The sequence below is a fragment of the Homarus americanus genome, unplaced genomic scaffold, assembly GCF_018991925.1.
Source record: "Homarus americanus isolate GMGI-L3 unplaced genomic scaffold, GMGI_Hamer_2.0 scaffold23518, whole genome shotgun sequence".
NCBI classification, from domain to species: Eukaryota; Metazoa; Arthropoda; class Malacostraca; order Decapoda; family Nephropidae; genus Homarus; species Homarus americanus.
This window is the reverse complement of record NW_024745451.1, coordinates 795,728-867,816: the sequence shown is the minus strand read 5'-3', so window position 1 is coordinate 867,816 and position 72,089 is coordinate 795,728. Positions and strand designations below refer to the sequence as shown.

The following is a 72,089-nucleotide window of genomic DNA, read 5'->3' as shown; positions in this document are numbered from 1 at the left end:
CACACCAAGTTACAGAAAACCCAAGTCATCAGTAACAGTTAAGGAATCTCTTCTCCCCAAATATTAACGTAGAGTTCTATCTCATAATTTGTTATCGTTGTGGGACATCAGTTAGCATCTGGCCGTCATGATGTGAAGGTCTGTGACAATGCCTGATGAATAAAGAATGAAAAACAGAGGAAAAGGGTGGATTTTATTGTGTATGCACTAAATATATAAATATATAGGCCTATAGGGTGCATCAGGAGGAAGGGTAATATTTCTGAGCCGTAGGCAGGTTTAAATTTAAATTCCCTAAAGTCTAGCCTTCAGCCAGGGCACCGGATGTTGAGATAAATACCTATTTGTTGCTTAGAACTGTTGTATAGCCTTGTCATCTGTAATGTATCTAGTGGCCATATTAATCAATTGAAAAGCTCAACACATGTATGTTTATATTCACTGATTTACTGTAATAGTTTGGGGAAACAGAAAATTATAATAATTACAGTCATTACAATTTGTATTTTCTTTAACTATTTTATTTAATTCTTGTATTCATTCTGCCCCCCCCCCCCCAGTAAATGTCTAACCCATATGTCTATGATTACTATTGGCTTTTACACTGAAACTGGCAGCAAAATCATAAAAGTATAAATAATAATAAAGAAAGGAAGAAGGGGATTAATAATTATAATAAATTTTTAATAAGAATATGAATATCATAAAAATAATGATTATGTGAGAAGTTCAAGTGACTAACTGAGAGAGAGTGAGCTGGCAGATGAGACCAGGAAATATGGCGAGAATATCATCTAACACAGTGGGGTGGCCCTCCCTTACTGCCGTTTAATTCCACTATAACCTTTTGACGTCACATTATTAGCACTGCCTCCTGCACGTGGGCTGACTTGGTTTAATTAGACTTTAGTTGGACTAACTAACCATGAATGCGCTTAAAGACCTTCGCTGTTGAAGCCCAATAATACATTATAACACCATAAAGATAACCATGTCAAGTTGTTTCAGAAGTTATCATCAGACAAAAATAAAGATTTACAATATAAAGGAGAGTTTAATATTCCATAATTGTCAATATCCTCTCCATTGAGTAATAAAAAGAATTTCTGAAAAAATCTGAATTTGTATTTCTTTTTGTTTTCACGTTATAACGTAAAAACAAAAAGAAATACAAATTCAGTGACAATAATAACAACAATAATAATAATAATAATAATAATAATAATAATAATAATAATAATAATAATAATAATAATAATAATAATAATAATAATAATAATAATAATAATAATACACATGCAACGGTAACAAGTATGAAGATCGGACACTGACCAAGGATAAGTATAGAAGAGACGTAAGTGGCGAGGAGAGAGAAGCAAACTGGGAACCAGGACAGTGAGCGGCCACCCAAGAGAAACTCGTCATTAGACCTCTTGCGGCTCTTGATGGCGTAGTAGATCCCGATGGCTAAAGAGGCAGCCAACATCCCGCCAAACACCAGGTAGTCAGCTGGGCTAAGGATCCCGCGTTCTCCTTCCAACCAAGCGAAGTTGAAGTCCACCATCTTACACTCAAAAGTTTCTGAAATGATTATGGTGTAATTGAAAGTGTTTATTACTTTATATATTGGAGTGATGTTTCTTTGTTGTGTTACGACCCTCCTTTCGCTGCTTACCCAGCTTTCACCACTCGTTACCAGCGGCCAGGCCTAATGTACAGAAGCAGTACATATATCACAAGTGTGTCAAATTATCACTAGCTGTCCCGCCAGTCTTCAGTAATTCCCCGACGATCAGTATCAGTGTACAGACAACAACAGGCAGGTAGATTTCCACCAGGTCACAGAAACACACTTGGGCACTGTAGCCTGTTCACAGGGTATTGTCTTCACAGCTGGACTTCTCACTTCGAATATATAGTCAGCATACTACCAGTGTACAATTCCTTAGTCTTTTCACTTTATATTGCTCACAACAATTCCACAATACTTGCACAACAATTATCTCCAGTTGTCCTATTAGGCTTGTACTTCACACTCTCAGCAGAAACAGTCCACTGACTCCTCGCGGGTGTCTTGTCAATCGCCCAGAGCATTTTAGCGATATCCAGGTAGGAACGAGATTCGACTAGAGAATTTTCTGGAATGATCTAGGCCTAGGGGATTCTAGGCTTACAATACCCAAGTAAATCATAACTAAAATAATACAATATATTCTAGAACATTCTTACATAATTAATGCATCAATATATACACGAAAATCTCCCTAAACTTGCCAAAATAACTGCTGCTTGAGACAGAAAATAATCAAAACACCTAGTTAACACACATTATAATACCAAATTATACCTCGGCATAACAGTTGGTTAGTTTTATATTGTACATATGTCAATGTTCTCTGCAACATAAAAAAAAGAAAGAATATAATAATCATTTTAGTCAAACATGGATTAAAAAAATACGTTATAAATAATTCGTGTGGAGGATATATGTAAAACTGTTTTGATCCTCTATTATAAAATTTTAGTTAATTGGTGAATATTGCCAACCATATTATACACCCAACACCCTTATATATCTTGGTGAAATATTCGGGAGACTATAAAAGGTGACTGTGAAGACTTACAGAAGACGTGTCAGCTTCAATCATCTTTAAATCACAATAATGGAAATGCAGATTTAACTTTGAAACACAATATGATATCACTCGGCTGTGAAGTTAAAAAATAATTCATAGTGCGTCCCAAGACAATTGAGAAAGAGCCGTAATAAATGGGCGGCCTGGGGGTGATGCATTTCAGTGACTTGCAATACAATAAACTCTCACATGGAGGTCCTGCTACAACCTGCTGCGAGAAAATGTCCAGAACAAAGACGAGATCCCTAACCTACCTCACCACGGCCGCAAGGGCAAAGTAAGACGTCAACAGGAATAGTAAAATTATAACATGACATCAACCAAGGTCTCTGCTATGGTGACTGATGGGAAAGTGACACTTCTCTGCAATCACAATAGATGGATCACCTGAAGATTAGCTACCCAAGTTTATTTTACGTGATTATTATTAAACATCTTAATGCTATCTGGGGAGGGTTAAGTTATGTAAGCTTAGGTTAGGTCAATTTTAAGGTGAGATAAGCTGGGAAGGTTAATCTTGCCATGAACCTTAAATAGATGTGCGATTCCTACCCAAAAGTGGCAGAAAGAGCTATCCGTGCATTGCTTCCGTTTGTGTCGACATATCTTTGTGAGTCAGGCTTTTCAACTCAGTTGCAAATTAAAACGAAGCAACGTAGTAGATTAGAGGTAGAAAATGACCTGCGTTGTGCCCTTTCAAGCACTCCTCCGCGTATCCCAGAATTGGCGAAGAAAAAACAATCACAGGTTTCTCATTGACTGTAATCTTCATCTGAATAAAATTAATTACAAATTTACAATATCCTGGTATTCTATTGAACTTTTTGTTTATTGCATTATGCTTCAGTTTGGTCTGTTAAGTAATTCATTATAAATATAAAAAACTATTTTACTTTTATTCAAGTTTTATAAATCCATCAACATTTTCAATTGGCATTTAATTTGTAAAACTCCACTATAAAAATAATCCATGTAAAATTGTAAATGTATATGTACTAATATGGAAAATATAAAGGATTTTCAGTATTATATGCATATTATTTGGAATGCACTTTTTGAGGCAGACAATCTTGGAAAGGAGGGGGGGAATGACATTCTGACATATGGTGAAAGGGGTGCATGGGGCAAACAAGGTTGAGAACCACTGGTCTAAACCTTAAATAAGTTTGTAATGAAATGCAATTATTATCTACTCCATACTCCATCAAAATATTATACACTAGCCTTGCATACTTGGACACATTGCCAAGATCTTTTCTTTCATTGAAGCACATTATTGTACGGGACAACCTATTATCTCCTCTCTATATGGTCCTAAGAGTAGCGGCTACAGCAAGTTCCTTTACTCTATGTTCTATACTTGGAAGATCTAACTCAATTCTCATTAGTTCAATTCTTGTGTTCCGATGACAACCTAAAACGATTCTCATGGCCTCGTTTTGTATCACTTCAAGCTTTTGAATAAGTTTCTTGCCGTACATTATAAGGATGGGAGCTGCATAGTCAATAACTGAACGTATAGTACTGATAAAAACCTTCATTAAAATAAGATTACCTGCGCCATTTCCCTTCCATGCCAAAGCTCTTAAAGGTCTTAGACGTCCTTTACATGCATTCTCCAGGTATTGCACCTCACGTACTTTACTGTTGGACTTATACCCAATGTGCATCCAAAGGTATTCGTAAACATCAACTTTTTCTAGCCTTTATCCATTCAAAAATATATCCCCTTATTCATAATTTCTGACCTGATATTTAGTTTTTTCATTGTTAATTATAAGGCACATTCTACAACAAAGTGTACGCAATGCATCCAAAGCCTCTTGCATGTTTCTCATACCTTTTCACTGTAAAAGTATATCATCAGCATATATTATATCCTGCGTGTCTCCAGGAAATTCGTAGCGAGCCATTATGTTTATCAATACGTTAAAAAGAGTGGGGCTAAGTACACCTCCCTGTGGAGTCCCCAACTCCATCTCTCTTTCTTCTGGGTACCAACCCTGAAACCATACTCTAGCCATTCTGTTACTCAAGTAATCCACAATCCATTTCAGCAACTTCCCCCCAAAACCCTAAATTAATTAGTTCCTCAAGTATGACTTCGTTATTTGCCCTATCAAAGGCCCCTTTTAAATCTACAAAAATCCTACATGTAACCTCGGAGTTATTCAAACACTTTACATCACATTCTGCAGTACTTCTCCCTTTCATAAATCCCTGTAAATTGGGCGCCAAGAGATTTTCCACTTTAGACAAAACCCTGTTTAATACTATTCTTTCCATCATCTTACTAAAACAAGAGGTCAAAGATATTGGACGAAAATCTAATGATAGACTCTGCTGCCATATGGCATCACGAAAATTGTGACCAAGTCCTAGGTTGCTGATCTGACTTTCTGCTTCATTTACACACAATTGTAGGGTCTCAATTGTTTCTCTTACCGTGACAATACAACATACATAATGTTTTTCATTTCTCATTCTTGATTTATTTTTTTCGATTTTGTATTTATTTATGATTATGATTATGTTTAATATTTTCTTTTTTTTTAGTATTTTGTTATTAATATTTATTAATTATTATTATAATAATGATAGTTATTATTATTATTATTATTATTATTATTATTATTATTATTATTATTATTATTATTATTATTATTATTATTATTATTATTATTATTATTATTATTATATTTTCGCCCCCAGGCCCTGATGTGGGTCAGTAACCTGTGCCCGGGTGGGCTTATCCCCAAAAAAAAAAAAATATATATATATATATATATATATATATATATATATATATATATATATATATATATATATATATATATATATATATATATATATATATATATATAAAACAAAGAAGTATGTCTGTTTGTGTGTGTGTTTGTGTGTCGTATGAGAATCTCGGAAACTACTTTACCGATCTGTAGTGATGATGGGTGGTGTTATATGTAGTGATGATGGGTGGTGTTATATGTAGTGATGATGGATGGTGTTATATGTAGTGATGATGGGTGGTGTTATATGTAGTGATGATGGGTGGTGTTATATGTAGTGATGATGGGTGGTGTTATATGTAGTGATGATGGATGGTGTTATATGTAGTGATGATTAGACAATAAATAATAACAGCTTAATGCTAAAAATATATACTTTGCTGTACCGTTGTAGTGAAAAACATGGTGGAACTTACATACACCGTTAATGAACTATTGATGGAAGAAGAAGTTTTGGGGACTGAACAGTGAGACAATGTGGAGCCTCCCGGAGGGTGGCGTCCTACTGTGGCCTAGCGGATGAGCCGCCCGGAGGGTGGCGTTTCTGTTAGTAAGACATAAAACAAGTCTAACAGGGGCCCTTCTCTAATACCAGCCAGACAGTTAAGGATATCATATGTTATTCCATCATCACCTGGTGCCGTAAACTTTCTCTTTTTAATCGCATATAATAACTCTCCTCTCGTTATAGGAACACATGTATCATCCTCCAGTGTACACTGACTCTGTACTAACTCACACCTAAGTCTACTCTTATTTTGTAATGAGGCCTGCACACACTGAGGTAATTCGGCAAAACTAGCAGTCCCAGCCCATTTCTTAACAAGTTGACTGGCCCTGCCCTGTGGGTCGGTGTAGCTGTTGCCCCTTGCTTCGAACACCTCGCACTATATTCACTTCCTTCCATGTGTCACCCAAGCTCTTGCCTTTAGCGATTCCTCCTAAAAGGCCTGTCCAGTATTTATTCCTTGCCTCTTGCTTGATTTCATGATCATTTGGATTTGCACTCCATTCTCTTTGCACCTTTCTAAGGAGTTTACACCAGCCCTGAACCAATTTGTCATTAACATACATATTACGTTTCTCATGATTTATTTCTCCTTTATAACTACGCGTACTTGTCGTCAAAACAGAATCAATAATATGTAATAAATCATCATAAAAACTATCAACATCCTTTGGTTCATGATCTGTATACCAATCCTGTATAGTAGTGATCAGGTCCTGTTTTTTGTCTCCCGGCAACCAATATCTTTTCCGCTTAATTAACTTCTGTATTTTGTTAACATGTGTAGTAATTCGTAATGCAAAATGATCACTAAGTAAATCCCTAACTATGTCAGCATTCGCTCTTATTCCACATGTATTAAAACATACTGCATAGTCTAACCTTCCTCCGTGTATGTGGGTAGGCTCATGATTCCCCAGAATTTCAATATCATCAAATTCCTCCAAGAAGTGTAACCATCTCCTTCCATTGATGTTGCTCGGCCTAGCATTAATATCACCAACCATAACACTAGCATCATTAAATTGGCACTCAGACATGTCATCAATATCCAAGCTTTGAGGATGTACAGTCCGGTTCAAGATTCTTCGAACACTCCTGGAGACAGCTGGCAACTCAAGGCCGTTTGTTTGCTATAGTACGTAGTATAATATAATACGAAACAACAAAGCCCAGCCATTAAATTACGCAACGGGGAACTAAGTAACCAATCACCGATCACTTTTACATTTATTCATAATTTTTACTGCGTACTATAGTAAACAAACGGCCTTGAGTTGCCAGCTGTCTCCAGCAGTGTTCGAAGAATCTTGAACCGGACTGTACATAGATGTTAACAATACATAAAGATCTCCCTTGGACGTAGATTTTAACACACAAACCTTCAACACCATTCTGCTTGTCAGCTATTACCAATTCAACTGGTACATTTTTCCGAACATAAGTTAACAGACCTCTTGTATTATTTCTACTATTAGCTGGTAAACAGAAACATTGATAATCACGTAAATTCATCAAATTACCATCCTCCGTGCCTGTCTCTTGTACAACAGTGCTTGAGCATGTACATCTGTGGTCCTAGGACGTAAGCTATTTACATTCCATAAAAGTATACTTAAACTAGTGTCCTCCATTTTCCCTATTAACAGCAGAAACTAACCTTATGCTCTCATTCACAAACTGTTCCATTTCTTCTTTAACTCGAGCTAATACCTTATCATTTTTTATTAGGCACCCCCCCCCCCTCCTACATCCTTGTGTAAGGTGAAGCGCAGAAGCGTTTACAGCGCCCAACAGGGAAGCATGCTCAGTTCATGATTGCCTTTATGTCTCATGAGTTAAGGGCGTAGAAGCCTGAAGAGTCAAGGGCGTAGAAGCTTGAAGAGTCAATGGTTTATGTCATCAAGTTATTGGAAGCTCCAACAACTTGTCCCTGAATACGAATTCGCAACTTTCGATTTACAACAGGTACCTACTTTACAGTACTGCTAGGTGAACAGGGACTAATGGGGGCGAGGAAGTATGTCCAAACAACTTCCACCGGCCCGGGAATACTTCAGGTATGTCACCCCACTTGCGGGTTATCTCTTCCCTTATGTCCACATTTCCGGTCCCCCAAAGCAAAGATGGTTTGTCACATTTTATTACTGTATTATTTTCAACCTTCTTTCCTCGTAGTTCAACATCCACATTTCTATGTTCACAAAAATGAGCAATTACCTTCTGGTTGTCCTCTACCTTTTTTCTAAGCATCTGAATTTCTTGCCTGAGTTGAACTACTACACCATACACATCACCAAACTTGTCAATTACCTTATCTTCTGGAACAACTTTTGGTGCAGCTCCTGCACCATTTCCTGTTACCTTCAACGTGTCACTCTGTTCCGCCCTCTTCTTCCACACGTTCTCAACTGAAGGTAGAGTTGCCTGACCTGCAACTCCTTACTCCTTTTCTCGCTGTTGCACCTCCCCAAACTACGCCACCGCACACAGCGCATCTGTGACTTCTTAATGCAAGTTGCAGGACCTGCTTTAAGTATGCCGCCACAATTTCAACAGCACGGCACATGTTGCCCAGACTTAATTTTATTCACATTCTATTGAATTATGATTTTTTCCACAGCAATGACACCGGAATTCATTTTGACATTTCCAGGCCATATGGCCCCACCTGCTGCACGTGTTGCACCGAACAGGTTGTTCAATAAACTTTGCAATTCTCTTATATCCCATTCAAGAAATGAATATCTTCTCCGGAACGTCTCCCTTCATCAAGGCTGCCACTTGGTTCTTCTCACCTAGGATTTCGTGTCGCTTTGCCCCTATGAATCGTGTATCGTGAAGTAGAAAATCCGGCTCCAGTATAACCGGGTCACTAGCGTAGCTAGGAGGGGGCGGGGGGAGGCGGTCCGCCCCGGGCGGCACTTTTGGGGGGCGGCACTTTTGGGTCTGCTCATCACCCATATCTGCAGCTACTGGAGACGTTAATCCATCCCTTTGTATCGGCGGCAAGTTAATCCTCTTTACTGCTTTTGTTGCAAACTGTTTTCAGACAGAAGTAACTCAAAATTTAATTCTGAGGATGGATTCAACATATGGTGGAAACTGAATCCTTGAATATCCGAGCACGAATCCAGTGCAGCTCACTTTCGGAATTTCACACAATGGAAGGAGTTGGAAATTAGGATTGCTCGTGGGGCAACAATTGATAAAATAGAACAAGAAGTTGTTGAAAGCCAAGTGAAAAAGTGGAAGGAAATCCTTTCAAGATTGCTTGATATTATTAGATTCCTAGCTAAACAGAATTTGGCTTTACGAGGCCACCGAGAAGGAATGAATTATGAGAGAAACGAGACTGAAGCAACGGAAAATAGAGGAAATTTTTTTAGAGCTAGTTGATTTGTTGGCGAAATATGATCCAGTGCTACGTGAACATCATCTAAGAATCCAGCTGGGAAACAAGTTTGCTACTTCCTATCTGTCTCCTACTATTCAGAACGAGTTTATAGAAATTTTGGGAGAAAACGTAAGAAGCAAAGTCATCAAGCAAGTAAAAGAAGCAAAGTACTTTTCCATGATATTCGACAGCACTCCTGATATTTCACATAAGGATCAAACGAGCCAAGTTTTACGCTATGTTATGATCGATGGAGATAAAGTGAAGGTTGTGGAATCATTTGTCGATTTCATTGAAACAAAAGGTAAAACCGCCGAGAATATTTCAATGATGATTTTGGAAAAATTAGAGAAAGACGGAATTGATATTCAAAATTGTAGAGGGCAAGCATATGATAATGCTGCGGTGATGGCTGGTGTTCATACTGGTGTTCAGAAACGTATCAAGGAAATTAATAAAAAAGCAGAATTTGTCGCTTGTACAAATCACTCGCTGAATTTGGCGGGTGTTCATGCAGCTTCTGTTGCTGTGAATTCTGTTACCTTTTTTGGATGTGTGGAACGTTTGTTTGTATTTTTTTCTTCATCAACCCATCGCTGGGATGTTCTAACTTCAGTCACTGGTCAAAGTGTCAAGCGCATAATAGAAACTCGGTGGAGTGCGAGGGGAGAAGCTGTAAGTGTTGTAAAGAAACATTTCTCAAAAATCTTAAGTGCCCTAGAAAAGTTAACTGGTGAAGAAGAAAATACAGCTACCAGGGCAGATGCTGGTGTTCTACTTGGTGCGTTGCAATCATTTTCCTTTTTGTGCTTTCTTGGCCTGTGGGGACCCGTCCTTCTAGAAATTAACGACACACAGACTTACCTGCTTGAACATACAACAATGTGCAGGGGCTTCCATTACAAGCTAGTGAGCAATGTGAGTTAGAAACATTTCTAGTTGAAAACAGGGACAAGCTAGTGAGTAATGGAGTTAACTATGCCAAAGAAATTTGCAATGATCTGGGGATAGTCATGGAGCGTCAGCGTCGACCCAAAAAGAAGAAACAAATGTTTGGTGAAGGATCACGAGATGCTGAATTGCCATACGACATTGAATTGAGGAGAGAAATGTTTTCTTCGCTGGACAGAGTAATCCAAGAAATAACTTTGAGATTTCAACAGCTTCATGAACTTGCTGAGAAATATGCCTTCCTTACCCCATTGAATCTTTTGGATGATAAATATGAGTGTCAAATAGATCACGATCACGACGACATTGATAAAGAGGAGTTCCTCGTTGAGAGAAAAAGACTTCAGCATTTTGTTGCTGTTGCTGCTATAACTATTAAAGACAGAATACAGACGTGGAAAGAAGGCCCCCTTGAACTTTTGCAGTTTATTCAGAAGTATAACCTTGGGAACTCGGTTCCAAATATAGTAATAATGCTGAGGATTTTCCTCACAATTGCTGTTAGTGTTGCTACCTGTGAGAGGAGTTTTTCGAAACTAAAACTGATCAAGAATTACTTAAGATCTACTATGAGCACCTTGCGGTTGAGAAATCTTGCCATACTGTCTATAGAGCGACAGTTGACAGATAAAATAGTTTTTGACAATGTCATTGAAGAATTTGCCAACAAAAAAACAAGAAAAGTTACTTTGTAGAAAGTTGTAGTTTTCATTTCAGAAATAAAGATGGTCCTAATTTTTTACACTTTTTACTTTTTTCCCTATCCTATATGTCGTTTTTGCTTTTTGTTTAACTGTTACTTATAAAGTTTAAGTATGTTTGGTGTGTATTTAAAGCATACTATAATTGAGTATGTGAAAGTACAGTAATATTATAATGGTACACAAACTATTTAATATATATATATATACATAAGAGTGAGTCACTGTGCAATATGTATTTTTTGTAGGGGCACGGGAGGGGGGGGCGGCAAACTCAAGGGCCGCCCCGGGCGGCACACACTCTAGCTACGCCACTGAACCGGGTACATGAAGACGATCACCTTGATGTGTTGCTCTGTGTCCTGAGGCATTGTAGGGTTTCGTGGTATAATGTTGTCTAGCACTCAGGATGGATGGAAACTCTAAGGTGGTTTTCTTGTATAATATAAGTTATATGATAGACAGTCTGGTGCTGGAGGTGCCGTGTGGTGAGGAGCTGCTCAGTAGAGACCTTCGGTGAGTAGCGTGTTGAAGGAGGTAGATGTGCAGGAGCTTCGTTAGAGAAGATGTTGCCTGTTGCTGGCCTCCTGGTTGAATGAAAGCTGGACAGCGAGGAGCTTGCTGGAGGAGGTGTTGCGTGTTCAGGAAGATGGGCCAGAATGAGAGAGCTGGTTGGTGAGGACGCTCAGAGAAGGACAGCTGGTGGGTCGCCATGCTCGCGGGCGGGAGCGAGGACCGCCAGGCAGCGGCGGAGGAGGAGGTGTTACTTGTTCAGGAAGAATGGCCAGAATGAATCTCAATGGAGAGACAGAGCTTATATACCCAGCAGCCGTGAGTCATGTTGGGAAAACCCGAGAAAGTCGCCGGTCTTTGGTTCCGTTGCTAAGATACTGCGGCATCTGGTGACGCCGCCGCCTGGGCCGCTAGTTTGGTTGCTAGGGAAGACGTCGCAGGTGGCCTGCAGCTACGCAGTTGTAGGCAGTTGTAGGGGAGACGTTCACTAAAGCATCGTCATAAACACCTCCTTAAACCCTGTCGTCGTCAAAAACTTTACCGCCTCGTCCCCAGCTACAGTCAGATAGGAATTATTACGACCTTCCTTAAGCAGGGGTTCAAACCTTTTATGCTCTCTTCCCAGTGTAGCAGTCCACAAAACCGCTCATAGAATGACATGTGTGAATCACTTGGAAAGTTCACCCTCCTCCTACCCGAGCGATTTCCACCACCAGGGTTGCTCGGCACATTGGTACTTTCATGATGATCCATTCGACTCACCTGTTGCATTTATTGATTTTGCTTGTTATGTATGTGTTCACTTGCAGAGAAAAGTGATAAGCCTCATCTATCCACTTGCCTACCAACCAACATAACTGTCATCACTGTGGTAGAGAGGGACTACTCAGTACATGTGTATTGGATGAAGGAAGCTGTTTAGTTCCTCCTATTTTTGGATAGTACTTCTTTATTTGAATTGTTCTTTTGAGTTTTGATACTATCAAAGGTGTCACTTGGGGATGGGGTTAAAGTTATTTTTTGGCTACTGTTGGTGTGATTCACAGCTTTCCCTGAGTGTTAATATTCTGAAATGGTGCACAGATATATCTAATACATTTCTTTTGATTTGTGTTTGTTTGTCCACATAACCTATATAGAAGTGTGAAAAATAGGCCTAATATAAAATTATTTTTTGGGGGGGGACATATGTGAGGGGGTCCTCGGTTTATTTTCTCTCATATAAGGGGTCCTTGGTTGAAAAACCAAGAGAGAACCCCTGCCTTAGGGTTTGACTTCGCCTCCCTTGCTACCTTCAGTTCATTATTCCTCTTTGTTTTTCTTATCTCGGTCTTAATCCTACCGGCCAATACTTTATAAAAATCTCGGAGGTAAACTTCACCACGATTTATTCTCCTACCTATAGCCTTCCTTTGTCCAATAATATTCTTTAAATAATTATTTATCCATTTAAGGTCATTATTATATGATCTGGGTTGTCTGTACGTTATATTCTACCTTTGCGTATCAATACAATATTTAAATTGTAACTGAACTCGTCAACCTCAGATCTCGTGGTCAGGTCATCCTCAACCGTCATATTTGTGAGGTTATCATTGTCAGGTCACCAGGTAAAGTGAGGTCGCCCTAGGTGGGTGCATTGTGTGAGGTCATGTAATTCACCCCCAAAAGTAATACTCCTTCTCTCAGCTGCCTTTTCAACCTATCAAAGTTTGCCCTTCTGAAATCTGGGAATTAAATGAAATTTTCCTCGCAACTGACATTAATTTCTATTTTGAATCTCACTTCTTTGTGATTGCTGTTAGCTTGTTCGTTCCCTACCTCGACATTACTAATGAGGTTTTCTCTGTTTGACAGAACTAAATCGAGTATATTTGTTACCGCAAGCAGTAGTGAGTATATCCATGTTTCGGTGAATGCTATTACATTGATTTTTTCGGTACATATTAACGCCCAACATTGGGGTTGAAGTTCCTCGCCGAGTTACTGTTGTCTGCCTCTACCCTACCACTCAACTTCACCCTTGATTCATCCAGCTTACGGTTGCCACCCTATAATTCACAAGATGATAATCCTAGCAAGTGTATTTTATGGATCAAATGAGAAATATAATTCTAACCAGAGAAATTAACACATTTAAATTTTTTATAACAAGTGTAATTAGTAAGTTATTATATAAACTTAAAAAACTTTGAATTGGTGAAGATTCGATAATATTCGCTCGTACAGATACCAAAGTTGATGTCCTGTATAAGTTTAAAATCCAACACTATCTTAGGTGATTTGTTTTGCTTCATAGTGTTGAGGAATTTTAATACAAACATTCTTAATTAGATATTTTTATGGCGAACTGGCTGAGTTTACCTCCCCTCATAACGCTAGTTAATTAATTACTTACGGAAATGTTAATCATTTGCAAGACAATACATAAATTATGGAATTATTCTCACCAGATATAATGCGTGACAAATGACATTGAATACTTACATAATCAGCTATGACACTGATATTAAGCGTCATTTTTATGTCACTCAACCAGAGTATTACCGCGGAGGGACATGACGCCGGTGGACGGAAATAAAATCCATAGGAAAAAAAGTCACATGACTTGTACACATTGACAACACAATATATATATGATGGCATTGCACGTAGGTTAGGTTAAGTTTGGTTAGGTTAGGTTAGGTTAGGTTAGGTTAGCTTAGGTTAGGTTTTTTCCGTGCCTTTTTATCTGTGCCTTTTTTCTTGTGACTTTTTTCCTGGATTCCATGACGCCATGTACGAAGTACAGTAAACACACAGACCAAGAACTTCATTGTCATACCTCGGAATTTATATGACAAAGTAGAATAGTGAACGTGGCACTAAGCACTTGCCGACCTTATTTCATGGCAGCCAGAAGCAAATTGAATACCAAACCTGGTTACTGTCTACCGTCGCTTGGCTTGGACCTGATCTGAATAGAATAACCTGATCCAGTTGTCCTCTACACGTCAGACCAATTAATGAAGTGTCACAAGAAAGCACTCGGCACCCCGCTCAAAGTTGTCACAATTTAAATTGCTATTCCATTCTTTAAATTGTATAGTTGCTGCAAACATCTGTGACAAAATGTAAGTTGATTTTAATGTCACATGAAGGTGTTTTATTGCTGGGTCACGTGTGATATAAGTCCATGCAATATTCAAGAAAAAAAAAAGTGAAAACACACCAAGTGCCTCATTACAAAAACGCTGCGGGTAGCGTATGAGTATAAGAATTGATCCTAAGGCTTATACATAACCAAGGATAGGGAGTCCAACAGGCATGCAATGTTTTTTTTATATTTAAATTGACAATAACAAGACTAACTTAATATATTTAGGCAACGTCGATTCAACGCTGAAGTGGCCTTGAGTGCCCACTGGGTGGGTGTTGCTGACAAGACCTCTTTCCTGCTGATTGGTTTATCCTACTCGTAATTAATGGGGGGGGGGGGTCTCACCCAGAATAAAATAAAAAACATGCTATATATAGCCACTCAAAAAACTATCTCAACAAATTTTTTGAAAAATTGACACGGCGAAGGATTTGGGCAACCTCACCGAGACAACCTGTCCTTAAAAACAGGTGTAGTACCAGAATCCTGGAGGATAGCGAATGTAATAACGATTTTCAAGAAGGGGGATAGATCACTATCCTCTAACTACTGCCCAATCAGTCTAACATCAATAATAGGCAAATTACTGGAAGCAATCATTTCAAACTCTATTCGAAATCACCTGGAGAAGCACCGATTGATCAATGATCCCAGCATGGCTTCACAAGCGGACGTTCACGTCTAACTATTCTATTAACATTCTTTTCATCAGTTTTCGAATCGGTGGACGAGGGGCACAATTATGATTGTGGTATACCTCGACTTTAGCAAAGCCTTCGACAGAGTCCCCCACGAAAGACTAATTAGAAAGGTAGAAGCACATGGCATCAAAGGTAATATCCTTAAATGGATTAGGGCGTGGTTACAGGACAGGAAACAGCGAGTGAACATTAATGGCACTAAGTCCCATTGGAGCAACGTCACAAGTGGAGTTCCCCAAGGCTCAGTACTTGGACCATTATTATTTATTACATACATAAACGACATAGATATCGGCATAGACAGCAACATAAGTAAATTTGCTGATGACACTAAAATAGGACGTGTTATTAAATCTGATGAGGACTCCGCAAAACTACAGGAAGATCTAAACAAATTTTTCGAATGGTGTGAAAAATGGCAGATGAAATTCAACGTGGACAAATGTAAAGTACTCAGTATAGGAGATGTAAACAGGGAAACCAGATACCAGATGAACAACGATGCCATAGAGAAATCCGACTGCGAGAGATTTAGGAGTAATGATAAGTAGGAACCTTAAGCCAAGTAAACAATGTGTTTTTGCTCGTAACAAGGCTAATAAAGTACTTGGGTTCATACAAAGGAGTGTTAGTTACAAGACTAGCGAGGTCATCCTAAAACTGTATCTTGCTCTTGTGAGACCACACCTGGATTACGCAGTTCAGTTCTGGTCACCGTATTACAGAATGGATATAGAATCTTTGGAAAGAATTCAGAGGAGAATGACAAGACTAATCCCGGGCATTAGGAACCTTGAGTATAAAGACAGGTTAAAGCATCTTAATTTGCACTCCCTCGAGAGACGTAGAGCGAGGGGCGACCTGATAGAGGTGTATAAGTGGAGGTCAGGGCTAAACAAAGGGGACATTACAAAGGTACTCAAACCATCCAACCAGGAGCGAACTCGTAACAATGGTTTTAAATTAGACAAATTTAGATTTAGGCGTGAAATAGGTAAACACTGGTTTGGAAACAGTTGTGGATGAATGGAACAAGTTACCAAATATCATCATTAACTCGAATACGCTGAGTAGCTTCAAACATAGGTTGGATGCTTATATGAGCAATAGGGGTTGGGTGTAAGCAGGACTGCCCAGTATGGGCCAATAGGCCCGCTGCAGTTTCCTCCATTCTTATGTTCTTATGTTCTTAATAGGGTCGACTTCCGCAAGAAGATAGATTTTTGAGTGACAACCTTTCGATACTGCCATTGTTCCTTCCACGTGTACAGCATTGCCTCAAGGTATTGCATAATTAAAGTTGTGTAATTATTTTTGCTTTGGCTGCATGTTGTTGTTCTGTCTTAGTACTGTATTCCAAATCATGCTATTCATCTTGCTTAACAGGGCAGGATTCAGGAGTGGGCAAAGTGGGCAGCTGCCCAGGGGCCTCCACAATCTGGGGGCCTCCACATATTACAATATTTTATTTATTTGTTTATTCATTTGGATTATTTTTATTTTCATCCTTTAAAATTCATGTTTATCTATTCCATCACGTCTCCACAGGTCTAAATCCGGCACTGTTGCTTAATAATGTTTTAAGTTTGTCATTTACTTTTATAATCATTACCACATAAGTGTAAGTCAATGATAATCATTTTTCTAATGATTCTTTCTTTGAAACTCCTCCAGTGACTCAAGTTACACTGGGATACCACAAGGTTGCTATCTATTCTATGTCCAGCATAATTAACCATTAACAATACCTTGAGATTAGCATTGGGATGGTTAATCTCAAGGTGAAATAAGTTGGGGACTAATCTCCAGGTGATCCAAACTTTCCACCAAAGATTGAAAATCCCACCTGACGGCCAGTGCCATGGCTTCATTAACACATAACACTGGCTATGCCCAACCATCAGTACCTACCGATACCACCTACTCACAAAAACGCAAAATCATAACATTGAAACCTGACAAAATACTCTAGTGATGCTATTCTGTCTACCATTATATTTTCATTTATTGGTAAGCTTCTTTAAGTCTCTAACATTAATTTTCCATATCATGATTACAGTCGGCACAATAGGTTTATGTTAATTATGCAGCACAATAATTTTAAATTTAACTACAGTCGATTTGAGCAATGGGACAGACGAGACCCAACCAAACATGGCAGGTTTCCTCCTGTACTAACACTGGACAATAAGGATCAAAACAAAGTAACACAGAACAGACCACCCCCTGAATGTCTAGTAAACTGTTAAGTGGTGAAATGATAAATCAAAAATAAATAAACAACCTCAATACTGAAGATTTTCTAAGAAAAAACCTTACCCTATCTCATTAGCAGTCGAGTGCAGTAAACTCTTTTGACACACAGGAGGCAATACAGTACAGTATTTAGGACCTGAAGAGAAAAATAAGACATAAAAAACGTGTAGTGGCAAATTACAACACAATATTAATTACTTATATATTTTTTTATTTAGATTATACATTTTTCCTTATATGTTAACTGTACAATATAATGACTATATACTGTAGTGTGTTTATTCAACAAGTTCAGTTATGATGTTTTATTTGATATGCACACACGGCATATTGAGACTGTATATGTATATGGCAACTAGAATATCAGAGCCCACACTTTTAATATACATCTGAGTCTCAAACCATTAATATCACTGACCAGGTGCTTGTAAAATATTTTTAATAGCGAAAAAAAAAATGGATTCCCTTCAAAAACTATTTATTTCATGTATTCCCAATCATTTATGTTGTGCATCGTCATCTAACCCATGAAGCTGCCAATGTATGGAGGTTTTTGTAGTTTATATACAGTAGTCAGCGATAACGGAACAGATGTTTGGTACCCCTAGACAACATTACTCTAACACTTGGTCATAACTTGTTTAGGACACTTACACCTTCAACAACCTTACTCTTGCAACACTCAGTCATGTGCTGTTTGGAACACTTTCAACAACATTACTCTTGCAACACTCAGTCATATGCTGTTTGGGACACTTTCAACAACATTACTTTTGTAACACTCAGTCATATGCTGTTTGGGACACTTACAATAACATTACTCTTGCAACACTCAGTCATATGCTGTTTGGAACACTTTCAACAACATTACTCTTGCAACACTCAGTCATATGCTGTTTGGGACACTTTCAATAATCTTACTCTTGTAACACTCAGTCATATGCTGTTTGGAACACTTTCAACAACATTACTCTTGCAACACTCAGTCATATGCTGTTTGGGACACTTACAATAACATTACTCTTGCAACACTCAATCATATGCTGTTTGGGACACTTACAATAACATTACTCTTGCAACACTCAGTCATATGCTGTTTGGAACACTTTCAACAACATTACTCTTGCAACACTCAGTCATATGCTGTTTGGGACACTTTCAATAATCTTACTCTTGTAACACTCAGTCATATGCTGTTTGGAACACTTTCAACAACATTACTCTTGAGTCATATGCTGTTTGGGACACTTCAATAACATTACTTTGTAACACTCAGTCATATGCTGTTTGGGACACTTACAATAACATTACTCTTGCAACACTCAGTCATATGCTGTTTGGAACACTTTCAACAACATTACTCTTGCAACACTCAGTCATATGCTGTTTGGGACACTTTCAATAATCTTACTCTTGTAACACTCAGTCATATGCTGTTTGGAACACTTTCAACAACATTACTTTTGTAACACTCAGTCATATGCTGTTTGAGACAATTTCAACAACATTACTTTTGTAACACTCAGTTATATGCTGTTTGGAACACTTTCAACAACATTACTTTTGTAACACTCAGTCATATGCTGTTTGGGACACTTACAATAACATTACTCTTGCAACACTCAGTCATATGCTGTTTGGAACACTTTCAACAACATTACTCTTGCAACACTCAGTCATATGCTGTTTGGGACACTTTCAACAACATTACTCTTGCAACACTCAGTTATATGCTGTTTGGGACACTTTCAACAACATTACTCTTGCAACACTCAAGTCATATGCTGTTTAGCTGAACCACTTTCTAAAACAACAGTTATCGTTTAATTTGCTGCAAAACTACTCCAAGGTTGTTTTTCCAGCTGCATTAGATTAACAAATCCAAAAGAACCCCGGTCAGCCTTTAGTCATATTAAAATCGTGGAGGAAAATCCAAGAACTGTTACTACATACAGTACAGTACATCACAATAGTCTTGGAAAATGTTTCTAACAAATACTATAATACAATACTGGCCCAAACTGAATAGACAAACTGCAAATTGTATTTTTCCACAACTCAGGTACTGTACTGTACAAATGAAAATGCTGTACTGTACACACAAATATGAAGAAAATGCTGAATGACGAAACTACAAACTGTATTTTTCCAGAACTCATGAATACAGTGACCCCTCGTTTAACGAACGCCTCAGTTAACGAAATTTCGGTTAACGAACTGCCTTCCATAAGGATCTTCAATTCGGTTAACAAACAAAAATTCGGTTAGCGAATTTCTTACGAACCGACCTCAACATGTTTTCGCTTGCACTGGCCGGGCAACCAGCTTTAGTATCAGTCCGCCAATACATTAATCGGTTCTAGGACTTAAATTCCTAACTATTTTAGTAAATATCAAGAAGTTTATTCTATTCAATAATTTTAAAAGTTTAATATTCAATTTTTTAGTCATTTTAACAATTATTGAACATAATTGAAGGTAAAGTGACTAGTTTAAAGCGCAGCATCCAGCCTCTTAACACAGCAAACAGGTGTTAGTCTCTGTTTTCACTGGAGGTAACATCTTGCTTGAGAATCTCTTCAACTAAATGCTTTTTTCTGGTTTCCAAGCAAATTATTGGTCATTTTGAAATATATTTTACATATTGGCAATATATAATGCAGTACAGTGTTGATTTAAAGAAAATAATCTTGAAATACACCAAGAGAACTAAAATTTTATGGGTGAAATGGTGCCATGGGGTGACTTCTCTTCCACCCCAATGCCTTCTCTTCTTCCTTCTCCTCCACCCCCATTGTAATTCCCATCATCATCATCATCATCCAGGAGCCTTCTACATACACACCTCAAAGTAAGTGAACTTTTCTACCATTTTTGTTAAATTTAGGAAATTTTCGGTGAGCTGGAACCAATTACCCAAAAACCCATTGAAACAATGGTTTCGGTTAATGAACTTTTCAGTTAACGAACGACCTTCTGGAACGGATTGAGTTCGTTAACCGAGGGGTCACTGTAATTTGAAATACGTTAGAAAAAATGAACACCCGGCAGAATTCTTATCACAGGCAGATGAAAAAATATTGGCCAAATTTCACTTGAGCACTACAGTAAGCTACTTGACACGACCTACTTACCTAATATATTAGTATGAAAAACAAGCATGACCCTACATACTTTCAGACCTGAAAATTACAGTATTGGTGGTCGTGCTGCTGCATTGTGTTCAATAACTATGTACTATAATATCATATTTGAACAATTTAAAAACATCTTATTTACTTTGCTTTTACAAAACTTCCGCATGTGTTTCAAATGACAAATACAGATACTGCAGTGTATCAGTATTCATGAGTCTTGAAAATCACCCTCAAAATAAATAAATAAATAAATAAATAAATAAAATAAAAATCATCACCTCTGCAACATAAACGCTAATAAACATTCAAGTCGGGGTTATATCTAAAGCCTCGAAAATTGTTGAGACAAAATGATTAAGAAAAATAAAATAAAACCAAACCAACTCAACTGTAAAGTGAACTGAAGCTTTTATATGAGACGTTAATTCTTCATCAACTATATCAATCACTTTAATCCCTTCACTACAGGGATGACACTTTTAATATTTTACTTGGCTAAGGCCAAAAGATTTTACTTAGCACAGAGTGGGGCCCATACACAAGGACTACTTCTTACTAAAGTGCTAATCATGAATACAGGTATCAGGAATATCCCAGTTATCGCAAGGGGCGCGTTCCTAAAAGTCATTGTGATTAATGAAACTGCAAATATCGGGGCAATTTCCCCTAAGAATTATGTCAATGGGGGATGTGTTCCTAACAGGCAACTTTCACCACATATTTTATATACTATACCTCTCATTATCCAAGCCTATTAGGGACCAAGATCACGTGTATACTGTAGTACCAATAAGTGTGAAACAAATAAAAATTATAAAAATAAATAAAATCAAGACAAAATACAGCCTCGTCAGTTGGCAATATCTTCACTGTCAGCTTACATCACACCCGCACGTTTTTTTTTTTTTATGGTCATTAACCCACTCAGGCACAGGTCATTTTTAATGACCCACATCAAGGCCTTGGGGGCAAAAGTATAATAAAACAACAACAATAATAATAATAATAATAATAATAATAATAATAATAATAAAATTAATAAAAATAAATAACAATTATAACAATTAATAAAAATTATAAATAATAATATTGTAATAATGAGCCATAAATAAATTTAGAAAAAATGAAAAAATATCAAGAGTGAGAAATACTGTATGTATGTTGTGTTTTTTTCAGTTTTATCCTCTTCACCACTGATCAGCTTGTTAGCCGCTTGGGCGATCGGTCACGTCTCTGTCACTTTTTTACTTTTACTTTTATCCTCTTCGCCACTGATCGGCTTGTTAGCCGCTTGGGCGATCGGTCACGTCTCTTTTCATTTATATTCTTCACCAAAAGATCGGCTCGCTAGCCGCCCGGGCGATCGGTCACGTCTCTGTCACGCACTGTTGGCAAATACTGGGCATGCACCGGCTCCTGAATGTACCTGAACCCGCTCCAGTGTTGGTGGTCAAAGTAAGAGAAACAATTGAGACCCTGCAATTAAGTGTAAATGAGGCAGAAAGTCAGATCAGCAACCTGGGACTTGGTCACAATTTTCGTGATGCCATATGGCAGCAGGGTCTACCATTAGACAACACATTATGCTTCCAATATCTTCCCAGGCGGTAGTACCTCCCTTTGTTTGATAGCTGCCTACTACCTACGTTGGTCACTTTACCACCACCACCACCACCAATTACACTCAGCACCAACAACAATTACATTTATCGCCACCACCAACAAAACACAACACACCACCACCATCAACAACAACACTCATCACCACCAACAACAAACACAACACACCACCACACTTCCGTTGCCTAGAATAAATCACACTACCCACCACACTCCCATGACCATGTGCCACCACTACCTCACACTACAGGGACGTGTCCAGGAATATCAAAAGGAAGGGGGGGGGGGTCCAAGAAGTTGTGGGTGGGGGAACATGGCTAGCATAGCGACCCATTGAGCTGGGGCAGGGGGCACTGTAACCCCCTCACCCCCCAAAAAAAATTGAGGCCATTTTGATTTTGAAGCCATGTGTACTTAATATTAGGAGATATTCTGAGGTAAATAGTAGTTACTTTTTACTTTACAAAAATGAATGAGTACAATACTGTATTAAAAAAAAATGATGGAAAGGGGGGGGGGGGCGGACCCCCCCCCTGAATTTTCCCTGCACTACCCACCACCACATTCCCGTGACCACCAGCCACCACTACCTCACATTACCCACCACCACACTCCTGTGACCATCAGCCATTACCTCACACTGCCCACCACCACCATCACACCCCAGTGACCACCAGCCACCACTCCTCTCTAATCAAAATTACGAGTTGAAAAATAACATCAATGAAACTCAAAGGTTGACCCAGTAGGGGAAAGGTAAGGTGAAGTAGCACCGGTGGTTGGCCTATTTCACACGGCGATTTTGCCCCATGTGGGAGAAGGCATGTGTCCACACAGATGTGTTTTACATGCTTCAGTTCGCCTGCATCTGACAAAAATAATTACACTCACTTCCAGCCCCTACTACAAATGATGCATGGGAAAGAACATGTTCATCACATGAAAAATTCTATAACACTTGCCGTACTTTTTTACCACTGCAGTTTGGAGGTACAGTACAAGTATAGGCATCGGGCGAGCATCTCCCACATGTGAATTTTCATGGGCGTTCTCTGTACCATTGAATTCATTAATTTCTAAACTGCGCATGTCCGTATGCGCGAATAAAAAAAGGCTGTGCGTGAAACGGGCCTTACATTGGAATGTGAGAGCTGCGGCTAACCCGCCCAGTTAGAAGTATTACTGTAGGGTATCATAATTTTTCAATTGCAAATAAGCAGGGTATGCTTTGTGAACATCGAATAGGGGTGTTAAAATATCAATCGCAGATAAGCGGTATTTTGATTATTGGGGTTGCGAATAGCGAGGTATTCCTTACCTGTACTTGACATAACTGCTGAACAAACTTAGATAAATGCAATGTAGTTATCAGTGAGTACACACACACACAGTGTAACCATATTGTTGTCTAGCAAAATGGACTTTCATTTCCTTTAGTTTTTGAGACCTTGGCAGGATTGTTCAGTTAATATGTTGTTTGGTTCATGTTTTTTAACTGAGGTGGTAGCTAAGATATATGTGGCTGTATATGGTTTAGTTGGGATACAAATAAGGAAATATTCTGTTGCGGAACTTGTGGTTGAATTATGTTGTGGTCAAGAAATGATTAGTGTGCCATTGATGCTCAGGGTCTTCATACTGTACTGGAAGGAGCATGGTTAAGTTAGGGTAGGTGGCTATTACAGTAACTAATTTTATTGTCACCTTTTTATTATTCTGAGATCTATTTTTGGTGTTTGTTTTTAAATATGGAGGGATATTACATGAAGTAGCACAGTAAGGCATGGTGCATTAAATTGTATACAGTATTATTATTATCATGCCAGTCAAGGGTGATATTTCAAGTGTATCAAGTTTGTATGTGGCTTTGGTATTACTGTATTTTTGCAATGTAAACGGTTAGCCTTATCTAAATCTCTATGTAACTCTAACCCAATTGGAAATTTATTATAAGATTTTTCAGAATTCAAATATATTCATCACTATTCGTTTATTAATTTCAAGATCTCTTTGAATCTCAACAGCCTTCTAGGTTCTTTTTCCCTTCCTAAACCTTGATTTGGCTTCTGATTGTTAGGTGGTAGGTAAGATTTTAGGGGCGTGTGTACTGTAGTGTCATACAACTGTACATCTAACAGCTTTGTCAGCTCTCCTTGGCCAAATTGCCTTACTGTTTACCATTGTTGTATACCTGCACTGTCTTAGCAATTAGGAAACTGTACACAGGGTACAGTACTTTACTTCCACAGCCTACATGCAATGTATGCAGTACCTACAGTACATTGTCTATATTCATACTGACCTGTATACCTGCATAGTTTATATACAGTACTGTACAGGTCTACCCAATTGTAAACCTGTATGACAATTTTACCAAATAAATATTAATATTATAAAAAGACAATGTACTGTACTTGCAACCAGAACACAAATATAGTAGAGTACAGTACCTCCCTCAATAATTCAGACTGTCTCAAGTGGGGTTCTCACAGCTCATTTGATGACAACCCACAGCCCACACAATTAATAATGTAATTCTCGTTGTGTGAACTTTTCTTTACAGCACTACCATATGCTCAAAGGAGTTTTAAAAGAAAAGTTCTAATATGCTGTATAATATGTAATCTGTCTTATATATCAATGGTATGATATACTGTACAGTATTGTTATTTAACCATGAAACTTATCAATTTTACAGTAAAAGTTTAATATAGCTTCCATACATGTTCACTGGCTCAGTTCCAAATACTGTATGACAATTTCAGCATTTTATAAACCATAAACAGCAGCAAAGTTTGTCCAGTGGCATATGAAGTGCAAATGCAGTGATTAACAATTAATTAGTTAATACAATACACAATATACTGCCCCTATACATGTATATAGTATCATTATTTTCTTGTCCCTTACTTCAAGTATTGGGTACTCACTCATCCATCCCTCATACTATAAACACACTTACACTCTTTATGACACAAATGGTTGCCCATGTTACCTTATGTAGCTACTCAAGCCTTTCACAATCAAACAGGTAATATGCTTATTTGCCAAGTGCGCTCGCATGCACGTGCGCACACATACACACACCTTCTTTGAATAATATCCTATCAGACTTTATGCCTGCATCCTCGATGCCTTTCTCACTCTAAACCTCTCTGCTAAATGAAACATTTATGGAATCCAATGTTGACACCTTCACAACCTGTCACTCCTACCATACTGACATTCACTAATGTGTATGGTTAAGACAGTCATCAGCTCACTTAGTATGGATGAGTTGGACTATTATTCATTCTACAAACTGCTTATCATGGAAAAGTTACACTCGACCCCGCTCAGCAATATGACATTGGTTTTGTGATCGGATTATGTGTCAGTTCCCACAGTGGAAACAAATTATTTGTTTTCTAATTGGCCAATCACAGCCCAAACGAGACATTTCCATAATGAACAGACTATACGTAAGGATATTCACAAACACACACAAATTAAGTCAGTCTGCATGAATACTTATTAAACTAAAGGAATGCATATTTCAATAAGAAACCTCTGTTAACAAATATATATATATATATATATATATATATATATATATATATATATATATATATATATATATATATATATATATATATATATATATCGATAAAATCACACATGGGAACAACGGAGCACCTTAGCTTTCGTCTTTATTCAAGACATCTTCAGTTGCCTCTGAAGATGTCTTGAATAAAGACAAAGCTAAGGTGCTCCTGTTCCCATTTTCCCGTGTGATTTTATCAAGATTTATCTTATCCACATTTTCATTGTGGATATATATATATATATATATATATATATATATATATATATATATATATATATATATATATATATATATATATATATATATATATATATATATATATATATATATATATATATATATATATATATATAAATGCTTCACAATAAAAATATAACCTTAAATTCCTAAAATTTTGCAACATCAAACATCCCTCCTGTACACGACCTGATGTACACTCTCCCAAAAGAGTATTGCCCCCAACCTGATGTATTTGGAAATGAACACAATAACACGTGCACAGCAGTCTCGGTTCAGTTGATATTTCTGATTGTGAGTTGCACCTTCCACTCTTTCTTCTTGCACCTGATAATAACAATGATATCTACAGTATACCACCTATTCTCTACATAATGTAATGAAATAAAGATGAATTGTGACACTATATGCAAAACCAATAACGTCATGAGTAACCCCGCTAATTTATGCACCTTAGAAACTACTGTACTGTAGTATATCAGCCTCAGAGAATGGGTTACCAAATAGGAATATAATGTTACTATGTTTTCATGAACCGAGGTCAGTGGCGGACTGGGTCAAAAATTTCTACCAGGAAAACTTGTAAAAGGGCCCACTCTAAAGTTTCAGGTCGCATTCGGGTGCATTGGTACGGACATAGTAATGTCACATTCGGTAGCATTAGGGCGGATTGCGTTAATACCTCATATCTCTTTTTTCTTTTTTCATTTATTTCCAAAGTGATGGATCATCACTTTGAGGCCCACCGGGAAATTTCCCGGTATCCTGGTAGGCCAGTCCGCCACTGACCGAGGTTACAATAGAATCGCTTCAAACAAAATATGAAACTCTTTGATCCGATATTACATTCACTTGTCAAAATAGTAATTACAAGTGTATTTTGATGCCACATCCAATTACAATGACATTATTATTTACTGCATTTCGATTTTATTTCTACCTCAATTGAAGAGGTAACATTTATGAATATAACATATAACATATCCCATGATTAGTGTTGGCAACGTAACACTATCTGATACACTCTATGAGACGATGTCTGTCGGTGCAAGCTGTGTTTTTCAATGAGTCTCGGGTATTAGTGTTGGTCAAGGATTTCCAGCAGAAAACACCCACAACTGTATTTGACTGCTGTTGATATATTTTCGCTGCATTAATATCGTTATATTATTCTACTAAAGCTGGAGCACGGTCATTCACCGTCATTACAACAAATGCCAGAAATAATAAATGGCAACCTCACAGATACTAGGAAGACAGGCCTACCAACATAATGCAGGAATCACAATTACTGATCAGAAATATTTGTCCATTGTAACACCTTGTATCAATGAAAAAAGGGGCCGATACATCTTTGGGAGAGAGTATACAGGTTTATAGTAAGCCTTCCTGGAAATTAAAAAATATCTCAGTATACAAGCTCCCCATTTTGTTGATGAGAATCAAATATAAGTAGCTATTTGTCCTCCATCACAAATTTTACTTTAAGCAAAACATATTCTTCTACTTTGGATAATTTGTACATCTCCTGAGAAGTTAATAAGGGGACTTCCAACTTCTTAACCCCTTCACTTCAGGAATGCTTCTTTAATATTTATGTGGCCAATATTAGACAATTTTATTCAGCTCAGAGGGGAACCAGTACACAAGGGGTTAATGCAAATTGCTTAATGTAAATAATGATAACTTTTTTAAAAAACAAATACATAAAGTGAGAACTTGTATATGTAAAATTCCTTTTACACAACTTTCAGTAGGTTGCCTGACCATACATGGCATGCATCAGCTGCTGTACCACAGTGATAGATAAAAATACACCAAAATATGGTACTTTATACCTGCGTGTGAGTGTGGACGGGGTGAAGCCTGCACACCAAGCAATAAAATGAAAATACTGTACTATTAACTGTGCATGCCACTATAGAAACATCCCTTGGTAAACTAACTTCCTACCAATGGGAGGCACAGCAGATTATCCAGATAAAAAAAAATAAAATTCAGACCTTCAGTACTATAGCAAGGAGGGCCAGAAATAAACAAATATCTAGACACATTTCTCTCTCATTCATCAAGCTACTGTAAAATAAATAAATAAAAATTTTACTACATTACTCTTTTCACAAAAAAATCTGAATTATCTGTTGTTAGACATGAGCCAGCATGAGCCACAAGTAGCACATCCTTCCCAAGAATCCCTCAATGCCTTGCACTCCTCATTCATGCACGCTCCTCGGTTACCCATCTAATTCATTTCTAACACATCCTTCCATTTCCTTGATCTTCCTCTCTTAACTCATTCCATCCTTCTCTAAATTACATGCATTCTGTACTCTTTTACCAGTCATTCAATTCCTTTTCCCTTATTGAGTCGTTACCACCCAAGCGGACCCAAACCACTCTCTGCCCAACACCTCTGCTATTTTGACAGTATATATCTTTCTTATATCTGTGTCACATTCCCAGCATTCTGTTCATTACACGTACTGTTCCCAGACACACCATTTCTCATTAGCTTCATTTTCCACCCAAACTCCAGGTTGCACATGCTTAAAATAAGGTTGACTCAATTCCCCAACACCTCCCCATTTTACACACAAAAGCTACTGTATTTTGTTTATCTATAATAGTTAAAAATCAAGCAGCTCAGATACTATAAAAAATAAAATAAAATAAATTAATATAAATTTTCTTTATTTCACATCTTAGTTGGCAAATTTGATATCCTTTAACAATAAACTACAACTAACAAAACATCACAGATGTCAAATGCTATAAATAGTATGGCAAACTGGCAACTCCAAATGTTGCTTAAAATTTTTTCTCTATGTATGTACACTCAACAAAGACTTCTCAAAACACCTAGACATGACGGATGTGAAAATGAGCAGAATGGGGCTTGTCATCTCGGAATGGTTTCAGATTCTTCGTTCATTTTTCAGATTGCAGAGTGCTTATAGCTTTCGAGAAGTTTTTGGTGAGGTACCTTTTAATACAGTACAGGTACAGGGGATCCCCGGGATACGAACAGGTTCTGTTCCTGAGGACGTTCTTAAGTCGAAAATGTAAGCAAGTTGAAACGTCCTTACAGAACAATGTCTAATATCATAAGAACATAAGAATGGAGGAAACTGCAGCGGGCCTATTGGCCCACACTGGGCAGTCCCATTTACACCCAACCCCTATTGCTCATATATCCATCCAACCTATGTTTGAAGCTATCCATCGTATTCGAGTCAATAATGATGTTTGGTAACTTGTTCCATTCATCCACTACTCTATTTCCAAACCAATGTTTATCTATTTCGCGCCCAAATCTAAATTTGTCTAATTTAAAACCATTGTTACGAGTTCGCTCCTAGTTGGATAGTTTGAGTACCTTTGTTATGTCCCCTTTGTTTAGCCCCGACTTCCATTTATACACCTCTATCATATTGCCCTTCACTCTACATCTCTCGAAGGAGTGCAAATTAAGATGCTTTAACCTGTCTCTGTACTCGAGGTTCCTAATGCTCGGGATTAGTCTTGTCAGTCCCCTCTGAATTTTTCTAGGGATTCTATATCTTAGCGTAAGTCCTTATACACACCTAAAATCACTTAATTTAAGAGAAAATAAGAAATAGAATGACAAGATACAGTAAATGAAAGTAAGAAATTAAGTCATCAGGTAAATAAAATACCTGTACTGTACTCTAAATTTAAAGTTTAACTTCGTTCATAAGTCGGACTTCTGTAAGTCGGAGACCCCCTGTACTGAACTTAAAACAAATCTAAATTTTCAGCATGTGTTTCTTCCATTCAAAAGAACATTAACAAATAATGTTACACGATTACAGTAATTTCCACCCTACTGTTCGCTCCATCCATAATAAGTTGTTACATTTGTTACATCCAAGACAATTACCTTATAATAAACCAATACCCAATACATATATATATTTTTTTTCATTTCTATTAAAAACTAAATTCCAGCAACTGTTTTAATGGGTCACAAGTAAATTAAAATATCTGGAGGGGACAGTGCAATAACATTACAGTATCCCAAATTAAGAGGATCCTTGGTTGCACTAATTCCCTGCACATTTGGGATTGCCTATACAATATACAGTACAAAACTGTATGATACACATACTATAGTATTAGGTATGCTCGAAAAGCTTACTAATAGAGTTAATATTTTGTACCTCTCATTTTATGCATAATGATATGAACAGTGTGTGTGAAGTCCACTTTTAGAGATCTTCATATAAAAGTAAGCATGCCAATACAGTACATAGGGAGAGAGAGAGATGCATCTCAGAACTAAGCATGTTTTTATAGGCAACACCCATCATAAGTTACAATGTTCAGTAAGTCAGTGAACATGAGTCTAATCAATCAGGGATTACAATTTACATGTTTTATAAAGACTAAAGAAGGAATCATTTGTGAGATCTCCAAAACTGACCATTTATTTACAGATCATTGGAAAATAAAATTAAACATTCAATTACAGTAGGTCATGCATAAATCCTATACAATATATGTAGATTAATTTATCTTGGAATTTTTCTTTTAGAACAGTAATTAGCAATACACTACCTCCATATGCATTATACTGAACATACGTCTTGTCTTCATTATATATGACACTAATTTTTCTATGGGTCTTCTTTCTATGATAGTAACAGTTTACAGAACACTGCAACAAGGCACAGCTTTTTAGTTTCAAGTTTTCAACTATGAGTATGAGAGGTTGCATGTAAAATGGGGCAACTTTCAACAATTTGGGGGCACCAGGTCCTCACAACACCTCACTCAAACAGCTCTTTTCAAACCACACTGCAGTTAAATTTCCTTCAATACAACTGCATTTCTGTCTTTAATCTCTTCAAAGTGAAATATACAGACTGCAGAGTTCATCACCCTGAAAGGAACTGTCAATCAATATAATGCCCCGATTCTTTGGGGACCTTTCCTTGGAGGTACAGACAGTCACACTAAGGTTTTGCCTTACACTTCTTCACACCTTCTTTTATCAACTCTCTAGTGACATTTGAAAATACTTCACAGGAAGGTTCTAAATGTTGCTTTGACTATCACAACTGGGAATAAATATCACCAACTCTCAACAAAAAAAAAAAAGAAAAAAAAAAGAAAGGGAATAAATTGAGAATTGCCTTATGAGGAGAGAGAGAGAGAAATATATGGATATAGAGAGGGAAGACAACCTTCACTGAATGGGATATTTCAGTATTTGAATGAGGCACACCAACGAGTGCTGGTGAACGATGACAAGAACCAACAACAGTAGACAAGTAGACAGACAGACAGACACAGACAGTGCTCACAAGGACCAACAAGGTGAGAGCTGATCTACTAATAAAGGAAAGCAACAGTCAAAACACAATACAGACAGACCTCTTATAACAGAGATTTGTCTAACCTATTTTCATGTAATGGTCCGGAAAAAAAAATTAACCCCTTCACTATGGAACGTCACTTTTATTATTATTATTTTTTTTTGTATTTGTCAGACGATTTTTACTAAAGCCAGACGATTTTATTCAGCACAGAGAGACCCCACACCTTGTGCACAAGGAGTTAATAAATATAATAGTAACATAAAAAAATAAATAAAACAAAATTCCATCGTGTACAGAGACAAACCAACGAACTTGTCTGCATTCATCTTTGTTCACATCTCTGCCAATTAGTGCTCGTCTAATCAACAACGCATACACTGAACAGCTCGCAAAAACTCCCGCCAGTTCTATATCTCTGTGCTCTCTCATTTTCCACAACCACCTGTGTGTGTCAGGTAAAAATTTTAGGCCCATCTGCCAAAACTTATGTCATGATTCTTTCTATATTATCTCCTTTTTCAAATTCTCCTGTGTATTGAGTGATAATCTTAAGCCCATCATGTCTGGAGAAAGGCCCTGTAAGTGAGTGTTGGTAAAGCAGCCAATGTGACCAGGAAAGTACTGTAATTAGTATGGATGTGAAAAATGCAAGAGATAACGGAATGTCAAGGCAAAGAGGTGTTGGGTAAATATGGTCTGCTTACTTGGCTTAGCTTCCTCTACCATCACAATATGGCAAACGTAAAAAAAAAAAAAAGTTTTTTAATTTAGTTGCATGTTAACGTCATCTATAATTTATAAATAGAATAAAAGCCAATGTAACACTTGCAGAGCCATTACTGTTACCCAAGACATGTGTCCTGTAGTATCTATAGAGTAAGAATTAAAACACCATCATCATTTTGAAATTCTGTGTGGAGTGGTAAATAAAGAAGGAAATGGTCAAGTAACTTTTCTTTAGTTTTTTTTTTTACTTTGCCATTTGTCAGCTTAATGAAGTGTTGGGAAATCAATCAGTTCTCTTTTATAAGCGACTGGCAAGTGCTGGGTGTGGAAGAAGGACATCAAAGCTCGGCATAGTGGTATGTAAGTGGTTCAAGCAATGAAGAAGTGAAAAAGGTGTGATTTCTGGCTCCCCTTCCTAGTGAAAAAAATCACCAGAATTTGAAGATAAAAGCACAGTATGACGCATAATGCTGACATAGTGGTAACACACACACATACTGTACTGGCACCTGTAACGTCATAACAATATACAGCTAGACCCCGACTTACGACTGCTTCGACTTACGACCGTCGGGACTTACGACCGCCGCAGATTTTTTATTAAAAAAAAAAAAAAAATTTTTCAAATGACACGCATTTTCTATACCAAAACGTTTCCAGTTAATGTAGTCTCCATGTATAATTAGAAAATTATGGGGGCCCCATGTGCATTTAGCTGATTACATTAAAGGTAAGTGCTCAGTCACACTGTATCCATTCCTCATTCTTTATTGCTTTCACTGTACTGTATTTCATTGTAGATTTTTTATTACAATTTTTTTTATCTATGTCGGACTTACGACCATGTCGGACTTACGACCTGGATTTGGGTCCCTAACCCCGTCGTAAGTCGGAGTCTAGCTGTACACCCAATCAAAATTTCTTTCGTTTGCTTCGTGTATCTTTTATGTATATATGGATCTCTTTATATCATTCCATAAAAAAAAAAAAAATTAATTTATATCTCATGCAAAACCACAACCTGGGCTCCACACACTATCAGAAAATCACAATGACCACATGCAGTAGCAGCAACACACACACATACCCAAAACCTCAAAATAAAACTCACTACAGTATCAAGAATGTTTGTATTCGATTTATAAATCCTTGCATTTAATTGGATATACAAGTATATATTTATTACAAATAAATACTGTATTGTACGTAACGTTTAGGAATCTGCACACTGCTTGGTCCCAGCTACTAAGGTGTTTGGATTTTTCAGCTTTGATTAAACTTTAATGCTTTAATTAACCTATCCTCTGTGCTTCGAAGTACATATAAAAAAAATTGACTAAAAATATCAGTGTGAGATTGCAAGAGGCACAGTCATCCACAAAAGTCCTGTCGCCTCTCCCGCTGCTCCACAAACCCCGAGATTTAGACTAGTGAACCCAAAGCAGTAGACACTGATGCATTATTCAGAACATAAATGCTTTGGATTCACAAATCTGATTCTCTGGGTTCGTGGTCCAGGAGGAGAGGTGACAGGAATTTTGTGGGCGACTGTAACCATTAGCAAAGGCATAGATTATGATGACACAGTATTCTGAGATTAAACTCCTCACATTTATCAACGAATTTTTTCCTTTATTCTATACTTACAATCCTATGGCAGCCGGCTGATTCATACACATTATTCGATGAAAGACGACCATTAAGCAGGACAATGAACTCTGAAGTACGGTTAAGACCTTTTTGAGAGACGTGGGTTTAACCAAGCACTCGCTCTAACATGAGACTTATTCGGGCACGATCCTTTTCGATGTTGATGACCGTCACCTCCACGATGTTCCCCAGTTCTAGTCTTGCACCACCCATTTTAGAAGAGTGGACGAGACCATCATTGCCCAGTCCAACATCCACAAAGGCTCCAAAGTGTGTTACATTTCTCACAGAACCTGAAAAGACACGAGAAAAAGTTTAAACCATTGGTAGTTATTCTCAAAAGCTGTATTATCTATCATTTGGTGTACTGAGAAATCAAATACCAATTGACCTTGACCTTTGACTGATTTAGCCCCCACAAAAGAGGTTATGTTAGGTTAGGTTATGTTAGATTGTATTATGTTATGCTGGTTAGGTCTGTATTATGTTATGTTGGTTAAGTTAGGTTAGGTTACATAATGTTAGGTTAGGATAATGCTGGTTATGTTATGTTAGGATACATTAGTGTTCAGGTGATTACCAGTAATTTTCAGGTGATCCAAAGAGATACTGAAAGCAGACAGCAGTTTACTTTGGATTTTAAACGTGACTGTGGAGGTAGAGGATCCAGTTACACAAAACACCTCCAGTAGTGACAAAAACTGTACTGATGCTTCATGACTGGTTAAAAGGTTACATAGCAGACCACAAGTACAGGTGCTCCTCTACTTACGAACGAGTTACGTTCCTGAGGCTTGTTTGTAAGTCCAACTTTATACTCTTGTAGATACCAAACATATTGTAAAAAATGAAAAGATTATGGATATTTAGTACAGCTATACCCTTTAATACAGCCTTAAAACCTGGCTCACTCTTCTCTTAGGTAATGTTTGTTCTATCTGGAATTTTCTTCCAAATAATCCAGTCTCATCCACATTAAACACCTGTTCTGGCAGGTAACCCCCCTCAGTGATGATGTTTGTATCTCTGAAAGTTTGTAAGTTGAATGTTCTTAAGTAGAGGAGCATCTGTAGTACATTTTACTGTCAACGTAACCTTGTGTAGTAGTGACACACATTATACTAAGCCACTAATATCTCAAAGTGGTATTTTCAAAGATTAAATAGGTTTTGATTGTATATAAATGCACTTTTATATAAGCTAGATAACCAACCCACGAGGCTAGTGGGAGGAACTCCCTGCATTTCTACTTATGGGAAGGGTGCTCTCAGTGCGAGATACGGTTGAGCGGGAGGGTCGCGCCAACACGGGAGAGCTTTATGATGCAATTTGTGTCGAAAGACCACGAGAGGGTTAATGTCACCATTCAGTTAAGTGGTACAGTAACACTAGTAAGGCAGTTGTTGCTTGTGTGTGGTACAATTAAGACTGTGGTGCAGTAATATGATAAAGGTTGTTTCAGTACTTATACTTGTACACTGGAGAGAATAAAAACTATAGTACAGAACACAACTACTAAAGATGATTTGAGCTTTTGAGTGTGGAAAAGGAATAACAGGCATGGTAAACAATGGTTTGAAACAAGTATCATACAGGATATTTAAATTAAATGTGACGGGTTATTGATTTAAATAGAAACATGTGGAAAAATTCAAGTAAATGGCATTAAAATCTGAAAGCCTTGAAGTAAGGCCACGGAAGATCCAAACTGTCAAAAGTTCTGTGTCTGGGGGATAACTTGAATCACCCTGCAGGAACTGTAATCTATACTGACTTCTCCCCAGGGTACAAGTAGGTAATGATCATGCGGCAAAGCAGACTCAGTCTTACAGGATAACCAACACTCACAGACGTAACTACCACTCAGTGCACAAATGATCATGTCTGTGGTTTCTGTGGCAGACTTCCTCAAGACTCACCAAATATTGTTCACCAGAAACAGCAGAAAATCTTAAATCCTAATCATTTCCAAATTAGACAAGTGTTTGTCTCTGTAAAGGGAAGGAGACAGGCCAGTTACCATGTAAATTAGTGCTTTCAACTTCAAAATTTATCATCCAAGCTGTTCAGACAAAACCTTCCAAGACTGATAACCCCATGGAATATTTCAGCCCCACATACAGTACTTACCATCATTATAATCCACTAAGATTACATGTGAAGAAAACCTAAGGAAAAACTGACAAACACCTGCAGTACCTAAACTGAACCCTTACCTTAACCTCCTCAATAATATTAAATGTATACTGCACATAACATTTATCCTTTTGACTTAATTGCTACTGTAAAGTCACTGGACAATCATGGTGAAATGAGGCCAGGAGAAGAATCATGTTAGCTGCTTCTCTCTGTGGGAGCCGAGGGACTGGCACAAGAATATTCCTTTATGCTTCTAGAAGTACAAACCACAAAATCTTCCTGAACCATTACAACCCCGTACTGTATATGAAGCCTTAGTGGACCTCGAGTTAACCACCAGATCAAATCTGTTACTCTCTAACTGGGAGAGAAAGTGTTGCTTAAAGTGAGAGCATCATCTGACCCTGTTCACCTAGCTAATGTGTCCTGCTGCTAAGGTTGACTCTACCTCATATGTATTTATGCTATGGATTTCACAGGTCTTTGAAGAATGATGTAGAGCACATCACCAGTTAAAACCAAGGAATGAAAGTGAACACAAAGCAGAGAACCAACCATGGGAATAAAAATACTCTCTTTTGTATATATTTTTGCTTCAGTGAGTTAGCTTGTCATTACAAAAATCTTAAAATGTTAATTCCAAAACTTTCCTAATATAATCAGGAAAAGTATAAAAATATATATATATATAAAAGACAAATTAAAAAATAATTAAAACTAATCATCTTAAAAAGAATCAAGTTACCTGTAGCCGTCCACCATAGACAGGCACTGCCAGCATAAGAAGAAAAAGAGCCGAGTTAAGCGTAGGTACAACAAGTGTTTAGTACAGTAAGTCTAACACGCTTACTAACATCCAAAGCTTTAAACTACCATGCAAAAATCTCTACACCTCATTTTTGTCTCAAGTTTTCCAGTTACAGACACCACAGCCTGAGCTCCAAGAATTCTGTTAAGACACTCTTAAACATGGGAGGAACTACAGCACAAAAAAGCCAAGAGCCTTCAGTGCATAATACACCCAAGGAAGTAAGAGACACAACAACTCAAGACAATTCAAGATCATAAACCAACTCCCAGAAGCTGTTTCACTCCTCTCTCTCTCATACAACAGAATAAAATACTATATCAATGTTTCTTGTTTACATCATTACTTCCCTTCTGATGTAGACCAGTTCAAACCATTTCACCAGTATGGGTAACCCAACCTGTATTGTCATTATTCTTATATCAAGTTAACAAAATGGGGGAGTGATGATCTTTTTTATTCAGTATATCACTTAAAAAAGCTTACCTCACCTACGGACAAAACCAATGTGCTCCTTACCTGTTAGCTTTGTACCCAACACAACGTCATCTATGGAAGTAATGCCCTTACGGAACAGAGGCTTCTCAAACTGAGCACGAATATCGTAGTCAAGAGGCTGTGCTAGACCCTCGACAATGAGTTGCATAGTTGGTACAGATGCCCCGCACTGCTCGGCCACCGACTCCAGACCTATTATAAATGTACAGTATAATAAGGGATTCAATTTGAGCAGGTAGGTGGTCATCCTTAAAAAAAAAATCTGTAGTTGTGCCTGGTGCCAGAATCCTTACAGACAAGAATAATATGTTGCAGGTGAATGACATGTCAGATCCTTAAATTGAAAAGCCAATAATTAGAACTACATTTACCATTGAAAATTGCTAATCACTGGCTTAGTCTGAGTCCCTGATGTGTATATACTCTTACTTTACAATCATCTCTCTTTTACAAGTTAAAATTTCTATGGTGTATTTCAATACCAGTCACACCATTATACAGAACTAATCTAATACTATAGGACTAGCTGTTGTTCTGGGCAGCCAAAACGGCACAATCGTTTTTCATCAAACTTGGTGGAAAAATCGTAAAAAATTCGTAGAGTGGAACAAACCTGGTCCCATGTCGATGGTTACTTTAGGAAGGCATTAATTGACCATTTTATTTACGATGGAAAACGATGCAAGTCTACGGACTTGGCGCACCCTCATTCGCTGTACGCTAGCCAAACACGAGCGTTTAAACTTTCACTGGGCATGAAGGTGCCCGCGATCACTTGTTATTGCTATATCAACATCATCTTGCTGACCATAAGAGTACCATAAGAACATGTCAAAGTATCAGTAACTTTCCTCTGGTAGCCCTCAATTTTGTTTTTCTTCAATATCTAATCACTATACATCCCTCAAGAGAATATAAGTTTCATTTTCAATATGAGAGTGACTTGTTTATGTTATATCTATGAAAAACTTTGCTCATTGTTTGATTTTAAAAAGGTTTCTTCAGACTAATTTGTGAGAGAGTGGCTCATTGACAGAGACCCATACATATGAGAGAAGACACGGGTCCACTCGGTAAGGATGGGTACTGATGGGTCACTTATCAGAAATCCATCCCAATGACCTATTTCCTAATTGTAGTTTTGAAATGTATTAAAAAACATTTTCAACATGACTAATAGTAAAAAAAGATTATAAAATAAAGTTTGAAAACTGATCTATAAGAGAAATTCCTCAATAGGTCTTTTTTCTTATTCCAAAGTCTTGATACAGTGAAACCTCTATTCAACAGACTATATGGAGAGGAAAGTCCATTATAATGAGGGTCTGTTATAGGTGGAAAAAAAACCCTATTTAACAGATTATCTGGAAAGAGAAATCTGTAAAATGAAGGTTTCACTGTATTAATTTTTTCTTAATTTATAGGTCCTTAAGTCTTATAAACTTTCTTAAACTAACGAGAATAATGTAAATACAATGATAACACAAGTACAGTACCAATAAAAACAATGTAGTCATCATCAACACCATCATCATCAACACCACCATCGTCGCCACCACTTTTACAGCGCCCTTCCAAGCTTACACAATGGAAATAGCAAATAAAGGTTAACAGAGGGACAAGGATTTAAAACTGGGATGCTCATGTGTAACCCCTACTGTCCCTTAGTCAGACAGACAGAACAATGACTGATTGATACTGAACCATCCATGAAAGAGAAATGACTGATAGTTACCGAATCATCCAAAGAGATATGACTGATTGATACTGAACCATCCATGAAAGAGAAATGACTGATAGTTACCGAATCATCCAAAGAGATATGACTGATTGATACTGAACCATCCATGAAAGAGAAATGACTGATAGTTACCGAATCATCCAAAGAGATATGACTGATTGATACTGAACCATCCATGAAAGAGAAATGACTGATAGTTACCGAATCATCCAAAGAGATATGACTGATTGATACTGAACCATCCATGAAAGAGAAATGACTGATAGTTACCGAATCATCCAAAGAGATATGACTGATTGATACTGAACCATCCATGAAAGAGAAATGACTGATAGTTACTGAATCATCCAAAGAGATATGACTGATTGATACTGAACCATCCATGAAAGAGAAATGACTGATAGTTACTGAACCATCTATAAGAAAGAATGTATATTTATAATTTTTTTTTTTTTATTTATGACAAAAGGAAAGATCATGAAAGACTTTAGTCAATCAAGTAAAATAACATAATTTTATCACCTGTCTCCCAGTACTGTATAGTATTGAAGTTCAGCACAAAATCCTTACCTAACCTAACCAAACCTAACCTATCTAATGTAAGCTATACTAACCTTACCTATTTTAATCTTTCCTAACCTAACCTTCTAACTCCTTACTTGAATTCTGCATGAAGTGTCGGATGTCATGGATGAAATGTTCAGTTCCGATGTCTTGTGCTCGCCCTCCAACCATGAGCACAAACTTGGATGAGGCGGATATGACTCGGATGGATCGTCGATGGGTCAAAATGGGTTTACGCTTTTTTCTGCTCTTTTCCTGAGGTGTTCTGGAAAATAAATAATTCAGTTGGTATTTGTAATATTTTTATGGGTTTGTTTATTTCGTTACTACTACAGCATCTTGGTCTACAACATATTTATACTATATAATGTGTGGTCTATAATTTGTCCAATACTTTAGACTCTGTACTGTATTATTCAAATTTTCTGAGTACCTTAGTATTTTTTCTTAATTTGGCTGAGAAAAGAAAATCTAAAATAATCTCATCACTTTATTTATTAATGTATCTTACACTAATAACTCTCTATAACCAAACCTTAAAATTTCAATTAGTCCTCATGTTTGAAATTGGAATCGATCTATTGAATACCAAACTCTGAAACAGATGGTGATGACTGCTTTTATTCCCAGGGGTACAGTCACCCCAAAACAAAGGTCATGTCCCCTCTTCTGCTGCTTCATGAACCCCAAGATTCAGGCCGCGGAACCCGAAGCAATATACACCGATCCATTATCCTGTCCATAAACGTCCAAGATTCACGAGTTCTGAATCTCAGGGCCTGGTTTCAGGAGGAGAGGCGAGAGGACACTTCGTGAGTGACTTTACAATGCCATCCACTCCCCAGAAAATATCTCTTAGTCAAAACCAGCCACTCACTCACCTGTTGATCTCTATTTCCAGGGTCTCGGGTAAAATTCTGATGAAGCCAGCACACTGCTCAAACGTCCGAGGTCCGATACCCTTGACAGACTTGAGCTGTTCCCGCTGATGAACGGCCCCTTGGATTTTCTATATTCTACGATATTTGCCGCGCGAAGCTTTTATTTAGGCCAGAGAGCTTTCTGGAATATTAGAATGAAGGATTACAGTTTATTATGAATGGGATATCTAAAAAAAAAGTCTGATGTGTTTTATAATTACAAGATCAACTTTGTATCATCATATTTTTTTTTTGTGTGTGTGTGTGTGTGTGTGTGTGTGTGTGTGGACAAAACCAATGATGAACCTGAATAACAAATCAACAAATGTTAGTATATACTGTAGTACAATATAAACACTATCTCATCAACTTCAACAGTATTGCCAGGGGCATACCTAAAGACAAATTCCGACGCCGAGTTAATATCGACCCCCACAAAGGACACGCACTCCGTCATGACCGAGTCGAGGGAGGCGTGCAAGATACGCTCGGGTATATCGTGCTGGTACATGCCAACACCCATGTGCATTGGATGGACTTTAATGTATTCTAAAAGAGGGTCCTGGAGTCGCCTTGCTAATGACACTGATGTGCAAAGGGAAGAAATTGTTAGTATACTTTCTAAAAAGAAAAATTTATAAAATCTTCTGAAAACTGGAGAGGCTGTAAAATATAAGGTATTTTCTACATTCACAGTAACACAACACAATTTGAATTCTTAAAAATATTATAAGTTTTAAGTCATCTAACATCTTCAAGTAATAAAGATTTAGCAGCTACCCTAAATATATGTTCCAAGTCTTGCAAATGAATTAGTTAACTTCATTTTCTAAAAAACATAAATAAAATTCCATGAGCAAGATGAAGACAGAGGAAAAATATTCTATCCGTCTTTCTCCCATACATCAAAGTGACCTGGTCACTGGATGCCCCCACACACACACACACTCCTTCAATCTCACAAAACTCCATCATCTGTTCCTCCTGCTCCCATATCTCTTTTAAAGTTTTGATTTATTCTTCCATGAATCTATATCACATCAGCACCCCACTTCTTAATTTACTGGCTGCTCACTTTACACTAGTATCTTATTTCCCACAAACTATAAACAAAAAATATATATAAAAATAATAAGTCTTCTGTGAAAAAGATGTACAGAAGCTGAACATTTGAAGGTTTTGGGTTATATAAGAGTACTGTACTGTATACTGTATATATGTTGTCATAAGACAGGAAATGGCATTTACACTCACAAGCACTAATATGATTAGGGTCAAGTCCAGGGAACTCTGTTCTAGCCTCAGGAGAGCAAGAATACTGAGAAGCACCAGTTTCATTGATAATGGTGTACTGGACATTGTAGGGGTCAAAACACTTTTGAGCTATCAAACGAGTTAAATAAGTCTCCGTCTCCCGGCAGCCAGTTCCGTTACCCACAGCAAACAGCTCACACCTTCATGAGAGAATTAAGACATAGTTAGAAAGACTGTATTAAGACAAACATCTCTAGCCACAGTAACATACTAACACATAAAGGAATGAATTATGAAATCCCAATTAATAGATAAGGGTATGAAATGATTCACATACACATTAAGGTTCTGCACATAATAAAAAACTTCCTGGGAGACTTGTCTAGTGGCATGTTACATCACCTTACAGATCCGTGTAAGCTACTCTGAAATAGTTCCTCAACGGGGACCTTATCATATTAATATTCTAAGAATATTTAAAATTTCCACAAATTTCTCATAATGAGTTTCCACGACTCTATAGATGTGAGAGAACTCTGAGAGTAGTTCGTTACGATACTTTGCTTGTTGTTTGTTAACTGGGATAGAAATATCTGTGTTTAATACAGCACTGCTTCATGTGTGGGGAAGGGAAGGGTTACCATATGTTGGTACTGTAATAATTATGGAAACCTTTTATTTTTAATTTTGTTTTTCAAATTGCTCATAAAATACCCAATAAAAAATTGTAAAAACAGGTTATGACACAAATAAAGGAACTAGCTTAAAAAAATTGTCTTATCCACTAATAAAAGGGAGCCATCAGGTAGAATATTCCCCCTACAGTACAAACTAATACTCTATTACTGTACTGTAAAAAAAGAAAAGCATTGGATTCTTACCCACAAAACCCATCTCTGATCTTACCCAAATTTGTGGACAATTTCCCTGAGTGTTCTTGCATTGTGGTCCTTACACCAATCCTCTGCCTGTAGATGTTCTTTGCCACGGAATGGATAAATGGTGGTTGTGAGAAGCTGGTCTCCGGTGGCATTCGTGACACCTATCTTGCAGCCATTTGCATAACCTGCAGGAATCAAAATAATCATAAAATTTTTATCCTTGAGGATTCCAAAATATACACATTGTTTTCTTTGGCAAATGTTATAGCCTCTCCACTTAAGGGTTAATAGAACTTCCTGGACACAAGTGACTCACCAGGATCAATGGCAAGTACTGTCTTCCCCCTCACTGGTGGTGTAAGGAGCAGCTTCCTCAGGTTAGCAGCAAACACCTCAACAGAAGCAATCTCTGCCATCTCTGTTAACTCGCTGCGAATCTGCCTCTGCATGAACGGTTTGACTAGATGGAAAAATGAAAACCATGTATCCGATCAATTGTTGCAAAATAAATCATTATTCATCTCGGGGAAAGGTGATACAGTACTATTATTTAATATTTGTATTATCACTGGACACCAAGCTCAGTTCCCAGTCTGGCTCTGACTAGTACCCACAATAGTACATTGATAAGTAAATGTACAGAACTACACACATAACAGAACTGTAAATGGCAAGCTTTTCACCGAGTAAATAACCTACATTATTACAGAACTGTACTGTATTATCAAACTCTAATGTATTTTTATAATAAGTACAAAATGTACAGAAACTACGAAACTCATTTTCTAAAACCTTGTCTTACATTAGAACATTTATAACCATAGTTTCAATAAATGATTAAAAACATCTTTCTTAAAGAAAAATACAAATCAATACAGGTGCTCCTCTACTTACAAACAAGTTACGTTCCTGAGGCTTGTTTGTAAGTCCAACTTTACTCTTGTAGATACCAAACATATTGTAAGAAATGAAAAGATTATGGATATTTAGTACAGCTATACCCTTTAATACAGCCTTAAAACCTGGCTCACTCTTCTCCTCTTTGGTAATGTTTGTTCTATCTGGAATTTTCTTGCAAATAATCCAGTCTCATCCACATTAAACACCTGTTCTGGCAGGTAAACCCCCTCAGTGATGATGTTTGTATCTCTGAAAGTTTGTAAGTTGAATGTTCTTAAGTAGAGGAGCACCTGTACTGGTACTTTTTGTAATACATTTTCTGAGAACTTGTTCCTCTTTACAGAGTTCAATAAAACCACAGATATAAAACGTTACTTACTAAGCCATTGTTGTACTTACCAAGTCTCTCCCAACTGTCCTCTATACTCATCATGACCAGCTGTGTGCGGTAATAGTGGGGTGGGGCGAGTCCTAACCACTTTTGTTGGCAGAAATTGAAAAAGTGAACATAGGTGTTGTCTGGGATAACGATCTTCACAGACAAAACTCCCTGATGTTCACCCCGGTTCATGGCCAGCATCTGACAACAAAATATACATTCACACAAAGTTGCTCAGGGTGAAAATATATTTACAAAACAACAATTACTTCAATACCTTAGTCAATTTTCTACTGTCTCTCCTCAATTTGCTAACTGAATACAGTATAATGAATATCAGGTGGGGGTTACCAGCCTTATATCCCCAGAGCAACAAAGGGAAGCACCTAGCTGTGTGCTGGTAAGCTATTCCTAAGCCATAATCAATTACTTTATATAATTATGATAAAAATCTTCCTTTCTAATGTAACTACTACTTCCACAAGCAGTCACTTCTTCTTATTAAATGGAGAATAACAAGATAAAATAATATAACTTTATTTAAAAACAGTCGTTAAGCCGAGAACTCACAGCATGAGGCTTGGTGTGCCATGCAAGGTTCTTATACTCAAAGTAGTTTTGATATTTGGCACAGAGGTCATCACTTGGTCCTGGTCCCCGGCTCACCATCTTGCCCTGGTCTCTCTTCTGCTGCTTGCGTGCTTTACCACACTCCAGCAACGGCTTACAGAGCTTCATACTGCAGCAGACAATAAACACTTTGATTAATTTATTTTCAGGATAACACCTTTCATTCCACAATTGTTTGTGTACACTCGGTCAACAAAATATCTTTTACGATTTTGTGTGAGATAATATGACAACGGACGAAGGATTCTGACAATCGTATCGAGACAACAGGAGTCGCGGTGTATCTAAAAAAATGTAAGTCCAAGTTTCTTCAAAGCTACTTTCCTTCTTACACAAGTTGACCAATAATAAACTTATCTAAAAGACTAAATGACAGGGGGTCCCCGACTTGCGGATGTCCAACGTACGAAAACCTGCCGATACGAACGGGGTTTAACTTGAAATTTACAGTACTGTATTTTATTTACCTGATTACTTTTTTATGTTCATTAACTGTGTTTTATCATTCCATTTCTTCTTTTGTCTTAAATTAAGTGATTTTAGATGTATATAAGGACTTAAGACTATGATATAGTGGGATTTTAAACATTGTTCTGTAAGTAAGGTATGCACATGGCTCGTGTTCCGACTTAAGAACGTCCTCAGCAACAGAACCCGTTTGTAACCCGGGTACCCCTGTGTATTCCAAAAATTAACAAGGAATGTTTTGTGTTAATTACATCAAGAAAGAGAAGTGACATCATTTCATAACTATTGGTGACACTAAAAATTTCACAATGGAACTTTCAATTCATGCTGCTCATGCATCTGAGGGGTCAACAAATAAAAAATTTTACATTATAATTCTCACATACAGAAGAAGTCCAAAAATCCGGACTGCTTGGGGATTGGGTCGGTCCGGATTTTCGGATTTTCCGGATTCTCAGGCAGTGCTTTTAAAATTCAAATTTAAGGAGGAATAAAGAATGAGATGAACAGGTACATTTTGATAGTTTATTCATTAGCAAATATAAGATGCTTCATTCATCAAAACGAGCAGTTTTATGGAAAAAGCTGTGAATTCTAGAATTTTATTCTTTGCCTTTTTTATATCAAATTATAGACTTTCCAATGTCGTATGTTTCCATTAGAACAGTATTGCTCCCACCACGTTCTAGTTTCTTAATTATTTCAAGTTTGTCACTCAATTTCAACGTGTTCTTCTTTCTCTTCATACAACAAAGTTTATCTACTTTAGGAGCCATTATTATGGGCTTGTACAGTACTCTGTTAATGGAAAGAGTAGGACTCAAAATTACATACGTTGTCACAGTTTGATTGCTCGTTTTAAAGTGGCCACCGCGTGGTCGTTTGTTGTTGCTGTGCAGCTGTGGCGCTCATGCATGCGCACATACACACAAAAGCCCGCTAATTAAAAAAAAAAAAAGTGAGTTTTCGAAAAGTCCGGATTCTCGGGTGGTCCGGATTTCTAGCATCCGGATTTTTGGACTTTTACTGTACATTCTATTCTTAGATAACACTAAATGCATTTTATTATATCTGCCCAACAACTGGTACTCATATAACATAGAATATAACAGGTGAAATGTTACCAGGACTCCAAATAGTTACAGTACCAAGAGTCCACACATTTAACAAGATTAAAGTATTAAGTCTCACATACTAAAGACAGACTCAGAGCCATAACCAAAACCTGAAGCTTGTGAACCCCAGGCCACTAAAGATCTTTTTCACATCATATTACTACTAAGTAAACCTTGATAACTCGGCACGTATGGGGCTTTGGCCTTGTCGAATTATCCCAAATTCTGACATAGTGAGGTACTTCTCCCCCCTAAAAAAAGACAACAATAAAAAATTATTGGCCCATATACAGTAATATTACCAAAGCCGGAATCCCTCTTAACCGGAAGTCTCCGATAGCTGGAATTGTAATTTTCTTGGAAAATCATTACCAAAGCTGGAATTTTCCAGAAAATTCCGGGTTTGGGAAAAATATTCCGAAGGCCTCATTTTCTAGAAAATTTTCTCAGACCCGTAAAATTCCGGGGATGGGGAAATTTTTTTTCTGGGTTTGAGAGATGAAAATCAGGCGCATTTTCTGAATATTCCGAGAAAAATTTTCTGGTACGGTATCTGGAAAATTCCAGGGATGGGGGATATTTTTCCGGGTTCAAGAAATGATGTATGCACAATTTCAGGAACTTACGAGAAATTTTTTCACTGACCCAGAAAATTCCGGGGATGAGGGATTTTTTCCGGCATTGAGATTCACCTTGTTACCCGGAAATTCCCCATTCTCAGAAGTGCTCTGCAACAATTGTTCTGGTGAACGGAGATGTCACTGTACGTGTACATGTAATTACTAACCTTGGTAGGTATAAGGCTACGGGAGTCAACCCCAATCGAAAAATCTGTGGTGTAACCCTGCAACAGGCAGACATGCTTACAGAGCTCCAAGACCCCAACGGTGGTGTAGGCGGAAGAGGTGACCAACATGGGAAACCAACGACTACACCAGCGGATGCAGGCAATGCATGATGGACAGGTTACTAAGGCAAAACCCAACAAACTGGGCTATCGGCAGTCCATTGCAACTCTCCCTCTTCCCAGTTGTTGCAACACTTGCACCACTGGATCAGGAAAAGGGAGAGCCAAGATGTGTGGTTGCAGTCTGCACTCCTGCCTCTTCACATAAATCAACTCACACATTTCCATTATCCAATTCATCATACTTCTCAACATCATCAAAATTCATATACCCCCAAAAGTCCTACGGCGACGGGGACAGGCAGAGTTGACTGCCGGGAGTCTCTAGTCACAATTCAGCACATGGGCGGCATAGATAAGATGGTCGTTAATGCACTGGGATCTAGGCAACTGTGCAATCTTGTCCTGCCTATAAGATTGAGCAGCCCTTTCGAGGACCCACTCTCCTCGCCCCACATGGGGAGGGGGCTAGAAAAGGTGCCCTAAACATAGCCTGCCTAAATAGCACCAACCTGACTGGGCAACTGCACCCAGTAAGGTCATCCTTATGCAGTCAAAAACACAATCAAAATCACAGAACAAAACAAAAACAAACTATACAACCTCTTATGGTCGCTGCATGGAATGTCAGGACCCTTCTGGATTCTGGCACAAATGAGCGTCCTGAAAGAAGAACCGCCCTTGTGGCAAAAGAGCTGGCTCGGTATAACATCAACATTGTAGCCATTAGTTAGTCCTGGCTCCCAGATGAGGATCAACTCACAGAATGGGGATCGGGTTATACTTTCTTCTGGAAGGGTAAGCCTGCTGTGGAGAGAAACTACATTTATGGAGTTGGCTTTGCCATCCGCCAATGCATCCTACATAGGCTAACTGAAATGCCTGTTGGGTTCAATGAGCTCCTCATGACGCTCTGAGTCCCACTGAATCACTCATGTCATGCCTTCTTCAACAGTGCATACGCATTTTCTGGAAGCGCTCACCTAAGAACACTTTCATTGCCAAGGATGAAAACTAGGCAAGGGGTACAAAGACTTCAAAGGACAGGATTACAGTTTTACTCACAGCTAATGCAAGTGGAGATTGCTTGATGAAACCCCTGGTTGTTAACCGTGCTGCCCGTCCTAGAGCCTACCGTCATGCCAATATGTCACAGTTTATTGGACATCTAATAAGAAAGCTTGGGTTACATCATCTTTATGCACAGATTGGTTTGACAAGCACTTTGTTCCTGACACCCAACAGTACTACTGGAGGATGAACATTGACTTTAAAGTGATCCTGGAGATGGACAGTGCTCATGGACACTAAGTTTCTAATTGGACGCCACCCTAATGTACAAGTTATCTTCCTTCCTCCTAACACCACATCACTTCTGCAGCCACGTGACCACGAATTCATCAGCAATGTTAAACTGTTCTACTATCAGTCACTCTATAAAGACTTTCGTCAGCAGACAGAGTCATTAGTCGAGTTATAATAAATCAAGGCAGAACACTCTGACAGTGACCAGGCTCTACCAGATAACCAGGAAGAGGAGGAAGAAGAGGAGGAGGAGGAGATGGTAGACGACATGACTCCTAGCGCCTCACCACCCCGCAACCGTGAAGTGCTATCAGTTTGTGAATTTTGGAAGAAACATAATATTTAAAATACAGTGGACAGAATTGTTGAGGCAAGGCACAAGATTAATGTTGCAACAGTGCTACAGACATGGAAGCCTTTGTTCGCTAATGCTGAGGTAAGTTGGGCAGAGCAGACTGAGGCAAGCAGGGAGAGGCAGTTCATGGCGGCAACACGAATGGATACAGTGGAGGCAACACAGTCAGTCACAGCACCGGGATTTTCGGATGTTCAAGTTGAAGATTTGCAAGAAATCGTTGGTCAACAACAGCAGCAACCAACAATTGAAGAAATGTTGGAGGAGGGTGAAGAACAATATGAACCCCAAGCAACGCAAGAGGATGACATTAAGCCTGGTGAACCTACAACACGCCAGCTGACTGAAGTGCTCACAAGCATCGCACGTCTCAGTGAACAGCTAGAAGAATACGATAACAGGCCTCATCCTCGGAACCTTATCTGCCCTGTACTTGATAAAGTTATGGAGGAATAAAAAACCTTGTACATGTCCCGCGTTAATTATCGTCAGTAGGCCCTTATTAATGGGCACTTGCGCAAGGCCCAGCCTGTTATTACTGACTTGGCAAACATCACTTTAGGAGATGATGATGGCACCACCTATGATGATATTGAAGTGTTGGGTGACTTACTGGTGGAAGAGCTGCCTCAAGACTTTGAGGGATTTGATGCTAAGGTTAGAGGAGGTGTCAATGAGGGAGCAGGGAGGAAACAGTAGTAACCAGCCCTCCCTGCCTCGGAACCCATCAATCAGCACCGTCAAGCATTACACTGACTCCATCAAGGTAAGTTATTCTACAGTATGAGTGTATATAAATATTGTTGTCAACAATACCGGTATGTATAAATATATTACAATAATGTCATTTTCTTGGTGGGTTGTAGGTCATTGTAGGGGGGTTTGGGTGACACCGCAGAACCGATTAGGCTTATTTGCATGTATTTCAATGTCACTCGTTTCGTGATTTTAAATTTCGTGACACTAAAACTGGTATCAATTAAGTCGTGAAACTTGAGATCCTACTGTATAGTATTTTATAACCAAAATACTAGGGTCCTACAGCACCCCCCCCCCCCACATCCATGTAATGGGTGCAGTAAACCAGCACACACCCAGCCACAACAATAACAAACACCAGACTGACCAAGTGTGGAGCGTAGCACGACGAGTGTTTCCCACGCGCCCAAATATGCCGAGATTTCCCCAGATAATTTTATATAACTCGGCATTTCCCGAGTTATTTATGATAAATTCCGAGACAACATACATGCCGAATTATATGAAATTCCTTGATATTGAATGCCGAGTTATCAAGGGTTTAATACTAATACATTCATCATCTTCTTGCCACTAGTAAATAAACAAGAAACAGCAATACATGTAAGGAACCCTAGTGTGTACAGTACTTACAGTTGGCGCACACAGTCTAATACTTGAGGGTCTTTACTGATGACGTCAGCGATGATGTGTTGAAGACCCTGTTCGACCTCCTCTATGGTGCGAAGACCTTCTTTGTTCGGGTCCATGAGGGAGTACAGTTCCTGGCGGTTCATCTGTAACAGTCGTGCACAAAATGATAAGATTTCGGTTCAGCCATTTCTTATTCTTTACAAATCGTTCACTGTTTTATCTTCTCATCAGTTATTTTCTGATGGATATTGTAAGAAACCTTTCCAGATTTGTAAATTTTCTCTAACACTACACTACCACCCTTCCATAAAGTGGAAAATCTCTCCCCCCCCCCCACTACCAAATTCTCTGAATGACTTACAAACTTATTGTGCGTTCCTTGCATGACCTCCAGAGCTGCAGGTTCCAATCCGAGCTCTCTGGCCCGCTCAGCATAAGTGCGTTTCCCGCTACCCTTATATGCTGCTGTCTGCAAAGCAATTAAGAGAATCAATATTAAACACACATTCCTAGAATCTACTGTATATCATGTATAGAACACATTATTTTTATTATTATTATAGATTGTATAATAAAAACAATTATTGATCTAAAGCTATGGTCACTTTTTACTTCGTAAAAATCATCGCTAAGAAGGAATTATCTTGCCATGTTTAGGCAGCAATGTTACCAGCCCGAGTGTTGCCATATATAACAAGGCTCATCTCTATCCATCAGATGAATCAGGTGTGAAGAACATGGCTTAATAAACACAGACACCCATCCTTTCTCAGGGGTTTAAATGTCATTATCACGAGATCTTTAAATGAGTGAGTGGTGCGTATTTTCTCTCTCATGGATAAATGATTGGGATAATTTTTGACGCAAAACACAAATCTTTCTTTCTCAGCCACTCTGGGTGTATTAAGTGTGATAACCAGGTAACCAGTTAAGAGTTAATAAAAGTTGAATCGCTATCAAGATAAAAAATTTGAGAAAGGTGAGATAGATACTGTGAAATCCCTATATAATGGACTTCTATCTCCATCTAACAGACCCTCAATATAACAGACATTTATCTCTATAGTTGTTAGATGGAGGTTTTACATATAATGAACCCTCCATATAATGGACTTTCCTCTCTCTATAATCTCACAGTAATGTCATGCTTATATTGTGAGCAAAGACATACCAGATGTTCCACTTCATGCATCGTGGTGGCACGGAGGAGGGAGGCCTTGCGGTCCTCTGGCAGGCACTTGCGGTTACCCTTCAGAACCTTCAACACTCTCTCCTGGACATGCCTGTGAAGAGAAACAGGATGAATTAATATATAGTTAATCCCTTCAATATGGGGACCCAATTTTTAATATTTTACTTGGATAAGGCCAGACAATTTTATTCACCTCAGAGGGGACCCCAAACACAAAGAGTTAATGCACCAGTTTTCTTTAATATTCAATAACAAGTTTCTAAAGTATATGATATCTATTCAAGTGCGGGGAAAAGAATGAGTAAAGTAAACATCAAAATCACTTAGCTCACCTTAATTAACCAATAATGTTATTAACAATACAGTACAGGTATGACTTACTTTAGCTGTGAGTAGGAATTCTGGATCTCACGGAGCTTTTCCACCTCCATGTTGCCTGTTTTATCCTTTCGGTATCGTGCAATGAAAGGCAACGTGTTCTCTTGGTCGAACATAGTGATCACGTTACGCGCCACCCACTCCTCAACGTTCTGCCGCTCCGCAATCACCTTGGCGGCATCCCACTCGAAGATGATCTCCACGTCATTGTCTGGAATCTGGTGGGTGGCCAAAGGATTTAATTGCTTTAGGCATTTCATTGATGACTAGTGAAAAAAAAAAAATTAAGGTAATTATTGATGACTACACTGTCACTGATTTTTTAAAGAAAACAAATTTAAAAAATGCCGCAATATTAGTGTTTTATAATGGACACTGTCATAGTTATGGCAAATGTGTTAAAGAATGCTTATTTAAAAATTCCCCAAACCTAATCTTAAACTAACCTAACCAAACCCCCAAAGAAATATCATATCAGAACTCACTGATGAAAATATAGTAAGAATATAAACATCAAAACAAACAACGCGTCAGCGGTGTAGTCGTCAATATTAGCCAAAGTTAAATACGCTAGTTAGGTTTTGTTGTCGAGTGTTATGAGACGAACTTACCCTTTTGCGGTACTTGAGTGTGCCAGCTCCTCCCACCTCTCCGCGCCCCGTTTTCTGTGCCTTGACCTCGCCCACCACATGTACGTCGGTCTCCTTCCGTTTGACTCCTCTCTGTTGCACTTTCTGTTGTTTCTGTTGTTGTTGTGCTGCCTGACGCTGAAGGGCTCTCTGTTGCTGCTGCTGTTTTTGCTGTTGTTGACGCTGCTGCTGACGCTGTAACCTCTGCTGCGCCGCTTGTTGCTCCTGTTCCTGTTGCTGTTGGTGATACTGTTGTACTGGCCGTCGCTGGCGCTGGGGTCGTTGTGTCTGTTGGCGCAGAGGGACACTTTCCTCATGTGGCTGCTGCTCCTGTTGTTGTGCAGGAGCCAGCTGCTGAGTCTGTTAAACACAAGGAAGGAGTTGGAATAGATGGATCCTTCAAAGGTGATCTTCCTCTCCTCTACCATCAAGACCTAACCTTAAAGTAAGACTGACTTACCAATACCCGGCACTGTATCACAACAACTATATAGCTGGATAATAAAGCACGTTTAAGCTTCCTATATGGGGAAATAATACTCGACTAGAATTTACATTTTCCCCTTCATTCTGATGGACCTAACCTCTAACACCTTAGCGGTCATGATAATATCACAAGTCATTATATCTATCATGAGTGTGTGACTATTATAAGACATCTTCACATTTTAGAACTGAATGCAAACTTGGACTAGTATAGTACAGAAGTCATTTGGGATAATTCCTCATTAAGAAAAATTAAATAAATAAATAAATAAAATATATAAATAAACTAATTGGCCATTTTTCATTATGATGATGAAATTTGGCATTTTTTGAAGGGTTATCATAAACAACCCTTTTATTAAATAACAATATGAGCCAGTGCAAAAAAAACATACATATCCAGTGATCTTGTACACCACTGATAAAGTCAAACAAATATATGTACTGTCAAGTAGCTTATTTCATTTTCCCAAGCCTGGCAAAATATATCCAACCAGAGGACTGTACTGTACAGTACCTGATATAACAGCTAAAAACTATCATATTCAACCCTTATTCTGGACGGTGAATTATAATCTTCCAAGTCAACATAACATTGGAAAATCCTTGTAAATTATCGTTCAAAGGAAAACAATCAATAGAAAATATCAATAATTCAGATATGGAAAAAGAGAATATCGCACTTCCACCCCACAAGAAGTAAAATTCCAGACTTACGTGTATAACCTGTTGCCCATGGCCATCGTAAAGTACCTCTAGCTCGATGCTCGTCCCTCCACCCAGTGGCTGGTTGACCTGCACCTCCTCTAGGATCTCTATGGACTCATCTAAAGCTGTAAAAATTATATAGATATGAGAACAGTAGTGTAATGAGTGGATGATACAAGATCCCACATCAGTGTTTATAAAAGCTGACGGGAAGAATTTTCATCACCTGTCTATTAAATATCATGTTATATTTATTAAACTCTAGATAATAATGATTTTATTTTGGAAGCCATGAAGCCATAGTTAGGTTAGGTTAGGATAGTTTGGTTAGGTTAGGTAAAGGTTAAGTTTGGTTAAGTTAGGTTAGGTTTATACTGAACTGGTGATCAGCTGTTTGGTGTTGAAATCCCCTAGAACCACAGTACATACTTGCACTGTACATATGAAAGGAAAAAAATATGGAAAAATGATAATGGTCCCATCCATATACCTCAATTTATCTTACATAATCTTGATGTAAAGTTAGTGTCTCACTAAGTACCAGAATCCACCAAAACACTGTAGCTACTGCACACATTGTAAAAGACTATGCAAACAAAACAAAAATTGAAACATATTCCCAAAGTGTTAATATTGTACAGAGGTTTATCCAAAATACAAAACAGGGTGTGTGTACTGTAGAATCATTACGTACAAAGGTAAACCATTAATGCAAGACACTGTAGAAGATATGATCCAACCACACCCATCCTCATCTGCCTGACTTAACATAAATATACTCTAAAATCATTAGGCCATGTTAGGTGGCTATACTAGGTTAGGGTGGATCGTGTGATCTTCAAGAATTGTAAATGAAAGTGTAATAAATGCTGCAGTTCATACGGAAATCTGACCTTTTTCTTTCAAATTTTATTACAGATCTTGACTGCAACATGTTCAAAAAGTCATATTGTAATACAGATACATAAAATTCTAGGAACTAAATAAAAGTTGACAAAAAAAATAATAATAATAAATCACCGGGTACTTAAATGGGCAATGTTCAGTGGATTTGGCATCCTGTGTGCCGCCGGCAAGGCCATGGACTCGTAACACACGTCTTGCCAGCGGTCAGTGGATGTCGGTTTGGCATCCTGTGTGCCTGCTTCGGCAAGGCCATGGACTCGTAACACACGTCTTGCCAGCGGTGCCCACCGTTTCTGTGTGGATGTCGGTCACACTAGAATAAACCGTTATAGTACATCCTTCTTTCTTCACACAGCCAAACTGTGAAATGCTCTGTCTTCTGCAATGTCTCACTTCAAAAAGCTGGTTTTCCGGCATCTTTGTGGTGTAGATTAATAGAACCTTTCTTTTCTATTTTTAATTTCTTTTTACTCTTATTTTTTCGCCCCCTAGGCCCCGTTGTGGGTTGATGACCTGTGCTGGGTGTACTAATCCCCGTAAAAAAAAAAAAAAAAAAAAATACTAATAAAAAATCTACATTTGACCCACGACACATCATACAGAGACTGGACTTTGAATTACCACAGGAAGAACATAAGAAATAATAATAAATAATGGTTGCATGATCCAGTGTCAAGGAATAGTCCGAGAAGTTCAGATAACTCGGCAACTGCTCTGGCTAACCATTACCCGGAACATGATCCGCAAATCGATTAACATCAAGGTTACCATTTACAGCTGGGTAGACAGAGGCAAATGGCATGAAGAAACTTGCCCATAGTTTCACCCTGCCCGGGGATCAAACCCGGGTCCACTCATTTACGAGGCAAACATGCTGACCATTACACCACAGGTCGCCACAAGCATAAGAAATACAAAATATATAAAGTGCTATTTGTAGACTTACTCTGAACTATACTCAAGATAAGGCTAAATTCAGGTGCTAGTATAGTGTGTGGTTTACAAGATATTTAGGTTAGGTCAGGATAGGTAAAGTTAAGCTAGGTTAGGTCACGTCTCTCAAGGAACTACTCACAGATACTCAGAGAGATATGATCACAGATACTCACAGATGATCTTCTGGAAGAGGCTCACGCCTGTGACTCCAGCTCAATAGCCTCTTCTCTACTCAGACGGTGGCTGCGTGTGGCAGATATTTGTGCCCTATAATTATATACTTGTTCTTGATTTTTCCAGTATTTATCTAATTTTGCTTCAAACTTTTCCACCGTCTCCACATTCACTTCCCACTCAGGTAACCCATTCCAGTTGTTGACAACCCTACTCGTGAACGAGTGTCTTCTGAGATTTAGCCTCGCTCTTGTTTTGTAGATCTTCTTTGAGTTCCCCCGGGTAGTGTCAGCCTCCCTCATCTGGAACATTCCTGCTGTACATGCCTGGTCATATATGCCACACACTATCTTGTATGTTTCCACTTGGTCCCCACGAGATCTTCTGTACGCCAGTGTCGGTAACTGTAATTTCCTTAGTCTTTCCTCATAAGATAAATCCTTGATCTGTGGTACTAATTTGGTAGCCCTCCTCTGTACATTCTCTACTGCTTCAATATCCTTAATGAGATATGGGCACCAAATTTGATTAGCATACTCAAGGTGTGGCCTAACCAGAGCAGTGTACAAAGCCTTGAATATAGGTGCATCCAGATGAACAAAAGTTCTTCTAATAATGCCCACTATTTTATTAGCCTTGTTGATTTTCTCAGCTAGATGGTCAGAAAACGTCAGCTTATCATCGGTGACTACCCCTATATCCTTCTCTACAGTGGTCTTCTTGATCGTGGTGTACATATGATATCCCTGGTCAGCAACTTTTGTTCTTCCTATCCTCATGTATTTACTTTTTTCTGGGTGAAAGTTCAGCATCCACTTCTTAGTCCAACCCCTGATCTCATCCAGGTCCTCCTGCAGCATGTCACAATCCTCATCTCGTTCTATTTTCCTAAAAATCTTTGTGTCATCCGCATATAGATATACCTTACTGTCGTGTTTAATTGCCTCAGGCAGGTCATTGATAAAAAGGACAAACAGCAGGGGGCCAAGGACAGAACCCTGAGGGACCCCACTAGTGACCTCTCTCTCCAGTCAGATACTTCTCCATTTACCACAACCCTCTGTTTTCTCTTAATTAAAAAACTCCTTACCCAATCAAGATATTTTCCATCAATGCGATAACTAGATACTTTTTCTAATAGGAGCACAAGTACAGAACAATGTCTCTTTTATATTACTACAACATGCGATCTTCATTCTACCAATATAAATATTGGAAGAAACTTAGATGTGAATTCTCAGATCGGCAGACTAGACTACTGTACATAACCGGACTATTAAATTAGAATAGAAAAGTTATGTATCCTGGGTTAATATTGACGACTGACCCACGGACGAGTCATTTGTTTTACTGTTTATTTTCTTCCTTTATTTTCATCAGTGAGTTCTGATATGATAATCATTTATTGTGCAAATGCTTCGTTTGGCAGATAATTAGGCACCTAGGCGCGCACTACACTGTCTTCTTGGCAGTAATGCGGTAGTGACGTCTCATCCCAGGATGTAAAGAGCCAATCATACCGATGTATTTCAAAACACTCCGCTGCTCGGGCTTTATCAACGCCAATGCTCAGTGCATGCTTAAGAACCGTTCGGTACAGATGGTTGCTCTCATGTCCACAAAAAACCTAATATTACACCATATCATATTAGGTTCTTTGTTTAATATACGGGGGGGTGGGGGGGTCTTGAGGTGGAACCACCCAACTAGGAAGTTAGTTAAGATTAGGTAGGTTTGTTTGGTTAGGTTGATTTTCTATCAACGCTTCTGTTGCTTGTTTTTCATAACTAAGATTAGGTTAGGTTAGGTTAGGTTAGGTTTAATTTAGAAATAACCACTTTTAACACATTTGCACAAATTACGAGTGTCCACTATATAACAGTGAAATTGATGTGCTTATATATATATATATATATATATATATATATATATATATATATATATATATATATATATATATATATATATATATATATATATATATATATATATATATATATATATATATATATATATGAAATGTACCTTTTTTATTTTCACATCATAATGAATAAATAACACCATTAGAATCATGAATAACTTGTAAATTAAAATTAATAATATATACTTATGAAGATCTTTACACAACACGAACCCTAAAGGCTAACAGCACTTGCCAACCAACTATAAAATACCAGACTAATCAATAACTATACACTACCATAAACAACCATAACCTATACAACCCAACCATAAACAATACAACCACACTTAAACAAATAACACCTAATAGTAACAATAACATCCATAAGAACAATCCACAATTTCCTCCATTAAAAAACCTTCAATTGGTCTCTAGTCACGTATAAACTACCACCATGACTGTTATCACTGAGTTTAGGTGCTTAAGGTAGGTATCATTACAATTTAAAGGTGTAATTAGGAGTTATAACAGGAGAGGATACACCATTATAGCTACCGTTATTTGTTGACATTTTTGCAATTGTGTTTCGACGTTAAGTAACATTTATATATTTCTGAACATACTTAAAACTACATACTTTGTTTAATATGTAAATGTTTATTAATGTGGATTTATTTTTATTTATTTTCTAGTCTTATTTTAGGTGATTTGTACCTGTATGTAATTTAAAGACTGGATATAATGCTTTGTGTACATACCTGGAAAATAACTATGCGGCGGGTGATTTAAAACTACAATATTTACTAAATTACTACTGTTAATACGTAAAATTTTGGTATATTTCGTGTTTGTTAATAAATTGATGCATGTATATCACTAAATACGCTTATAAAAGGTTCTTTCTTTATTTTCTGGCCAAATGTACGACTTGAGAAATAATTTATATTAAAGAAATAATCAATGTTATTATTATGAGGACTAGATTGTTCATGAATTAATAATACATCTATTTAATTCATCACACAAAATTTCTATACATCTCTAGGATAAGGGGAATTCCTTTTATACAATATACAATACACAGCACTGTATACCTAATGAAAGTTACCCGCTGTTCACATTTTTTTTAAGATCAATGCGTTACTAAAATCACAAAAAAAGAAATAATACGTGTCTGGAAATTCTGATGGAGACATAAAACCATGGTAGTGAATTTTAAAATAACTTTACCGCGAGACAACTTCAAAATTCACAAGTACTGGGCATGCACTAACTCCTGAATGTATCTGAATCTGCTCCAGTGCATGTCCAGTGTTTAATCATGAAATTACAATATTACTCAAATAACCTGACATGTTGGATAGGATAATTATATTTTACGATTAAGAAGTGACTTTAACATCTCACCATCAAATAGTTGTTGAGGGTTGGTGGGTAGGTTGGGCAACTCGCTATCCAACTCCTCTAATGGGTCCAAACAAATTACCTCTTGCTCTTCACTTTCCTCCATAGTGAATAATGGATCTGTTTAGTCGCTCAAATAGTAGTTTATTGATGCACATACGAGACGATCCCCTGGGTGTTGTGAAGATTTAATACGCGGTAAAAGAACATATTTCACCTGCTCTTAACTGTTACTCAATAATATAAGACAAGGAATAATTATATCAAAATACTTCTTTCATATTAATATTCATTTCAAGGTGTAATTTGCTGTTATTGCTACTTTGAATTTATTTTTTTATAAAGCGACAAGTACAGACTGTTGCCTTCACACAAAAACACCACACTTTATGCCTGATGAAAGCAGGAATTTGAACCACTGAACCAAAAGCACATCCAAATCTGGTAAATTCCATACTTCATTCCTGCTAAAATCGTGTTGTTGTTTGCCACTTTGTTGAAGGAATAGAGTCTTTGGTCTACTTACTACTTTATAGGAATAAATTCAAACCTCAATAATGAAATGGAATCTACTATGAGAGATAAATATTCTGGTTTATATTTCATTAATCGTTAGGTTATCAATCGCAAGCAGGTAATGTAATTCTTTATCACAATATTTTAACAGACGATGATGATTTATTCACACTAACTTGCACGTTGATAATACAGAAGGTTGAATGTTAAATTAAGTTTCTATTAGAGAAACAGCACTTAAAGAAACATCATCTTTAAATAGTTCAAATTAGTATCATCACGTGGTTCAAATATCGCCTTCAAACGGTTAAACAACAACTAAAAGGATTAAAAAATTATATTCAAAAGGTACAAAACATTATCCTCAAAGGGTTAAAACACTTACCTGAATCAACACGACGTTTACTGTCCAGCAGATTAAATATGAAAACTCAACTTGCTACGTTTACATCTGCCCACTATTAGCCAGACTCGAGGGCTGCATGGAATACCTGTTAATTTGTCTATCTCCCTGTTCACCACTCTCACTTGGAATGCAGCTGCTGTAAATTCTGGAAAAGATTCTATTTTAGTTTGTCCTCAGCACTCGTATTCCTGTTGGGATCTGTCAGGCGGCTTAGAATGTTATGAAGTCACTCGTAAACATCCCATGCATCACTTGTTAATACGTCAGCGCCACTTGTAAAATTATATGTAAGATCATTTGTAAATACGTTGACTACACTTGTAAATATGTTTGTAGTACTTGAAAAACCTGTAAACACCACAAATAAGAACCAGGTTGTTTTAGAACGAATTTTACGACCACTTTTAGGTAATACTTATAACGGAAAAATATAAGAACTAAAGCACTGGTGACGATCTGGTCCTGAATGGCGTTTTTGACGATATTGCGATTATTCAGTGAAGAACTTTGTGCCAGCTGACAGTTACCAAGTTAACAATAACAAACGTATTTTCTTTAGCACACAATTACCTGCTACAAACGAGCAAATTGCCTTATCCTCGTAAAGCAGCATTTGCCTTGTTAGTGAGTATTTTGTTTATCTAAAAGGAATATGTTTATATTGCAGATATGTTGGGATATGTAAATTGAAGTTATTAAAATAAAGGTAGATACTGTACATAAATTTGTATATTCAATATGAAGCAAACGTGAATTTTTACACTCCTATAAATAGAAAAAACTCTGGGTAAACATATCACCTGAAGATTAGACACTAACTCACTTTACCTTATTTCACGTGAAGATTAGACATCCTAGCTTATTTTACCTGAAGATTAGACATCTTAGCTTATTTTATTTGTATATTAGACATCTTAGCTTATTTTACCTGAAGATTAGACATCCTAGCTTATTTTACCTGAAGATTAGACATCCTAGCTTATTTTACCTGAAGATTAGACATCCCAGCTAACAGTATTTCACCTGAAGATTAACTGCCCTAACACTGACCTAACTTAACCAAACCAAATTTAACCTAACACTAACCTAACACCCACCTCCAGGTAACATTAAGGTGATTAATTTTCAGGTGTTTGGGGAAGTGTTATGGCTTCACCTTCATCATATACCTGTACTTTAACGCTGGTGTTGTGTTATCGTCTCTGTTCGCTTGTGATGCTAAGCCTGATTATGTTACCTGTGTTGTTTACCTGGGAGATAATTATTGTGTGGGGGGGGGTTGGGAAGTGTACGGGGGAGGGGGCTGGTTAGATGGGTGGGGTGGGGAGGTGTAGGGGAAGGGGTTCTGGTGAAATGGGTGGGGTAGGGTGGGGTGGAGGTATTGAGTGGGGGTGGATGGAGGTATTGGATAGGGTAGTGGAGATGTTAGGTGGTGGGTGGAGGTAGAGGAGTGGGTGGAGGTGTAGGGCGGAGGAGTGGGTGAAGGTGGAGGTAGCAGGAGGAGCAGGGTGGATGTAGGGGTGGAGGTTCAGGGATGGAGGTACAGGGTGGAGGCAGTGGGTGGAGGTGTAGAGTAGAGGCAGTGAGTGGAGGAGTAGAGTGGAGGCAGTGGGTGGAGGCAGCAGGAGATAGAAGGTAGATAAAGGTTGGTTGGTCTCCCTCAGGACTCAGCTGTGACGGATGTGTTCAAAGATTCATTGTTGGGAGTCAGCACCTCTCCCTCCCTCCCCTCAGATCCCCTCCCCTCACAGACCTCCCCTCTCACCCCTCTCCCCTCAGATCCCCCCTCACCCCCCTCCCCTCAGATCCCTCCCCCCATGGTTTCTCCCAGCTATATATAACCTTCGCTCTGGAAATAGATGTACTGTTCACTTTTCTGTGTGTGTGAGAGAGACCTGGCCACCACAGCAAGAGGTGGCCAGGTAACAGGAAGGAGACAGGTGGCCAGGTAACAGGAAGGAGACAGGTGGCCACAGGAAGGAGACAGGTGGCCACAGGAAGGAGACAAGTGGCCATAGGAAGGAAACAAGTGGCCACAGGAAAGAGAGAGGTGGCCAGGTAACAGGAAGGAGACAGGTGGCCAGGTAACAGGAAGGAGACAGGTGGCCACAGGAAGGAAACAAGTGGCCACAGGAAAGAGAGAGGTGGCCAGGTAACAGGAAGGAGACAGGTCGCCAGTATAGGATCCCTCCATAATTCTTGATACTGTAACCTTGTCCACGAGAGGCTATATTGAAACTCACTGTTGTTCATCTTGTTCCCACGGCTTTAACTGGTAGACTATTCCATAAGTTCTACCCTCCTGTGTTCTGGTTAACAACTTGGCGAACTTGGAGCTATTATTCTCTTGTGTTTGTAGGGTTTAATTTAATATCTTGAAGAAATTACATGGGTTAGAGTTTGTGATTTTAAATGTTTGTGTGTGTGTGTGTGAGGTCCACCATGTTGTGTTTTGTCTGAAGAGTTGTCAGTAACATGGCCCTTAGTCTATGTCCCACGCACTGCAGTTGTTCTTGTGATTTTTGTCTCTTTTTTAAGGTGAGGTCTCCATGCTTGTATACAGTAGTCCAGGTGGGGTCGTGTGATACATCTATAGAGGTGAAGAAGCAGTTTTTTGTCCTTATATTCAAAGGTACGATTTATGGTTCTAAGAATTTGGTTATGGGGGCTTTCTTCACTGCTGACCCTCCCCCTTCCCCTCCCCCTTCCCTTCCCCCTTCCCCTCCCCCTCCTAATCCCCACCTACAACTCAACTCACTGAGCTGTTCTTACGACGTCTGGGTCTTTTTCCTTATCACACAGTTGACGTATTTGAGAATCTTACATTTTACTACACTGTATTAATAAACATCTACCAGTTCTGCGGTCGTTAATTCAAATCATAAACATCTACCAGTCCTGCGGTCGTTAATTCAAATCATAAACACCTACCAGTCCTGCGGTCGTTTTAAGTTAATTCATAAAATTTTCCGCGGTTGGGATGATATCTTTCTGAACTTGTCACCTTCCACTATCTTTCTATCGTCCTCAAACTTGATAATATAACTCGATATATTACCCACACTATTGTTAATGTAGATCACAAACAGAGTGGGTCCAGGGATAGATCCTTGTAGTACTCCTCTGAGAATTTGTTTTTAATGTTTTTTCTCCTAGGCTGAATGTACACCGTTGATGACCACACTGTTGTTTTGTTTTTGAGCCACTGTTTAATCCACCCCTAATATTTCTGAGCCACTGTTTAATCCACCCCTAATATTTCTGAGCCACTGTTTAATCCACCCTAATATTTCTGAGCCACTGTTTAATCCACCCTTAATATTTCTGAGCCACTGTTTAATCCACCCCTAATATTTCTGAGCCACTGTTTAATCCACCCTTAATATTTCTGAGCCACTGTTTAATCCACCCCTAATATTTCTGAGCCACTGTTTAATCCACCCTTAATATTTCTGAGCCACTGTTTAATCCACCCCTAATATTTCTGAGCCACTGTTTAATCCACCCCTAATATTTTGGTCAACACTAGTAATAATTATCTTATACAGTCTCTTGTATGAACACTGAGGCAAAGTGTTTATTTAGAGTGTTTGACGTCTGCTTATTGTCCACCAGAGCCAGGTTGTGTTCGTAGAGAGAGAGAGAGAGAGAGAGAGAGAGAGAGAGAGAGAGAGAGAGAGAGAGAGAGAGAGAGAGAGAGAGAGAGAGAGAGAGAGCGCAGTTTTATTCCTCATTTTCGGAATACTTTTTACTTATTCTTGTCACCTCCATTCCATGCACATTCCTCCTTCCCTCCTCTCCTCTCCTCTCCTCTCCTTCCTCCCCTCCCCTTTCCTCCTCTCCCCTATGCTTACACACACCATCTCCACACACACACACACACACACTACCTCCAAACTTACACACACACACTACTTCCTAACTTACGCACACACTACCTGCAAACTTACACACACATACACACACACTACCTCCAAACCCACACATATCACCGCAAGTCTACACCTACGCCCACAGCATTACTCACCTCCACCACCCCACAACAGTAGCGCCGCCCACATTGGTATGGTGGTAGTGGGCGTGGTGATGTTGGCGTCTGTATACTGGAACAACACAGCCATGCGGGTTCCAGAGTGCCAGGCGTGGGAGTGATAGTCATGCGGGCGTGTGGGCGTGGGGAGACTGTGTGGGGAGGGGATGGTGGTACTGTGAGGTGTGGGCGTGGGAGCGTGAAGGTTTTAGTGTGTGTGGTAGAGGGCGTGGTGAGGATGAGGTGTGGGGGATAGCGTGGTGGTATTAAGGTGTGGGCGTGAGGGAGGGCGTGGTGGTACTGAGGTGTGGGCGTGGTGGTACTGAAGTGTGGGCGTGAGGGAAGGCGTGGTGGTACTGTGAGAATGGGCGTTAATGCTTTAGTGTGTAGAGAAAGGCGTGTGGTGGAAAGGGATCTGGAGGAGGGAGGGCGTGAGGAGGGAGAGTGTGGGGAGGGGATGGTGGTACTGTGAGGTGTGGGCGTGGGAGCGTGAAGGTTTTAGTGTGTGTGGTAGAGGGCGTGGTGAGGATGAGGTGTGGGGGATAGCGTGGTGGTATTAAGGTGTGGGCGTGAGGGAGGGCGTGGTGGTACTGAGGTGTGGGCGTGGTGGTACTGAAGTGTGGGCGTGAGGGAAGGCGTGGTGGTACTGTGAGAATGGGCGTTAATGCTTTAGTGTGTAGAGAAAGGCGTGTGGTGGAAAGGGATCTGGAGGAGGGAGGGCGTGAGGAGGGAGAGTGTGGGGAGGGAGGGCGTGAGGAGGGAGAGTGTGGGGAGGGGAGGGGTGAGGAGGGGAGGGGTGGGGAGGGAGGCGGGAGGAGGAGAGGTGGGGAGGGAGGGCGGAGAGGGGAGGGGGTGGGGAGGGGAGGGCGGGAGGGGAGGGAGAGGGGAGGGGAGGGAGGGAGGAGGGAGAGGGGAGGGAGGGCGTGAGGAGGGAGGGGCAGGGGAGGGAGGGTGAGGGGAGAGGGGGAGGGAGGGTGTGGGAGGAGGGGAGAGGTGGGGAGGGAGGGCGGGAGGAGGGAGAGGTGGGGAGGAGGGCGTGAGGAGGGGAGGGCAAGAGGAGGAGGGCGAGAGTAGGGGAGGGGTGGGGCGGGAGGGGGGGGGTGGTGAGGAGGCGGGAGGAGGGGGCGTGGGGAGGGAGGGCGGAGGAGGGAGGGGGGTGGAGAGGGGGGGCGGGGAGGAGGGCGTGAGAAGGTGTGGTGGAGAAGGACGTGAGGAGGGGAGGGCATGAGGAGGAAGGGTGGAGGAGAGAGGGCGTGAGGATGAAGGGTGAGGACAAAGTATTATCGCGGGGAGCCTGTGTAATGTAGGGAGGTCATGGGTCATTACTTCACCTCTGAGGCCTATGAGCTTCCCCTGCCAGGTGTGACCCTAGGTGACCCTCCCCTACCAGGTGACCCTAGGTGACCCCTTCCCTGCAAGGTGACCTCCTCCCTGCCAGGTGACCCTAGGGTGACCCTCCCTACCAGGTGAGACCCTAGGTGACCCTTCCCCGCAAGGTGACTCCTCCCATGCCAGGTGACCCTAGGTGACCCCCTCCTCCTGTCAGTGACCTTAGGTGACCCCTGTCCCCCTGCCAGGGTGACCCTAGGCATCCCCCTCCCTGCCAGGTGACCCACTCCCATGCCAGGTGACCCACTCCCCTGCCTGGTGACCCACTCCCATGCCAGGTGACCCACTCCCCTGCCAGGTGACCCACTCCCCTGCTAGGTTTGTGACCTTGTGAGTAGTTGTACCTTTACGCCCTTACATGTAAACATTAACTCTGGTGTATAATTAATACGTACATGTGTGTGTGTGTGTGTGTGTGAGTGTGTGTGTGTGTGTGTGTTAGGCGTTGCGTATACATATTATCAAAACGCGAAACTCTTTGTTTTACTGTGTTTGACTGTTTGCGTGTGTGTAATGTAATGTAATTAGAATCAAATCCCCAGTTGCGCGCGCACACACACACACACGCACACACACACACACACACACACATAACATAACCAAAGTAACAAAAAGGACGGAAGACGAGACGGAGGGGCGGAGGGGCGGATGGAGGAAGGGAGGGAGGGGCTGAGGCGGGAGTGAGGGAGGGAATGGAAGGAAGGACGGACGGACGGACGGATGGATGGACGGATGAACGGATGGATAAAAGGACTAAGGAACGGAAGGAAGGGTGAGGAACAGACGGATGATGGAACAAAAGAGTCAAATAATGTAAAAATAATAAATATAAAAATCCATTAAAATCTGTCAAAACAGCAGATTGACAGCAAGTCCTCACACACACACTGGAACTTGATACTGGGCACCCGTAACACAGACTAACCCTAACCTAACCTAACCTAAACCCCCATCCTGGAACTTGGATATTAGGCTCCCATAACCTAACCTAACCATGAATAACTCGCCTCCAGGTACTGTATTAATCTCTTGGTTATTATCAGGAAAAGGAGACCATCAGGTTAGTGTACGAGGTGGCTTGTGTGTGTGTGTGTGTGTGTGTGTGTGTGTGTGTGTGTGTGTACGTGATGAGTAGTGTTGGCGTGTGTAAGTGTGTTCGGGTGTGTGCGTTGTGGGTAGTGGTGTGTGTGTGTGTGTGTGTGTGTGCTGGCGTGTGCGTGGCGCGGGAGGCAGTGTCCGGGCATGGCAGTCTGGTGTGTTCCTGGGACTCGCTCACACGGCCGCACGCCTCTCCGTACACTGTGTTGCGCCAGTATCCGTCAGCTGAGCGTTGCGCTCCTACACCATAACGCGAGTGTTGCGTCCACTACGCTCGTGCACGATTACTTAATGTGTTACGCGTGTGCATCGTCACTTTAGTGTTACTCCCGTACGTGTTACGTCTGTATCTATGTCACACTGCACACTGGTGTTACGCCTCGAGCATAAGTTTACTCACGTACAACTTCATGTGAGTGTTGCGTGTGTACAGACTGTGATGTACCAGTTGTGTTGTGAGTGACTGTGTGTTAAGTACTACACTGGTGACCTCGTCCTGGGTGTCGCTGACCTCCACACGGCGGTGTGTTAACATCACCACCATAGTCTTACAGTTGTGACCAGTGTGAGCATCTGCAGGCGACCTGTCGTCGCAGGTGTCTCACATACCGACGGAGAGGGAGTGTGAGAGTGGAGGTGTTGGCCAACACGGGGGATCTTACCGAAGTGGGTAAGGTAGCTGGGGAGACGCCCGTAGTCAGGCTGACGTCCCCTGGAGAAACTAGCAGAGACCCGCCGCCCCTGGTGACGTCTCTGCCGCTGCTCAACCTTCCACAAGCAGCTCTTGAACCCAGCAGCGTGTGTGAAGGGCGTGTGTGCGAGGGGCGGGAGTGCGGACGGCCACGTGAATGCAGCGGTGACGGCGGCATGAAGGTGAGCGGCGGCGAGGCTGCAGGGCCGGTGTTGCCTGTGTGGCAGACCCTAAAGGGCCTCAGCTCCAGGGACGTCCAGAGCAACAGCCCCACCAGCCCCGGCTACCAGCGAAGTGTCCACGGCTCTAATACGGCAGCTGAGCGTCTGGCCCGTCGGGACTCATGCCCCATGGACGCCCCCTCTTCCTCCTCTCCCTACCCCTCCAGGAACCCCCCTGTCTTACCCCAGCTCCTCATCCCTGAGGATGACCGCTCCCTAGGTCTTCTCAACGGTTCAGTGGCACCGCCGCTCTCAGCGCCCCCTAATGTATCCGCAGAAAGCCATGCCCGTGCTCCGTGGGGACCGCCGTCGTCGTCTACCACATCTACCTCACTCTCCAACACAAACCTCGCCCTCCACAACAACAACAACAACAACCATGTCGTCAGCAATAATAACATCAGTTACGCCACATCGCCGAAGGAGGAGGCAAGTGTGGAGACTCCGAGCGTCTTCAGGTGAGTGTCAGTGATAGGTGGGTGTGCCTGCTGGCCCCAGTGTTTACCTCTAGCTTAGTTCCCTCACCCTCTGTAGTGCCACACACCTTCCCTAATGACCCTCGTACTGGTTGTGATACACACTAGTATGGGCACTGGTATAGTCCTCACTTATGGTCAATTACTTCTACTTAAGTGTCCATCACCAGACAACACCCAGTGCAGTGGGTCATCCTTCCATTAGCGATGCTTTAGTCACCCCTGATTGGTTGAAACCTTCAGCCAATAACTAACTAACAAAAGCTTCATTTATCAGTAAAGTGTAAAGAGATCCAACCCTAAGTAATAATTTTCCAGATAATCTTGGAAAATCATCATCAATAATAACCTACGAACTGCATTATGTTATACTTATACAAAATTTCAAAACATCGTCAAAAAAAAGAAAAAAAGGTTTATACGTTTTTGCGCGAACAGATCAATACAGCACTGGAGTTTTCTTTTTTTGGGGGAGGACAAATTCTGGTTTTCTTTTCTTCTTCATATAAAATGGTAAGTCTGAGATGAATATTAACAAGCCTGAAATTGTTTTAGAGTTTAGACTGACGGGTAGTAACGGCCCTTAGCTGACGCCAAAACACGATAGGGAGAACAAACCCCAAAATTTTCATTAGTTTTAAAATTTCTTTCTTGGTTATAAGAAATTTTATAATATTTTCGAAAGTTGTAGTAAATCTTAATATTTGTCGTCGAATATTAACAAAATTTAACTTATTTTTGTTAGTTATAATTCTCAGCATATCGTTGGTTATAAAAAATTTAACATTATCGTCGGTTATAATATTTTTTTTTCCAAATTTTAATATTTTTGTTGGTTATAACAAATTTTAACATAGTATCGTTGGTTATAAAAAAATAACACATTTTCCAAGGTTATTAAATATATTGAACATATTTTCGTTAGTTATTACCCTCCAAGAACTTCTGACCCGGGAACTAAAAAAAAAAAAATCTGAGCAACAAATTAAACAAATGGAATCTATCATTCTAGGTTTTCTCGGATGTCGGTTATAGTACGTACACACACACACACACACACGCACACGATACCACAAGTGCGTGTTGGTAGCGCTAGACGTCGACGATACCATTTCATGACTTAAGATTCAGGTTACGTCAACACCATCGACTTGTGGCCGTATTCCTACTGAGGGGATATTTTTAGTACAGTCTTTGATGATGGCGTAGAGAAACGACCTGAGTGAACCAACTTAACCGAACCTAACCTAACCTGAGTGAAACCTAACCTAACCTAACTTAATCTAACCTGACCTGACGTGAGTGAAACCTAACCTAACCTAACTTAACCTAACCTAACCTAACCTGACGTGAGTGAAACCTAACCTAACCTAACTTAATCTAACCTAACCTAACGTAACTTAACTTAACCCAATATAAACGAACCTAATAACCTTATCTAAATAAACCTAACTTGCATTTCACTTAAACTACCCTAACCTATCCTCACTTTAATCTAACTTAACCTAATCTAACCCAACCTAAACTAAACTGAGCTACCTATATCTAATCTAATCCAACCTAACATTGCCATACATCGTGAATACTTCTCTACAGGTGTGTGTGTGTGTGTGTGTGTGTGTGTGTGTGAGACAGATGTTTCCACCGCGTCTGAAACACCTGTCCAACACACCAACTGGTTCTTCTCAGTATCAATCAATATGTTGACACCTGTTCTGACACCATCGTCGTCGTGAACTTCATCATCCTGACACCTGTTGTTCTGCCCCACTGCGTTGAATATGACACCAGCTGACACCATTATTACAACAAATATGACACCAGCTGACACCATTACTATGATAAATATGACACCAGCTGACACCATTATTACGATAAATATGACACCAGCTGACACCATTATTACGATAAATATGACACCAGCTGACACCATTACTACAACAAATATGACACCAGCTGACACCATTACTACGATAAATATGACACCAGCTGACACCATTACTACAACAAATATGACACCAGCTGACACCATTACTACGATAAATATGACACCAGCTGACACCATTACTACAACAAATATGACACCAGCTGACACCATTACTACGATAAATATGACACCAGCTGACACCATTATTACGATAAATATGACACCTGCCCTGTCATATACAACATAATATTTCCCAAAGTCAATGATGGTAACAGTTTCCCACACACACACTCTACGGTAACATAACACACCTGTATGATTGGCCCGACACACTCAACCATATCTTCCAAGTTTCATATGAAAGCTTTTTACATCTGGCATCAGTTTTAAGCTGTCGTGGAGCTTATTTGAAAGATGAGAGATTATTATTTTAACTTCTTTCAGTAGGATTCAGGAACGCTTGTACAGTCGACTTGTTGGTATCAGTTACGGCTGTACGTGTTTGTTATACAGTGCTAAATGTATTTTTACGCTCAAGTTCACATTTAGTTGTATTATGGAATGATTGGAGTGTAAATGGAACAGTTTTTACATAGCCAAAACTTTTACAAAAAAAAAATTATATGGATTCATTTAAGTTGAAATTATCACTATGACACAACTATCCCAAAAATCTTGACATAACCATAACATTGTCAATATCCATTTTAATACATAGTTAATGATCAAAATTAACATATTCATTAAATTTTATAAATGATAAAGAAAAATCCATAAATTATAACACATTAACCAACACGGTGGACCTGACCTCCGGCACAACAAAGAAGCCACCACTTGACGTCAGAAGCCTCGGTAAACTTTTTCAAGCATTCTTTAACTCTGTGGTAACTTATCTCCCTCCAAAATAATATAGTCTTATGTGTCTTATTATTCAACACCAAACAACGTAAGGGACTTGTTCATTAAAGCTGTGAGCTGTCATTATAATCTGTCTTTAGGTAAATACGTACAGTACAGTACATGAAAATAATAAACTAAATTTGGTAGGTTGATTAATTTGTGCTACGCTAGCGACTCATGTTGACGCTAACACGGTAGAGAAGTTCTTGAATGTGTCCAAATATATTGTAGATATTGTCTTATTTATGGCAATTTAAACATTCTTATATTTATATTACTTCGTCTTCTACATTTTGTGGTAATTATTAAGTGAGTAAATGTACAGTTTGTTTACTTGTTAACTGGGAAAATCGACAATGAGAAAACTGAGACGCTTGACAAGTAAAGATTCTTCGTAAGATTAGCAATAATAAATTAAAAGTAGCCTCATTTGAATATTTATTTACGTTGTATAATACTTATTTACTTTATTATTCACTGACCACGAACATACGCACAGTGTAACACAATTTACAGACATACAGTATTGGAGTTGTATCAAAATCACAATGAAGTCGGATTTCAGCTCTTTTTTTTTTTCGTGATAATATTTATTTGTCATAGTTTAATTTCGAATTTAACAGACTATGTAGCTACTGACATAACAATAAAAAAAAATGTTTCATAATTAAAATAATACCTTATGGCGGACCTGTAGGTGAGAATTGTAAAAGAATGTACTGTACCATCCTGGGTAGAAAAAAAAAAGGTGTTGTATCTTTGAATGTGTGGAGTTATAATGAGCTCAGTGTTATTAGCAGTAGTTTATGCTTCAAATGGTTTAAACTCGTTTGTTGTGGTACGTTGATTTAGACTTACCCTTCATTATATTCAAACAAGTTATATTCACCACTTACGTTCACTATATCCTTTCCCCATCACAAGAAAACAAGTGAATATAAATGACAAGATTGATTAATAAATGATGTTTTTATAGTCACGAAATACGTACACTACTACAAGGTCACTGAGGTGTGGTGTGGTGTGTGTTGACGCGACCATAAGTGGGCCAGTAACACCTCCTGGGAATCGTCTTGTGTTTCAGTCAGACCTTGTGCCAGTTGTGTCCTCTCAAATCTAAGTCGAGAGTTTGCATAATGTTTGTACCTTGTGAATGGGATAATTTGTTTTAAGTATCGTATTAACGCAGAGAATAAGATGAGAGTCGAAATCAAGCTAAAATTATCCGTCTCGAAATTCCGTTAAAATTATCCTTGCGCATCGAAATTCTATTAAAATTGATCCTTGGGCGTTGAAATTCCGTTAAAATTATCCTAACTTCATGGTTTTTTTTTCTCTTTTCGCTCAAAGTTAAGGACACAATCAACTATATCTCCCCATTAACCTTTTTTAGTATCCAGGTGCAGTTATGAGGCGAGAATATGAAGTAGCTCATCAGTCGTGTGCCACTTACTGTTTACCAAGTCTTATGGCTCCCGTGTACGCCTTATCTTCGCTAAATATACGGTCATCAAAACTAAGTAATGGTATCGTGAAAATAAAAGTTCTCAGAGACATTTAATTATGGAAAG

At 39.1% G+C, this 72,089-nt stretch overlaps 1 protein-coding gene and 1 long non-coding RNA gene across 2 annotated transcripts; both read right to left on the bottom strand.

The window, feature by feature from the left end:
* Nucleotides 1-17,781: 17,781 nt before the first annotated feature.
* LOC121878692 lies at nucleotides 17,782-19,371 on the bottom strand. Its single transcript, XR_006091207.1, has 2 exons — nucleotides 18,854-19,371; nucleotides 17,782-18,813 (listed from the first exon to the last, which is right to left on the bottom strand). It is a non-coding gene; the product is annotated as an uncharacterized LOC121878692 (long non-coding RNA).
* Nucleotides 19,372-30,464: 11,093 nt separating this feature from the next.
* Nucleotides 30,465-58,040, bottom strand: LOC121878680 (S1 RNA-binding domain-containing protein 1-like). Its single transcript, XM_042385006.1, is given in 20 exon segments — nucleotides 30,465-31,074; nucleotides 33,887-34,182; nucleotides 37,356-37,526; nucleotides 39,735-39,904; nucleotides 40,521-40,629; nucleotides 40,632-40,674; nucleotides 40,677-40,701; nucleotides 40,955-41,144; nucleotides 41,814-42,013; nucleotides 42,720-42,879; nucleotides 43,011-43,154; nucleotides 43,994-44,174; nucleotides 44,544-44,712; nucleotides 50,146-50,288; nucleotides 50,507-50,614; nucleotides 51,317-51,428; nucleotides 51,719-51,933; nucleotides 52,327-52,704; nucleotides 53,548-53,663; nucleotides 58,013-58,040. Coding segments are annotated over 19 exon segments (2,838 nt in total). The 5' UTR covers nucleotides 58,029-58,040; the 3' UTR covers nucleotides 30,465-31,074; nucleotides 33,887-33,994.
* Between the last annotated feature and the right edge of the window lie 14,049 nt (nucleotides 58,041-72,089).